Below are 70,173 nucleotides of genomic sequence, written 5' to 3'. Positions count from 1 at the left end.
GTTTTCTGGTGAGTCCTGTGCATGACCTTTCATGGGGAAAAAGGCAGCAACTGTAGACAAGTGAAACAGATGTTGCCCTGAGTTTAAAAATTTGTGTTTACTGTTGCACTTCACTGCTGCTTGGTATCTTTTAGAACTTGAGCACTTGTATCATCCAAAGCAACTACAGACATTTTATTTTCGCAGACTGGATAAGAAAACAAGGCGAGTGATTTTTATGGTGAGGGTCTTTTCAGTTGCAGAATCATTCATACAACACCACTCTGCAATTTCACACTACACAACACTGTGGTTGTGATAATCTGTGTTCTGATATGTCCAACAGAATATTTCTTCCTCAGCTGTGCCAGCTTTGCTTCCAAATCCAAGATCCACTGATAGCTTGTTGAAAGAAAAGTTTTGAACATGCATTGCAAAACAAATGTGCATTGCATTTACTTTACTTACTGCCATGCTACACCACTTCAGTTTCACTAGTTTATGTAAGGTCATCTTTGTTTTTGTGTTTGCTTGATCAACAGTGACTTCACACTGGGAAACAAATCTGAACCCCTGCTTTTCTATGGAGTGTTTTATTTTTGTTTTTTTCTCCTTGAATTGTTAGCAATCACATTCATCTCCTGACGCTTCAAAGTTTAACTAGCTTGACTATTCATTCTAATTATTTTAGTAGTTGTTTTTTGTCTTTATCTGAGAATGCACTGTTTCATTCTTTCTGTGACTGACATTTTTTTTTCCTATTGATGTTGCAGCTTTGGATAACCAGTCAAAGAGATCAATTGCACAATAGTCTGAACCCTCCCAAATTTGAAAATGAAAATAATCTGAGTGTGTGGATTGGAAAGAAGTAAGTTTCCCAGACCTCTGTAGTCGTAGTAATAACTTAGGTGAGCTCTTAACCTTTCATGTAGCACCATCATCAGGTCAAAATTTTAATTTGTCAGTTACTTTGGTTCATGACCATATACCTGCAAAACTAGTGCACTCCCTTCAGCCTCTGCTTTAGTGTATGTTTAGTGCTATTAGCAAATGTTAGCTTGCTAATAATCTGAACAAAGATGGGGATAACCTTTCTCTCAATTCATACATGAGGCAACCATCTTTGCCTTTTCAATTTCCTGTGACATTTACAAATGAACTCTCATTTTCCCCTTATCTGTATATGTGTCAGCAGACATAGTCTACCCATGGGATTTCTATGAAATGACAACTCATCACTTGGGAGACTAACCATAACTAACATATGCATGCCCTTTCATAGAATATTCAAATCAGTTCATCACATGATTAATGATTTTTATGGTATAGATCAATTCCTCTTCTGCTGACACAAACAAAGATAGGATTATTTCTAAATAGGGGTGTGACAAGACGAGATTTTAACAATATTTTTAAGAAATCTTTAATGCTGAATTATATGAAAATTTTGAGCATTAACTTTATTTCGTGCATTCTGATGAATTTTTCTGCTCCACTTTATGGTGTTTTTAAAAAAAACAAGAGAAACACAAAATTCAGGTAGCAGGTGACAATTCAAAATGTACAGTCTAACTATAACGGAATATAATGCAATGCAGTGCTTTTATGCAGATTTTCTGCTCCTGATCAAAACTTTCTGCACATTCAGAATCTCTCCCACATAGGCGATCTGTGTTCTCTGACATGTCCAGAGAAAAGGCAGAATAATACCGTTAACTTCCAGTGCAGCTCACAGTCCCAAACAGAGCAGGCTGTACTTCAGTTTTTAGATGTTTATGTTGCAAAACTCTACCAGCTACGTTAACACTCGTCACAGCTGTCTGGACCATTGACTGTATTTAAAAAGGTCTGGACTCACAACGTGAGCAGGTTCAGCTGATTACTGTAACAGTGTATGCCAGTTTCAATCAGATGGGCAGAGTTGATTCGCTGTTTAATCTGATTAGTTACACATTTGTATTTCACTCTCGCGAGACAGATATTTACCTGAGATTATGCAAGATCCCGTCACATCCCTATTTCTAAGTATATGTAAACAGTTCCTGATTGAATCAACAGGCAACTAATAGATTAAAGCATTTGACAAGACCCTGAGATTGTATTACATTTCATAAATCACTCACTGTAACTTGAAGGGCTTCCCCGTCAAGACAACAGCCGATAAATTATACAATGTGTTCCTGTGTAAATGCATGAGGGGTTTTTGAAAGAGTCAGGCAGGCATAGCTTTAGGCACTGGTTGACACAGACAAAGTGTTTTGCTCCACTATAAAGTGCTGCTAATCTGCCAACATCTGTAGCCCCTGAGATGTTAAGCAAGTGTCTCACCAATAAAAATGTTGTTTATCTTTCTCTGTTCTTTTATCACACTTTATTCATGAATGAAGCGGAACAACCTGTATATCTGTACTCCATAATCTATTGTTTTCTGATGGGAACTTCTACATGTTAACTACAGAAATATAAGGCATATGCTGCATTGGCTTGAGACAGGGTCATTTTTACCAGGCCAAGAAAAATCCTTTTTTTTTGGTTGGCTGGCAGGTGTCTACCAAATTTCTATCAAGACAAAGGAAACTGCAAAAACTGTGTCATCATTGTAATAAATTGATGCCAGGCCTATATTAGGCTGCAGGTACTGTATACAGTATCATAGCAACAGTACTGATGGCTTATGCAACAGTTAAACCAAATATAGTCATCATGTCACCTTAGGGAGCTTTAACAAATGTAGGAGGTTTTCCTGTTTTTGTTGTTTTGTGACAGCGCTTCACCTCAATGTGTTTTCTTAATTAGTTTTAGCTTTTCCTTTTCCCTATGCAGTATCATGCGCATCATGTAAGGGCATAGATTTGTCTTTACCTTTGGTAAGGACCTGTATGCACATTTATGTGTGTGCACTTGCACTCTTTTTTTATTTTATTTTTTTTTCTCTTTTACGCACACACATACATGCCAAAAGAGCTCAGCTCTTCAAAACATTTAATTTACTCACTGTATTTGGTTATATGTTATAACTTGCCTAAATTGCCTGATTTTAAATAGATATTTTTATATTTATTATAGAAATTATAAATATTTATACATATGGCATAATGACTGTAATGTAAAGTTTCCTGAAATACTTTAAATATTGTTAACATACTTATTCGAGCAAAGACAATAGGATTAATGCCATAATTAGTGTATAGTGTGATTTGGTAATCTTCCTGCAGAGAAAGAATATTGAGTGAAGCGGCAACAGTCTGGGGCTCAGGTCACACAGACCAAATATAGCCACGATGAGAGGGAGTGGATGTTGCTGAAGTCAGTGGAGTTTAAAAGAAAGATCGTATGTACTCGATCCCATTGTAGATCCATTACTTTCCATTTAGGCTGCCACTTCCTCTGTCTACACTTCTCCCTTCAGGCCTCTACTTCATAGCTGATAAAAAGTGCAGCTCTTATCGCACCTTTTAACAATCCTGCAATGAGTCACAAACTTCCAGCTGGGGTTGCAGGGTGAAAGGGCAGGAGCATGGGAGGCAGTCATAAAGTTTCATCAGGTTTCTTCCAGGGGATCTGGGTCTGGAGAGTTGCAGTTGGAGATTTCAGAGAAATGTCAGAAATTATACTAAAACTGTGAGTTCTGATAATGGAGTTTGTTGAAAACCTGGTCAAATCTACATTTCATGTTTTATGCCGCTATATGTGTGCTGTATATGAATGATACATCCTGTGGTCATAACACATTGATATATGCTGTGTATATTTTTTCAGTTTTTACTGGTACTCGTGGTGTTCTGCCTGTATTTATTAAAATATTAATAAAGTTTTTACTGGCCCTCCTGTCTCGTTTCTGGTCCTTTGGTGCATATGAGAGCATGGTCCATATGTGTTTCGGGACCATGCTCCCACTTACAACCAGGTTAGTTTAACCAAACATTTTAGGCTCTGCCTACACTGTCACTACTGTTGCGTCTGTAAAACAGTGGATATTTTGTTGAGTGTCACAACCACATGTGAAATGATTTCCTTCACTATCAGAATTTGATAATTTTGGTGACTGATAACACTTGGAAAGTCTAGAAGAGCCACACGATTGCATTATTTTTTATCCCCATTCATGTTAGCATAGGGCTAAACCAGAAGTTAGCCGGCACAAAATAAAACAGGAAGTAAAGCTAGCGACAATACACAAGGACATGTGAAACCAAATACAACAGAGAACAAGGAGGCAATGGTCAACTAACCAGACCTAAACAAAAACACAGAGGCAAAGAGTAAAACAGGAATGGACTTTATCAAAATAATGTACCAAAATACCACACAAAAAGCCAAGAGCATGACAGCTAGCCAAAGGGGTTTGACCTGACTAAAGCAACAAATAAACTACAAAAGCTGTCTGTACTGTTGAAAGATGATAAACATTTGCTTATATTTGGCTTATTTAAAATGATGTATAATACCTTTAGTACCCAAGTAAAATACGTTAGTTCATATGCAGCCAGAAACCATCGTTGTACGGTTACATTATTTCTTGCAGGCTATAATCAACACTTTGACATTGTAACAGCGGTACACAGGATAGTAATATGGATTGCGTTAGTATTTTACAGTATTTTGCAAAATACTGTATAACGTTAGCAACTGGTTGGTAAATCACATTTAACAGAAAAACCCAGCAAGTGGATCGTTTTTATGTAAGGTTGCAACCACTTCACCCACAGGCAATAAAAAAGTGCTTTGTTTCCTTAAAAATCCAACATATAACCCCTTTAAGATAATAACAGTGTCAATTTCTGTTATTAATATAAATACATAATAATCTTAGGGTTGCAACAAATACACCCCACTACGTACATTCATATTTAAACATGCCCTGAGGTTCAGAATTCTTCTTGTATTTCTAAAGTCATGTCAAAGTACATTTTATTTAAGTTTTAAAATGCCTTCTGAATGATAAAAATACTCATTGATGACGAAATGATTAGCACTGTGACAGGGCAAGAGGCCCTTAATTATGCACAGCTGCAGTGTTTGGATGCTGGATAAGAAACTTTATCTAGTTGAACTCAATCAAAAATAGGTACCCACTCTTTCTCTATGCCCTTTCCTTGTGGATCCAACATTTTCAAATATGGTTCAAATGAAAACCAGAAGACTGGCATCTTTAATATGCTTACAAAAATTAAGTAAGCCAAAGGTGGCACATTAACTTTAACTGCCTCTTTTTAAACTTTGCCTGGGTAACGGACAAGGGTTTAGTTATTTTGGAAAGCTGATTAGATTTGCTTGGGAAATGATGTTAGATACTAACTCTGAGACTCTAGTTTCGTTCCTTTTTGAGGTTATTTTTTAGACAAATAATTTTCACATATGAGACTCAATAATATATCTCGGCACAGGCATGTTGTCATTAAAATAGACTGAATGTGTCAACAGGAACACAGAGAGGAGTCAGTCCCTAAGGTGAGGTAAGCCTCTTGCACTTATCAAGTGATAAAGAAAACCCCAGAAAGTCCAAATAGATTTACAAGTGGGTTGAAATACACTTCTGACGAGCAAAGCCAACAACGGGATTTCAGGGGAGACTGCACAACCCACTCACTGTTAACTTAGGGTGCATAAATTTAATACTTCCACTGCTCTGCATAATCAGTGAAATCACTTATGACTTCACCAGAATAATATTGGAGATTTTACATTTCTTGTTAACAACAAAGAATAACTTTGATTTGAATTAACAGTAAAATATTCTGAATATGAAAATAGAACAGGGATAATACTGGTATGACTACATGAGCATTATAATGGCAAATACTACAACAAAATCATGTTTACAAAGCGAACAATACATGGTTCAGTTGAAACCCTGTTTGAAGGATATTCGATAAAGGGTCTAGTTTCATTTGCTAATTTCAGTAAATAATTTGCTACATCCTGTAAACTAAGATTCAACCAAGCATGGCGTGTTTAATGGTTAGTGAGGGAAATAAGCAAGAGTCAGTGATGGGTGTGTTCAGAGCCAATGTATGGGGTCAATACACGGCACAGTCCCAGTGGAAATGCACACTACAGATCTCAGCAGCTCACAGTCAGCCCTTATTAAAAACTAGGACCAGGCAAGTCCCTGCTGAATATAATAACCCTTTATCTGTGTGCTGAGCATTAAGCTGGTCCAGCCAAAATGCAGTCATTTGGTGTCAAATTTTAACAAGTTATTTTATTTATTTATCCTTTATTTGAGGAAACCTTATCGCTATGAAACACAGGACTGCTGAATCCTCACATTAGAAGCTATTTCATTCATTTCGAAAATACAGCTCATGATGGGAATTGCAACAGAGTGAATGGCTAACCATTCATATTCAGATGCCACCTGTGTTTTGAAATAATCATGGCTTCTTCTGACTGTGGAAGAGGAGTAGATTCTCTGTATAAACAGTCTGCCATTATAAATAATACCACTTCATATATAGAAACCAGATGTACAAGATTAAGCAATTGTAAAATGTAGAACGTTTCACAATTTACAAAAGGGATGTTGTGAACTGCCGGTATGTTAGTGGCTTGTTGAAGCACTTGAAACTCATCACCATACCAGCTGAAATGAGTTGCATCATCAATTCAATGACTTAATGTCTTTTATTGATGAGGAAAATGAACATCACTTGCAAATGTAACCTGTGGCTGTATTCTGTTCAGCTCACTCTTCCCCCTAAATAATACTCAGTATAACATGAATATGAAGTTTGGTTTAATCATTATCCTTCAACTATGAATATCATTTTTATTGTTATTACTATTCCAGATTCAGTCATATAATTTACTAGTCAAACCCACAGCAGGCTTCTCATTAACCAGCCAGGCGTCTCAGAGTGGAATTAACTGTCACCAACTTAATTCAAATGACATGTGAGTAGTGGTAAATGTCTCAGTGCTTTGGGCCTACTAAGAAACTACTCAAAAACCATTGGCTTGCCTGTGTCAGTGACATCTTTAAACTGCCATCAGTGTACTCACTTCATCATAACCACCAGTGACTCCCTCATGTCATTGTTGCAGAGGGACCATCTGAAGAGCTGCCACATATGACAAACAGCCCACAAGCCTTTGGTGACTGCAGTGAATTAATAGAGTGAAGCTAATATGAAAGTCATTTGAATGTCATTGATATGGAAATTATGTTTATTCACATCAATTATGAATTGCCGATATCTGTGCTGAACTTCCCTAAAGTCCAGACTTTCTATTTTTATGTGGATCTTTAGTTAGAAAAAGAGTCCATATATAAAATACAAACCCCTAACTTTAAGGTTTTGTTTTTAAAGTCAAGCAACAAAAGTGACAACACAACCGCAAGAAATGCATAACTTGTAGTGTGCATCTTTTCAAGCGCTTCTGACTGTTACTCTACAAACAAAATCAGTCACATTTAATGTTTGAATTGGCACATATATAAAAGACTTTATTAAATCTCAGTTTTAAGAAGCCCAAATATGATTGCAGTGATATGTCAACTTTAGTTGGCATGATGGGGCATGTACTGTAAACACAATAATAAAGCTCTTGTCTATTGTCAAGCCATTCTCCTAGAAATTTTATTTAAATACAACTCATATGAAACCCTGATAATGTTTTCTATCAACGCATTATGTGACGTATCTCAAAGCTTGAATGTTGACAATGTCTTTCATTTTACATATGTGCTCATTGCAATATAAGCATCGCATATCATAGCAGCTAAAGCATGATTTATGGTTTTGTTATGCCTATGTTTAGGCACTCACAGCACCAACAAATTCAAAAGTGACTTGAAGCACGAGACATGTACCGTATTAAAATGTAACAAAACCATGATCTTTCCCTAAACTTAAAGGGTAAGTTTTTGCCACTGTCAGGCTCATATTGTTAGAGAAAGACCTTGTTTCAAAGAGTAAGACCAGAAACAGTTGCCGTATCACTCTCATCTCATCACCAGACTCCACTGACAACCTAACTTTACCTCTCTAGTCTACCACTGCCTCGATCGGTTAGTTAGTTTGTGTATTTGTGTGACATTGGTAACTAACTGACTGAGGCCATTGTTGACCAGCAACTCCCGTGTTCTGCGATGTAAAATTACGTGTTTTGTTAAGGGAGTCTGGTGACTTTGGCAAGAGTGATATTGCGAATATGTGGTTTAACCACACTAACAAAAAGGATCTTACGCTTAAAAAAAGGTCTATCTCTGTAGGGATCCTTTCCATAATGTTGTCAGAGACATGTAATAACATCAGTGGTAAAAACAAGCACTTTAGCTGACGTGCTTTGACGAGGGCCAATTGCCCGCGGGGATTACGTGCAGCCCTGTTTCGCTGCTGCCGACTGCAGCATGCTTGCTCAATGCTGGACCAATTTTGGAAAATGGTGTCCTAGTTAGTCACATACAAAAACATAGGGTCAGATAGGGTCTGGGTTGGAAAAATAACTAACTTTAACCAAATCCATAATTTTCCATTTACCTTCAGGACCACCTCCCCATGACTAGCCAATGGTGCATATATGTAGCAATTCCTATACTTGAACAGAAAAGAAAAATGCCAGAGAACAACATATATTTCCTCACAACATGTAATTGAGAAGTGTATATACACGGGTGCTGTTGTAGTTTGATTCTATAATGCTACACAATTTCAACAGTGAGGCCCTTGACATGTTTTCTCTCCACCCACAGCGTTCCCCACAAGGACATTATGTCCGCTATTTAAAGTTATTTTGATATTTTGATTTGAGTGTCAAGCAAATATTTTGCATGCAGTGAGCACTAGACATGTTTTGATTGTTTGCTGATGTGAAAGGTTAAAAGGATTTTAGAAGGCTAAGCTAAATGTGCATGTAAGCAGCATATTCTGAATAAGACCTTAAAATGGAATTTATTTCTGTCTTGGATACAGTGACTTCCATAAGCCCTGTCAGTTGAGCTGAGGTTGAAAGATGTTTATTTGAAGTCTCAGTACCTGGCAGGACATTCTAATGGAGAATAATCCCCTTACAACTTTCCGACTCCTCTGTAAATCAAAATACACAGGGATTTTTATTCCATCATCAAGACATGTCCTTATATTAATAACTCAGTCGACCCACTAGAGAACGAAAAATGTACAGTAGTGAAATGACAGGGGGCTTTGTAATCCGTTCCAGTTGGGGGTTTTTAGACCTTCAGTTTCTGAGCGCAATGTGTGTGTTAATGTGGTGACTACGCTACTGTGCTGTTGCCTTTGTAGGGGGAGGGGAGTGTCTGACAGGGGCATTGTTGGTGCATTACTGTCCATTAATTCTAGATGATCCATGCTAGCTGAGGACGATAGAGTCTGAATACAGATTGGAGGAAGAGCAAGCAACTGGTTCTTGATTTGTTTTTGTATTGTGTGCATTGGTTGCTTCTTTAAATCACTGTTTTCTTTTTCTTTTTCTCTCTGCTGCAACACAAAGACGGACAAATCAGTTGTTCTACTTTATCAACTTAACAGTGCAAAATGCATACAGTAGCTAGTCTACATTAGAAAACAGTACCTCCCTGTTGAAATACTTGATTTATTATTAAGAGGCGGAACACATGCCCCAAATTTTTTAAAATATATTCCATAACAGGAGTATCAGTGAAGCATACCTTTCATTTTAAAAGCAGTGAAACAAATAGTACTGAAGGAAGAATCGGAAAATGGCTTTTCTTCCATTTAACTCTCAGGCTGCTACCCTTTCCCCCCACTCTCTATGATGAAGAATGGAAACAGGTGACATGTGTAATGGTGTTCTCCGCTTTCACTGACGATCATTCATGGAGTATGAGAGTCTATTAACCGGAGGTTCGTGGTGCATTTCAGACCCTCATTTTGTCTTCTGCTTCTCTTCACTAACAAAGAACGGTGTGCATGTTATTTGATATTTTATAATAGATTCCTTCCCATTTCTACTCCTGCATACCAGATTTGGTTTGGTTTCTAACTTCTAATTTTGTTTCATTGAAATTTGGTCTACATCAAACATTTATATTTTATTGTGGTCGCATGGCATGCCTTTGACAAAAAAAAAACCTTTTACTCTGTGCATCTTGGAGAATGTCTTTGGTGCTTCAGCTCCAAAACAGCAATATGAAACTATATAAATTGGAGATAAGTGAGTTCATTTCATTATTAACAAACATGTTTTGATTCCTGATGTTCTCAGTGTTATTCAGGCTCCAATATACTTTTTTCACATAACATGCTCCCCTGCTGTTGATGCACATTATATCCTACAAAGTACAGAGAGCAGGTTGGAGAGACAGAGAGTTTTCTACTAATGATGACTTTTTCCAGTTATTCTCAGTGTGGGAAACACCATCAGTGATACTGTATATGGCAGTATGGTTTGCTGTATATTGGAAATGCATCAAAACCCATAAGAAGATAATCCTATTTGGTATACTTTATAACTTTTTATGCATGATACTGTACAGTATCTCTGCATTAAGATTTTGTGGTGTTTAAACATTTGGTTTAATTATTAGTTTTATTACTCCTTAAACATATTTATGAAGGGTGTGAATGAGAATATCTCTTTACAAGTTGTGTTGTTGGGCTATTTCACCATACACTGTATTGTAGCTGTGATTAGCTTTAATTGTATGTCTTCTCTCATTTTGGTCATGAACCCTTCATGACAGACCCTACATTTAGGACAAAATCTCAATGGAATCAGCACCTTCAGTGCTTCACCTTTCATTGAAAACAGTGAAAACTACTGTGCAAGTGTGGTTTGATTTCCGGGTGGGGGGATGACTGAAAATAAAATTTCAGGGGTGTCTTTCTTACTTGTAATGTTATTGTTACAATACGTTTCTCACATTGTGCCTCAACAATCTTGAAATATGATTACAGACACATCTAAAATGGACCATTAGTAGACATTAGCTGAATGTCTTGTCTCCTGCTTCACTCACAGCTGCTTCAGTCCAACTTTTCAGGAGTTTTACCTGGCTAGCTACTTGAAAAATATTAAAATCCAGGTGTTATTTCAAATGTATGACCACTGCTTTATTGGATGCAGGTTATATTTCATTCACAGTCAACAAGAATAATGTTTGAGAGATATTTGTTGAAACTTAAAACTTGAAATGAATTAGGAATCAGAGATGATAATGCAGGCTGTATTTTATGATAGTGTCTTTGGTTCTGGTTCAGTGTTGTGCGGGTCTGACTTTCTGGCAGTTTTACTCTAGAATACTTTGTGACCGCTGACTACAAATGTTGTTGTGGGGTATGGGCCACCCATGAACTTGTGTAATGAATTTGATATATCATCATCTACAGACTTCAGACATTAGTTAAGAAAGCAAGGATATTGTAAGCATTGTTCACTGGAGCACGTGTCTGCACTGTTCTGGGCTTTATGACCTGGAAAAAAACAGTTGACCCCTAGATTGTTGTTGTAGAATTTGCAACCTGTGTTCAAGGAAGGTATATAGGTGTATGTGTGTGTGTGTGTGTTAGAAAATAAGTCTAACTTTGCACATGCTCCTGCCATTTGCAGCTTCAAGAGAACTAAAACTGCACATGAATATACATAAATGTGTACTGTTGTGACGTGTGTTTCTGTGTGTGAGGCCCTGGGTTAAGAGAGAAAAGCATCTTTGGTATTTGAAAATTGAGCCCCACATGTTGTGATGTCCCACTGTGCAGGTAAAAGGGCCAGTTGTATTCAGACACAGAAATGTTATGCATAATGTGATTACAGTCTCAGCAGAGATGGAATTGGAAACACATCTCATGCCATTATTAGGTTCCCAACTCAAAATGCCTCGCTAGAATTATTTGTTCACTGCATAGCAAAGTGTTTATTGTTTTCTTTTTCTTAGCATTTCCATGCTGCTGAGGAGCTCTTGAGGGAGCAGCAGGTGCTTCTTGATCCCAACACTGTTACTCTCTGTGCTGCCTGTCAGAATGACACCTAGCCCTGCTACTTGTTCTCTCTACTGCGGTCTGTTTACCTGACACTGACTTAATAAAGGTTCTCTACTGTATCTTCACACCTGCTCTGAAAGTCTGTGCTTGTGCCTGCTGTGCTTGAATTACCCCACATGTTTTTCCCCCTCCATAATAGATTTACAGTGGAGCAATTAAAGGGCCTGGAGAGAAATAAATCTCTAATTTATACACTTACAATTCAGGCAAATTAATCAGTAGGCCTATCATAAAGTGCACTGTGGAGTACCGACTGAAAGTTATACTTGCCAGCAGAAACAAATGTTAAATTATTCTAGTAAGCAATTAAACGCTAAATCCCTCCCCAGAAAAGCAATTGTCCAATCATCAACTGTAGGCACTGCAGGAATGTCAAGCTTTGTAATTCCCCACATACACTGTCAAAATTCAGCTTCTCTAAAAACAAAAACCCAAAATACAAAGTGTAAAATGAATGGATTAAACATTGTGTTTATCTGCTCGGTTACTACCTATAGTAGTAATTGACCTTCGCTTCTGATGCTGAGGACCATACATCACAACTACATTTCAACCATTTTAAGGCTTAATTTGAATGAATTGACATATGTACAATGAATATGAGAAATGAGAAAAGTCTTGTGTTTGTATGGAAAAGGCAGCTGACAAAGGAAGAGAGGAGAACAGATTTTAAAGTTTGACAGTGAGTACGTGATTGGCTGATGAAGTTTGTGGCAAAATCTGATTGGTAACAGATAAAACCTGCCAGCAACAGTTGTCATTTCAGATGCAAAATCAACAGTCCTTAAACTGAATTGTTACAGAAAGAAAACTTTCAAGCATCACTGTCAAACCTCAGTCTGAGGACCTCTGACCTTCATGCATACTGACAATGACTAAAACAGGACAGTACAAATCCAGTTTGCTTGGATATATCGTTGGCCCATTGCCAAAACATGCATTGGTCAATGCCAGAATTATCATGGACTTTTAAGTGCAAGAGGCACTTCTACCTTACAGACTTGGCAAGGGACCAGTTCATAGGTTATTTACAGGAAATTAAACGCAGACATCCTTCCACTGTCAGTTTTATTTAATTATGACTTGATTAAAGGAAACATGCATGTGTCTACTGACACTGCTGACTGAAGCAGACAACATCCATTTCCTCTCGAAGTCCAATCAATATTTAATTGCCTTTCTCTTCTGTGTTGGATGTCTTAGGTTCACCTCAAGTACATTACAAGGACTTTTGTCTGGACATAAGCTCTCCGAAGTGAGGACTATCTAAAATATTTAGGTAAAGCAGTCAGTCATTAGAATATAAACCCTCTTCACCAGGACATCCTTTTTCAAGTGGACACAAAACATACTTTATACTAATCAAGTAACAAAAAAAAGTTTATAGCTTATAGGTCACAATCCTGAATGTTGCAGTTTAGACAATCTGCACAATGAAAGTGTATGTACAGCTAGTGTGCTGCTTCAGAAGTTCCCCATGTTGTTTGTGAGGCTGCTCCGGTTGACCGAAGCAATGACATCTAACTACAGCAGCAATCCAAGTAACAGCCTTGTGATCAATAAAGCACATATTGTGCTGAAGGGGAAAGGTATAAGGTGAAGGCTTTCACTTTAATGGTCACATGTTTTGAAAAACGTATTGGCTTACAAGGACAACAGAGAAAGGGATGTATGGCCGAATGTCTGCAGATTTCAGTGAATCTCACTCATCTGAGCACTCAAGCAGCATTATGTTGTTTCGTCAAAGTCCTCCTATTTCCATCGCTTTCATTTTTGTCACCTTCTGACCTCTAAGATTGTTCATTTGAAGCTGTTTGTAGGGTTGCCATCTTCAAAGTGGAAAAAAAAGGGACACCTCGCAAGCGGCCATGCCCTGGGGACACAAATCACGTAGGGGTTCTGGAGGTGCTCCCCCATGAGATTTTATTTGGTGTCAGACACTTAATTTTCTCTTCATTCGTTCATCCTCCAAATGTTGAATTTTCAGGCAATAATTTGTGCTTTTTATGCACAAAGGAAACAAAGTATAACGTCGGACATAGCAAATTACCTGGAAGATCACAAAGACCAATATTGTGCTTACACTCTCAGAGAACAACTTGTATATCTGGGAGAATGGCACGGTATAGGTAACTAGCACATGAGTCTAAGCACAATAGATCTAATAACATTAGTCAACAACAACTTTACTGTATCTGCCTCTAGTGTAGTCTGGGTATTATGGACTGAACGATTCCACTGCGTCCTCTGCCCTAGCACTGCTTGGATGTGGTAGTCCCCTACTGAATGTTGCTTCAAGTTGGACAGTCCACCATGGCAGTATAAAACACTCACAAACACTTGACCCTTGCCCTTTCAGGTTGTGTTTCCTAGTTTAGATACAGTGTCAAAGAAAGCTATTGAAACTGTTTGGGGATAACCTATTGAATTTCTCTTGCAGATAAATAACTGCCTGCAAATTACTCACTGCACTGATGGCACATTAAAAGAATAGAGCATTCCCTCCCCCATAGGATGTTTTTTTAAATACCGCCTTAATGTTAGGTGTTGCCTAAGGAATTTGTTAAATCTCATAAATGATGAGGCATTTATTTTTATGAGCTGATAAGTGACAGCTGCATCATGCAGCGCTCTAAAAAGAGAATTTTTTCTCTTGGGAGACTGTAGTGTTGCCTGAGCTGTGGTAAAGCCGCAATGGAAATCCCCGCTATGCTGATGAGGGTTTAAAAAGGAATAGCTCATATAATGGGGTGATCCTTTGTGACTTATCCAAATCCCTCTCTCATCTTCCTTTATTGCTGTTCACTTTGTCCCCTGTGGCTACTCCACACATGGTGGGTGAGCAATGCTGGAGAAGTCCTCAGTGTACTGCCTGTTAATTTGATCTGCTCAGGTTGTCTCACTGGGATAGACCAACAACTTGATGAATGAAGAGGTCTCCTATTTGATATTTTTATATTTTAGCCAGTGGAATACATTAATTACATAATTCATTGGTGAAACTTTCAGCCCTGTAAAGAACATCAGAAGGTATGGAAGGAAATTATGTAGGGCTACTACAAATTTGAAACTGCAAATACATTTTGAAGGACACATAATGTTTCAAGTTTTTTTTAATCAACATTCTGTGGAAACTGTTAACATATCTGGCAAGTTGCAAAATATTGATACTAGTCAGTCAAATGTTCTCTTACAATAGTATTTTGCTAAAATATCTGCTAAACACGAGAAAGGACTTTTTCAATATTTAACCAAAACCGTAATCTTTTTCCTTAACCAAAGTACTTTTGTTGCCTTAGCCCAACCACGCACGCAATGCAAACCCCAGTCCTGCTCTCTGGGTGTCTAGGTTATTCTTTGCATGACCAGTATTCATTTTCTCATCTTGGCACACCTCTTACTCAACTTGAGTGATGACCATGATCTTCAATGATGATTCAGCAACTGAATGGAGGACAATTACAATACCTTCATAATATTCAACTGATTTGTCAGGATTTATTTTTCTTCTCCTTCAAGATAAATTATTGCATGCAAATATTTAATAACTACATGTGGGAATAAAGACATATTTTCGTAGGTATTTTGGAATACATGCAGTAAGATGACATCAGCTGGTCGCCATGAACCAGCTGCAATGGCTGCAACATATTCCTTTGAGGCAATTGTGCCTGTCAAAATTACAAAGGGGTAGTCATTTTGATATGAAAATATGTGAAAATAGGGACCAGGTTTAAAAATACAGAAATTGTCCTTTAATGTAAAACATAATGTTTATAAAAATGTAAGAGAAAGACAGAAAAGAGAAGATGGGGAACACATTAAGTGTTATACCCACAGAAACAAGAGAGTAAATAAGCACATATTGAGTTTACACAGAAGATGTTTCATTCATAGCTTTGTACAAAAAATTCTCATGAGATTGTGACACACTGTTAAAGGATTTTATCCTGACACAGAACATGTTTTTTAGCCATGTTTGAGTTTGTGTTGTATTTGGCACTGCTGATGATAATTTCCTACATTATTATTTGGCATGTTAGATTTTTACATATCGGCAGCATTTGTAAGTTACAAATTTGTATTAGATTTGCGACAAAGCATTACATTGTGCTGTGTCAGGCAGTTTGGTTATTTAGTTATTGATTACTGTTGTGTTCCAGTCAATGGCCAGCACCAATCCATCATGTAATGTGTTACAGGTTAAAAATGTTGACCTCTCTAACGAAGGACATAAAAACAACATATATTGTGTTGAAGCATAACAGGAGCTGAGTAATAAAGGTTGTTTAGTGACATTATCTAATGTAAGCTGTAGCAGTGTGCTTCTGTAATTTTTGGAATATAGCTGTGGTAGAGAGGTTTTATAGATTGTGGTAATTTGAGGAAACATAATGAAAGTCCCCAATCCAAACCTCACATTCAGCAAACAACAAAAAAGTGAACCGGAACAAAAAAACAAAAAAGACAGAAACTACAAGAATTGAAGTTTCTATTTTGGGGGACTACATCAGATCAAGAAACACTGAGTGTTACTTAAAGACCCCTCTACAAACTTGAGGCTTGTATGTGAAACACTGTTATCTGTAGCCCTGAATAAAATGCAAGCATTACTAAAGAGGAAGATGTCCCTTCGAGGGAGATTTAAATTTAAATGTAACCCCAAAGTGGTTAGTTGAATTAATTCATCTTAACTCTGCCCTGTACAAATACCAAATGACTTTGCTCAGTTTCTGCTCCAGTGAGAGTGTGTGTGTGTGTGTGTGTGTGTGTGTGTGTGTGTGTGTGTGTGTGTGTGTTCCAGGGCATGCAAATACCAATGTGCATGTCTCACTGCTTGTGTGTTTGTGTTCTCTTATAAAAGCAGCCTTTATTTATAAGAGGCATTTTGGGGGAGGATCCAAGGATTTCTCACAGGGTAAGATAACCAGCCATGTCTGTGATGATAGAGATGTTTGTGTATAGATTAATCAGTAAAGATCGAATCTTCCCCCACTCCAGAACCACAATTACAGCTAGTCTTGAACTCTGGGTTCTCTTGAGTGCCAGGGCAGTGTGCTTCCGACCCTCGCCCACCTGTTTCCCACCAGCAGAGAATGTGAGTGGGAGGCAGATTCAATGGGATGCTCTCACGCTGTTTACGATTTTTCATACACCACAGTGGCAGATTGGGAGTGATGCTGACATATGCAGCGGGATTCTCTTCTGCTGTTCGAGCTTTGCTGACACATCCTGTATATGAGTCATGCATTGCCTGATAGTTACTTCATGGAGTTTAGAATGTACTCTGTTGTTATTAGATGTGAAATATATTCAATATTTAAAACCCTCTACAGCACACCAGGATGGCTGACAAATATGTTAGTGATGAATAATTTAAAGGGAACAATTTAAAAAGACTAGCCACAGCAGAGGTTATGATGCTCTCTCTTTGTGTTCCTCAGTGGCATCCTTGTATTATGAGAGCGACAAAGAGGCCGAGGCCGAGGCTGTGCATGACTGCTCATGTGATATTGTGTGCGCACATGCTTTGAAATAGATGCTTACATATGCATGTAAGCAAGATAAATGTCTTACATTGTACCATTGGACATCAAGGGCACAGAGTTATTACTGCTGTTTGCTGTGAATGCAATTCCAGAATGTGCCTGTATTACACAATGGTGATTCGGTGTTTAGTTTCTGAATAAATATGATGAAAGCTGAAAGCCGGGTGCTGCTTTGTTATCGAGATATCCAATGTTTGTTATTTTTTTGTGTTTTTTATGAAGTGGAATGATAAGACTGTTTCAAACTGTTGTTTGTGATAAAGTGATGACGCAGCAAAACATTTTTCAAGGTGAAATGCATATTACAAAATGTTGCTCATCACAGCAGGGGAAGAAGCTCTGCCAGCTAGACACTGCTAGCCTGTAAAATCTATATTTGTCTCATTACAAGCCAAGATATCTTGCTTGTAAAAGTTTACTATAAAACGAATCTCAATGATGGAGGGAGTCATGGGCCAGTAGATTTATAAGAGAGAGGGACAGAGACAGGGTGAGAAAAGAGAGATAGATTTTCTTATCTATTTTCATGTCATTGATTTATTCACACATGGAAATGGGGACAAAACGGTAGTTCATCAGTGCGATTAAAACTCAAGAGAAAGATTGAGCCCATGTGTCTTTGTCTTTGCATATTCATTTGGTGTCACATTGAAAGAATAATTACAAATTGATTATCCATGTCCACCAGCAAGGGCCAATCGTTACTTTGTGAAAATCTCTTGAAGCCCACAAGTGTCTGCAGACCCTGAAAGAGAATTAGGTCCTTATCAGGAGAAAGATGTTTTGTGATGTATTATATGTAGAAGATGGTAATGATGATTTTCTAATGAATATTCAATGATGATTCATTATTATGTTCACATAGGACATTTCTTAACCATGTGTTATTTGTCTTAAGCTATCCATGTAGTAAATAAAGTAGTCATTAGTCAAATAAAATCATATGAAAGATAGAGGAGTGAGAAAGGAGCAAAAAATAAATCAAACTGAATATTCTATGTAAATTAATAAAGCAACATTTAGTGTTTTGAATAGCCTGGGTATGCATTTCACCATCTTTAGGCGAGGTGAGCAATGCTGCAATGGAAACAGTGCGCTGATGTAAAATGCAAACTTCTGACACTGGTCACACTTCAGGCATTTGCAATTAAAAAGTTGTTTATCACAGCTTCCAGGCATTGTATTGAAAAGCATAGCAATGAGCTGCGAAGCTCTAATCAGACTAAGGCAGTGCTAAGAATTAAACTATCCGGGTGAAAGATGATAGCCGCTGCTGCTTTTCATTAGCTTCATGACACCCGCTGAGATCCACTGAATAATTAAGGTTTATTAATTATTATGAAACAGTTCATTCCATCAGCTGTATGGGAAAGATGTCACCTATGATGTTATTTAGGGTGATCATAAAATAAATAATAATTTGTGCATGCACAAGTCAGTAGGTGATAAACATAGAAGTTAGTCATAACTTAGGGTGACCATATTTTGGTTTTCAAAAAAGAGGACAGTGGGGGAGGAAGCAGACAGACATCCACAGAGGATGTAAGGTTGGGGCTGGTGGCAGTGTGTGTGTGTGTGTGTGTGTTTGGGGGCGGGGTAAGATTTCATTAGGGCCAATATTACTGTAGGCCTACTGATTCTAAGTTCAGATAATAGGCTAGTATCCCATATAGCTTACCACTAGTATAATATTACTTCCAGCTGTTTCCTTATGATGTTATCATTCATTAAATCCTTGTGCAAGAAAAAAGATCTTCATAGTCTATAATGTGTTAGTGCTAAGTGCTAACTTGTCAATAATAACTATTCATGCAGAACGAGCTCAACATTTCGAAAGTTAGCTGTAGAACCACATCAACTTTTTTTGTTGGACGCATTTTTTAGAGGACATGTCCGGGAAAAAGAGGACGTATGGTCACCCTACATAACTAAGAGATACTGTAGTACAGTAAGATGGCAACGAGGCAAAGATTGGAATTTGGTGCCTCTGCAGAGAAAGCTGAATGATTTGAGTTAATTGTTATAAGGGGCTATGCAGTGATATGATGTTAAATAAATATGAAGGTACTGCTAGCAGACAGTTAGCTTAGCTTAGCACAGAGACTGGAAGCAGGGAGACACAGCTAGTCTTGCTCTGCTCAACAGTGAAAAATCTATGAAACAGTCTGCAGATAACCCCCCTGTGAAAACAGCCATTGTGGGTTTTTGCACTTTGTTTTGTACAGATAACAAAAAGAAATACACCGTGTTTATTAGTGACCTTTAGTGATGCTGGTAGATTTTGTAATTGTTGGACAGAGCCAGGCCCTGTCTCCAGTCTTTGTGCTTAGCTAAATTAACTGTCTCCTAACTTCAGATTTAACAGACAGTTATGAGAGTGGTATTGATCTCTCATCTGGCTCTGCCATTGGCAGAAAGCAAGTAAGAGTGTTTCCTAAAATCTTCCATTAAACTATTCCAGTTTTACACTATTACACTGTATTACCAATTATTATATAATGATTAACCTCTACCCAGTCTTTAATATTTTCTTTTTTTTTTTTATCATTGCCCTTTCTGGACTTATCAGTTTACTCCAGATCTTTGTTCAAAGCTCTGACCTGCAGCGTACTTAATTTTCCTCTTTTGTCAAGGGCAAATTTTGCATGTCATCTGATATATATGTGTGTGTGTGTGTGTGTGTGTGTGTGTGAGAGAGTGAGAGAGAGAGCTGTGCAAAAGTCACTTGATTGCCTTCATTTTGTTTATGTCCCTCCATTTGAGGATCTCTATTCTTAGCATGTCATTGCCACCTCACTTTGTCATGACACTCAACAGGGTTTTCTCTCAGCCAATATTCTTCATCACTTCTTTTCTCACCCGCTGTTTTTACCCTCCAGATATCTCTTTTTCTTCTTACCTGGCTGGCCTTGTGTTCCTCACCCCATGTCCTCTTCCTACACGCATCACTCACCTGCACTCCTTCAAGCTACAGCAGAATGACTGAACATGTAGTTTTTCACAACTGAAACTCCTTGCAAACAAAAGTAACATCCTCATCTGTCATCGACTTTCATTTTCTTTTAAATAACCAGTCGCATAAGGAAAAAAAATCTCACAAGGCAAAGCTGTGCGGCAAATGTCTTCTAAAAATGGAATAAACCTTGATGATGCTATGACTTGTGTTTTGCATTTCAGCAGCAAATGTCTGCACATATGGTCATACTTCATGCTGTTATGCATGTGTTAAATACACAATGGCACTTTTCCTGTGGTGAAAAGCATAGTGATCTTTTATGACAGTATAGTTTAAATGTTTGTTAAAGGTTTTGAGCAGGGGTGTCACAATAGGAGCCTACAGCAGTCTTTAATTTAGCTCACATTTGTATTTGTTGAATACCAAATGAATGCTTCTTGTGAAGAATCCGGATATAGGATTACATAACAAAAGCATATCCAAAATATATTCTGCTTTGCTTCACTTCAAGCGGCATCTGTTACAGATGCATGAATATCAAGGTCGAAGTGCCTTTTTTTTTTTCTAGCTGTCAGAGCATAAAGTCAAAACTACAATGGAATGCGGTACAAAGGTTAAAGTCACATAGAGCACTTAGCCACACACACACACACACACACACACACACACACGCAAACCTTCTCTGCTATATTTAATTCATGCTGACTGAACAAACTGTCCAAATTATGCTGCACTTTGTTTATTTATGTGTCCTTTGAAAGAAATAGAACGAAAACTGGATGTGACACAGTTGCAGCTCTTTCATCTACAATCACATAACACCAGATGTTGCAGGTTGTGGTTGTGTGCCATATGCCCGGCTGCTATTTTTTTTAATCTTGAGTGGTGTTTGTGGTGCATTCATTCTACATCAATCCTACCACAATACCACAGCAGCTACATTCTAGGTGCAACTCAAAGCATTCAAGTTTGAAAGTAAAAAATAAGTTCTGTCCCTGACTAATACTGCAGCATTTGAGAAGTAAATGTCGTAACAACGCCTATGCACACAGTCCTTGCAAAATCTTTAGTATGGACAAGCGTCTTCTCACAGTTATGTAATGGGCTTAGTCCATGCAGTGACAAGTTAGCTGATGGCTGAGGTGATTATATCCCTCTTTGGCTTCACTTGAGGACAGTCCCCAGTTTCTAATTGGTAAGAGAGCAGACGACAGGGGAAGAGACATCTCCCTCTCTTTCTCTGCTCACCCCCTCAGTCCCCCCTTACTACTTCCCCAGTTCCCAGTCATTTAACTAATCTTGTTTTATCCCCTTGTCGACAGGTGCAGGACTCAGGCAGTAAAATGGAGTGCAGCAGAGATAACTTGCATGGCAGGGCCACAGTAATTTAATGGGAACAGATGTTTCCCCTGCTAGAGTGACAGCAGATCCTTCTCCAGCTCCCTGAAGGGAGGAGCGGACACATTACAGATGGTTGTTGTGCCTGTGGTCATCAGTACTAAGACCCTGGTTGAGACTGGGCTCCAATCCTGTTGAAGATATGAAAACAAGGATGGACAGAAGAGACCCTGGATAAAAAAATTACTAAAAAGTCCATTGGCTTAAACATTGAAACAGAAGTGGTGATGCAAAAGCACAAGAGATAGACAAAGCAAAAGAAAGGGGGGGGGGTGTTAACACAGTTTGTATGTTTGTGGGTGTCCTTGTGTGTGTTCATGAACTCATTTTCCTGTGTTTGTATGTGCGTGCGTGGGCAATGGGCATTCTTGTATTTGTGTATGAGAGTATGTGTGGGCAATTGAGAGTCTGTACAATCCCATCACTAGAAATGGCCTCTGCAGACATTGATCGACCAGGGCACTGCACAACAAACAGAGGCAACAACTAAAAGCATTTACACTTTCATAAAGGGAGAAAGGGTGCCTGGAATGTATTCCTCTCCACCGTTTCTCCATCTGTCTCTTTGTAGTCGAAAAGAGATGAATCCCTCACTGTAACCTACTCAAATTGAATTCTTCCTTTTGTGTCATGCTAAAATGAGCGAACATTTCATGAGGTCTTTCCTTTTCCATCATACTTGTAATTCGAGTTGTCTGGTGTGCTCCTTAGGTCAGCATCACACCACATTTTCCTGGCTATAGCACTGCCATTCATAGTTTTTTCCTCTTTGATCATGTCTAGACAAATATTAGGATTAGAAAAAATGTACATTTTTAATTAAAGCTGAATATTATGTTTGAATATTTTTCTTTTCACAGTTCCATTTTCAGTTTCCCAATTTATGGCCATCTTTTGCACAACTTAAAAGGCCTGAACAAATGGAAAATAGTGTAATTTATAGACATTCTGAGATGACATACTCAGACATACTAGAAAATACATGGATTAAAAGCAATCATGATGTTTTTTATGATAAACATGAGAAAAGTGGACCTCCACAGTAAAGCAGCACTTATCGAGTACAAAAATTGCATTTACTGTAAAACCTTTGGCTCCTGGTGAGGATACCAGTTCCAAATCAAACATCCACTTGAGCCTTTTATTTTGATAGTCCTGCCAGTTCATTCTGCACTGATATTTCCTGGTGATTGCACATCCTAACAGTTCCACTGAAAGGTAATCCATTCAAGTAAACAGTGATTTTGGCAATCACTCCCTGTGCCTCTCTCTGCAGAGATGCATTTCATGATACAATCTAACCATTGTACAATGGGAAACTGGAGACTTCATTGGTATGAACTGTGCAACCTGCATTTTGCTGTGTATGTGTGTATTTTATCTTGTACTTCTTACAGCATGTGTTAACGGCACAGCCAATATTAAAGGCCAGTGGTTCCTACTGGGTTTCAAAGTGTTAAGACAGCTCTAGATTAATACTTTTGTCTTTCAGCATCTTGTTTGCATGGCAAATTACATAATAATGCCAAATAAAGGCTAACGTGTCGGCCCATAACACTACAGCTGTTTTAGCTGATGTAAAGGCCACAGTTTATTCACTGTGTTTGAAATATTTTAATAAATAATTTATTTACTATATCTTGTGTTAATATTGCATGACCCTTACTGTCACTACAATCCCCTGCTCCTCCAGGCTGCATGTCAAAGTGTCCTTGGGCAAGATACTGAACCCTGAATTGCCCCTGGTGGCTGTTCCACCAGTGTATGAATGTATGTGAATGTTATTTTCTGTTTGAGCACTTAGGCTCAGGGTGTGAATGGTGAATGCAGATGTAGTGTAAAAGTGCTTTGAGTGGTCGAAAAAATTAGAAAGGCGCTATACGGAGCATTTACATATAGTCACCATCCCGGAAATTAAGCCATAATTCAGCACGTGCACGAGCAGCCTTTTTTTCGTAGAACTGTGAGAATGGCGCTGAAAGGCAAGCACAATGAGACCACCATAAACGTCCACCGACAACTGACACATCCAATGTTAAAAAGCACCGCCATACTGATTGTATAGTATGTTCTCGCTCCACACTACTCAATAGGCGAAAATGCAATTTATGTGCATATTAAATGCAAGATCACTCCTGGTTTCGGGACAGAAAAGCTGTCATATTCGTAAGAGGATGTGCCAATTGGAAAGGTCACAACTGTCTATAGAGAACAAATGAGGCCGGTAATCGTTTTTCCTGCCAGCCTTCTACAGGCACATAAAAGACCAGGTGCTTGTCTGAATCTTGATGATCCCCTCTAAGTGAAATCATTGACACGCATCCAGCTCAATTAAGCAGCTACTATGGTGAGCAAGGAATGATCACATTCTGTAGTAGACAGTGAAAAAAGTCACACTGCACAATGACAGCATCATGAGGATAAGTTAATTCACTGGTTATGATTGGCTGTAATGTGACTGATGATTCTGTGAGGAATTGTATAGTTAAGAGAACTCTTTAAATCCTGTTTCAGAACAACTTTTTCTCCCACAAAAGCCAGCAACCAAAGTGCCTCTGACATTTACTATACCCCTGTGAGAACTCAGGAGGCGTTAAAGCAGTGTGTACTGTTACACCTCAAGGTCGTGTTTGGCACTGGGTGAGGAGGATTATGGGGTCTAATGGACAGTACTCGACTTTAATGAAGAGCCCTGATGAGGAGGCAGACTGGTCCCCATCAACAGATCAGCCGCTGCCATTTCCATTTTCATGGGTGCCCAGATGCATTGCGGGTGGAATTTCGCGGCTGACTGGTGATTCCTGTGAGCTAAATCTGCCTTTGCACATACAGTATATACAGTATGTGTGTGTCTAAGTATATATATTTTGTGTTTTACAGTATGTCAACTCAGACTGATGCATTTCAGATACATTGAACATATACAGTTCAGCTATATTTGTCTCATTGAGTTCTGAGTCAGTATTCACGATAAACTATGTCTGGAATCTCTAAAATGTGGCTCATTCAGAAACACAATGTAGTGTAAATTGATTTCAGGCAGTAAGTAAAGCAGCCTTTACTTACTGTGGCTTGTATGGAGAGAAATCAAAAAGCTGTTAGGACTTCCTGATTAGAAAAAAAAGTGGCGGACACAGCTTTTTTGTAGTCTGCAGAGCAACCAGGAACATGAATTGGATTGTGGTTGAATCCATGATACTTAATCATTTTCTTATCAGTGGTTGCTGTCAGAGCCCAGCTAAGGAATGACCCCAAAAGAAAGAGGAGAAATGAAGGACGGAGGGCGCCTCATGCTAGCCTAATGTCTCTCCTTTGAGCTCAGTGACACACCTAACTATTGACACCAGTGCTTTATTCCACCTGAAATCCCCTCCTGATGCACAATCTGTGAAGGTTAATGGGGGATAAAGCATTTTGTCATAAAGCTCACAGCAGCTCTTGGTCTGGCATTAGAGCCAACAGGCAGGACAGAAAGAAAAATTTATATCACTGCCAGCGGTCACTAGTGAACAACTTGTCATCATGGCCTATTTCAGAACAATATACCCGCTAGTCCCAAGCTGTGGATGCTTAAAGTACAAGGGCACAGCTTAAGATATGTAGTGTGGGATTGGATTGGTGACGGACAATATATTTCTGTTCTGTTCTGTGGAAAAAATGTATATATTAAATCAGTGTAATCAATCAAAGTATTGTAGTAGACATGCAGAAAAAAACGTAGAAACTGTCTTATTAAATGCCACAGTTCCTTCTCTTAGATGTGATCAAGTGAAGTGATGAAGGTCAGATTGGGCTGTTTTTCAGGACAGAAGTGCAGGTGGAAAACATTTTCTTCCCTAAAGGTCTCCAGAGCCTTGAGGAAGCGAATGCACCTGCAACATAGTGCCACATTGCCCATCCACGAAAATGTCCTTCGCTAAAAGCCTCAATGATTTTTCACTGTGAATCGACATTTTCAGTATTATCTGGGAACAACAAACCAAAAACCAAAATAATTATCGAATCACTGAGGACCAAAGCAATCAGGTACAGTATTTACACATCAATGCCTCTTGTCAAATTGGAATTGATGATTGCAAAAAAGCACTGATTTAACCATCAAACAATGAGAAAACACTGATTGTTGCTGCACTGAAAGATGCTCTATGAACACGCTGTATGTAAGAGTTCATTTATCTTCTCTTTTTAAGCAGGCTTAAGTGTTTGTTCTATAGCAATTAAGTTCAGCTGGGTGAACAATCCACATGATTCACTCACAATGCATTTTGGTTAATTAGAGCCGAGCATGACTGCCGGATCTCTTTTGACTTCAATATGGAGTGAAACTAAAATAATTCAGTTATATGATAAGGTAAATTAGGTAAGTGATTGGGTCATTCCCACACACACACACACACACACACACACACCTTTATGAATCACTAAACAGTGTACAGCATTAGTACATGTTTTTGCAATATTTATAGAGCAACACTGCCCCCAGCTGAAATGTGGTATGTGCTACTGGTGCTATACAAATTCAGTGTAGTACATGCTGCAAAGAAAAGTGAACACAGTATGTGCATTTATATATGCAGAAACATGGTTCTAGGAATGTTCACTTAATAAGTGATTTAAAACACAGTTTAGATGACTGGACTCTGTTTTGAAACTGAAAACATGCCAGTACACTAGAACGTGGCTGAGTTTCAATTGATAACTAACAACCAAAGATGAAATGGTGCAATAAATGGACTAGAAATTCTGCTATAAAAATTGTACGCTGTTAAACAGAAGTCATATTTGATGTTTGCAACTTTCAAAGAGGCAGAATTGTTCCAATCACCTGAAATACTGCATGTTATGAAGACACAGCTACAGAGCAAATATTTGATTACGTGTGACAGTACAAGCGGGTAATTGCTTCAGTATATGAGAAACTTCTGCTGGCTGTGACACAGTGATGTCGGCGAGGTTATCTTGTAGAATAATATGTTCAGTAACCACACAATATTGACAGACCCTTAAAATACAACATAAAGCGATCTGAATTAAATACCTGTTGTCCTGGTCACGTGGACTACACTTGATAACAGTGATTTTCTTGCTAACTCTGTATAACTGAAACTCATAAGGGCCTTTTTGATTGTGCCAATTGTCCAAAACTAAATGTATTGTATTTTCCTATGGGCATCCATCCTGCGCTACATTAAAAAAAAAAATCAAACTCCCTTACTGTTAATAGCCTCAATCCATGTAAATGTGTCTGAGGCTATTTGCACTTCGGAGACTTATTGAGATATGTTTATAATGAATGCAATAGGGTTTGAGTTGAATTTATTTTCAATGAAATGTGTTGGTAGGATCAGTGGTATCACTGATTTATGACTCATAATTACATCATGACTCGCAATTTACTGTAAATCACTGCATAGTTTGGAGACCGGTTAGTTAAAACAGCAAAACATTTGTGAAGTAATCCCATATATTTCTCTCTGAATCATATTTTAGAATTTCAATAATTGAAATGTTTAACAATTGAACTACCAAACTGCTCAATCCACTAATGGCTAGCACAGTGTATACAGTTATGATTCAGTCAGACTGGAAACACAGTTGAGAAAAACCTGCTTAAAGAATATTATTCACTCTGTTGTGCATTTTATTAATTTTCAGGACTCAGATGTTGTCAGTAAATCTTCATCATATTCAGTCAAAACTCAAAATGTATAAAGAAAAATAAAGTTCCTCATGAGATTACTGATTTTATGACCACGTAGTCCCATAACTTCCATCAAACTTGTGAAATAATCTGTGGCAATAAAAGTAAAAAGTATTACCAGAATTCTTATACACATTCAAATGAATGGATATCTCAACTCAGATCTTACAGAAATATTACATAATAATTTGTAAATTATTTGTCCTACCTCTTGAATGTATTTATTTGGCAGCAGTCAATTCCCCCTAAACGTAGATCCAATCACTCCATTAACTCAATGTAGCCTCCACAAGAGGTCAGCAGAAACACCCCAGGTACAATAAATGATTTGTCTTTATGTCTCTGGAAAGTCAATAAAAGCTACAGGGTATTATCCAATATACTGTGTAAAAAGCACATTTGTTTACCACATTTAGTTACTGTGATACACAATGCCAACAAATGTATTCCTTGTGATATTCACCAGCTTCTGCAGACTTAAAATGTGCTGCACAACCTGGGAACAAAGGAGCTTTAACACAACTGCCCTCGAGTGTTCCTTGGGAGCTCATATTTCTGACTCATGAGTCACCCATTGCAAATGCCACTTGCTGTGCACAAGTATTTCATGGTAACACTGATGTGATCTACACATTAGCTGTGATTCAGTAGCAGAATGCAGACATGCATGCAAATTGTGTATGATGCATGTAATTTAATAAAACATTTTTTAAATAGTTTAACAAAGCAAAAACATAATATAAATATTTTGTATGCCTTCCAACAATGACAGACTTGCAACTAAGGCTAATATTACATTTTACATCGTTTCCTTTAATTGTCAACATAAGAATAACAACATTATTTTACTGCTTGCTCATCCTATTTACAACTTCCTGTGAGCACATGAAGGCAGCATGACAGGTTCATGATTTCCAGCAGGTGGCTCTACTTACATTTACTGTATGGTCTAAAAGTAGTAAAACCTTTGGCCAGCTTTTCTTACTTTACTGCAAAGGTTCACTTTGTGATGTACTTACCTAAAGTACTTTGAACTGCCTCGTGTATCTTACAAAAATAATTAATTTAAATAATCGACCTACTACGGATCTCCCAGCCGACTAAGACTAATTGAAAGATGTTGTTTGTCAAAAAACAGCAGATATGCATGTTTGCAACATCGTGTGACATGGAAAAACAAAAGTTTTATAAGGTCGATGTGAACTCCTAATGTAAACCTCCAAAGCAACACCACAGGGTTAGCCTACATCATCGCCTTTCTTAATATACTGAACGTCACATGCTAAAATGTCAACCGTGAAAAAACAAGAACAAACTGATTTTTTTACGCACAGGCCTGCCCTTTAACGTCCAGTGATGCAGGAATGTGAGGGATGCTGAGTGTCCACCTGATACACTGCTTTGCGCCCGGGGGAGGGTCTCCAGTCTCCAGTCTGGCTGCCATAACACGGCTAAGCTCAGGCAGGCAGGCAGGGGGAAGCGCATCCTCAGAGATCTGCAGGAAACATGATCATCAGGGGAGCATAATTCTTCGGCTGCGGTCAGATGATTCGACAACTTCGTGGGTTTTGCGTTATTCTCCAAAGGACATAACAGCAAAGCCATCTAGACGTCGGGTCCGTGCAGGAAAGTGACAAGCCGACATCATCAGCCCGCTGCGCCGTGTGAGGCGAGGTCACCGCAGAGTACCACGGTAAGATGCCAAAAAAAACAGCACCGATCAGCCGTGCTGCCTCTCCATCTGCGTGTTTATGCGTAAACACCGACTGTTTTCTGTCGGTTATTTACCCAGGCACTCAGTGTAGCTTTAATGCACTACGCTCCATGCCATCTCTCTTACAATTCGACCAGACTGCGTTTCGCTAAAAGCATAAAATGTTTTTGCAACCACAAATATCTAGGGAGAGGGAAACGAATGCAGATCGTGGGTTTTGCATTTTTCTATTCAGTCTACGCTGCCATTCCTCAACATAGGCAACATGGGCTACACTAAATATGGGTTAGTGGAGCAAATCCATACGCCCTGCGACCACCAGGATGCCCCCTGTGATTTCTCTTTTCTTCTGACAGTACTTGTTTTTGCATTAATTGTAAGAGTGGTCAGAGAAAATAATGATTTCATATTAATATTCCGTTCAGATTTTATGGCGAAGGGGCGAATTGGGTATGCAGCATCTAGACAGAAAACGCAAGGGTAGGCTACATGTGGGCTAGTTCGCAGGCCTGTACGCCGCATACTCAACCATCACACTGGATGCTGTAGCTTAATATGGGCTGTTTTCTGATATCACCTGAGAGAGTAACGATGTGTCATTTTATTTTGATGCAAGGCCATATTCAGATCTAGCTTTTGGTTTCAAAATAGAATAGGCTAAACATCCTCAAACACACATGCCTTCAACACATTTCCACATGTTTGTATACACATGACAAATACTGACCCATATAGGAACACAAAAGCAATAGACAGGATGTAAAGCACTTTCATATTCATAGCTGCAATCGATTAGTACAGCCTCTCATCTTGGTATGATAATGATGCGACAATGAGATGATACTTATTTTTGCAGTATGGGAAAAGGATGGAAATTATGAATGTCCCTCATTCACCATAACCTCATTCACAGTCATTTAGCTTTGAGTTCCCTGCTTGATTAAGCGGCCTAATAAAAGCTGATGTTAAATTTAGAATTACCTCAGAATGTGGTCTGAATATTAGGCTACTTAACCCACATCTTTTTCACCCTGGGAATACACGAGCTATATTTAGACACATGCCAACACAAAGACTAATTTCCTGATAATGACTTTTCAGTATCCAAAGGTGAGAATGATGCTATGCTATGTATGTTAAATGCAACCAAACTGGCCTGTTTTAAACTGGTTTAGCTTAGATGTGAGCATTTGCTATTAATTGTGAGCATGGATGGGTGATCCACTTCTTTTGCTTAAAATTATGTCTATCTGTTGGAAGGATAATTCAGAGGTTGCCATAGGGGCTTTATCAGATGACTGTCATAAAACCTAATTCAGGGCTTCACTGGTGTCATCAGGTATGAGATTAGTGTTGAACACCTGGGCATGAGAGTGTGGAGGTGGAACATAGCTCCATATATATGCATGTATAATGTAGTGTGTAAGTTGTATAAGTCTTATTTCAAAACAAGCAGTCACTAGAGAGCCCTGGAGAGGTTTTGGGACACCTCTCCTTATCAGTTTTGCGCGCACTTCATGTATTATAGATTTTTTTTCACAGATTAAGTTTTTTTCTGGAGAGTTTATGCTTCATTAAGAAATATTCAACCTGAGAGAGGATTCGTACAGTGTGGGAAAGCAAATCTTTTATCCAAATTGAAACTTTGTTGTCTCGATTCCGCTCTTGTCGTGGCTGCGACAGTAAGTCGTGTGGGCTAATCATGTTCTTTTAGCCATATTTCTCATTAGGTTCCTGGGTAATTACTATTTACCATTTGCTGATCATGTTTGTCTGACTTTTGTCACTGTTGCCTTCTTTGTCTGTTGTCTGTCACCATGATTGTCCTTGAAATAAGAGGTTTGGCGGTCTGCATATGTGCACTGACCAGTGTGAGTTGTTTAGTGAAACAACCAAATGAGAGAGACCTCATAACCTCATGAAACTGCAACTATTCTTGATTGGACTGCACTCTGACTGTCTCTGCATCTGCGTCTTGATTATGACGATGATTAAGTGTGCTGAATGAAAATGACTGTATTCCTTATATATGCAACTGAATGCAGGCCAGGGATGCTCTGCTCTTTCATAATCCTCATACACCACAGCCATACATTTAAAAAACGTACTCTGCACCATCACAACCCAGTTAAAACAGTTTCTTGCTTGCATTTAACCTCCAACTGAAGTCTGCCTCTTGTTTATCATATTATCATATTTCATAAATATTCAGCAACTACTTGGAGTTAAGCTGCTTGCCGTGCTAGGTCAGTGTTTCATAAGTAAACCATCACTTGTGGTCTAACTTGCTGTGAGAAGAGGAAGTGCTCGTATTGCACTCTGTCTGATAAAGAGGGAAGAAATTGACTATTCATTTTAAGAGAGCTACTGCACTCACAGTAACACAAAGAGCTGTTTCAGTAAACACTTGTGGTGAAGGACTCAGAGAATGCAGTCACAGCAAACCAAAGCTGAACATGGCCGAAGCCACAAAATTGTTAATAATATTACATTTTTAAGTATGTAACAGTCATGATTGGACTGCTGTAGCACTGTTTGCTTGATTCACAGTTCCTACATTTTTAACCCACTTACCGGATTCTCGTAAAAAGGACAAACTAGTCACCCTTGGTTGAGTGACAGTAAAATGAGTGGCGAAGCTGTAATTGCAATGATTATTATCTCTTGTCCATGTTTTCACCTCTACTGTGTCCCAGAAGTGTCTATTTCAGAGTCCTCAAAGTTGAGGCTGGAGATTACACTGCTCACACTCTGATGGAGGCATAAAAATATTTTTCCCCTGCTATTTCCCTCGGCAATAGCCACTTATTTCAAAGCATGGGTGTTTGAGGCTCAGGCTCTGACATGCTCAGTGGACCAGTCTGTTAGGGTTCGGGATTCACTGAGTAGGAAGTTGTATGAAGCCTCAAAGTGGCAGATATTTACACATACAACAAGAGCTCTCAACACACAACAACACCATGTTTTCTTCTTGTTTTCTCAGCAAGGCAACCTTGCAGATTGAATCGAATTAGCAAACATACAGACACTCACTATAGTCTGAACTTGCATGTGTAAAATCACATTTTCCAATCAGACTGACAAAATGGTGTCTCAGCGTGCTCTCTACATAGAGCACCAAAAATGAAGGTTCCTGCACGCATCTGTGCTCTCTGAAGTAGTTTTCCCCATTATATATGATACCGTAGATTCATCATCTCAGGAAATCACGTGCAGCTCTGGGGTAGAAGCCATCAATATTGGATTTATGTGTCAGGAAGGCAGCATGTGAATAGCATGAATAGGTAGCTTTAGATTCATTAATTGGGAATGGGAATAGCACAGATATGGGCACAAATGTAAAATATTTTGACCATGCAAATCATGATTCCATTTTTAAAAAAAAGGTCTGAGTGTTGAAGAAACACAACAAAAGTTACATTTAATTCTCAACTGTGTAATTTCAAGAAATAGCTTCACTTCACAGCCATGCTTAGCTACAATACTCAATGTTGTCTGTTTGGGTATGAATTAATGATTGAACCACAGAGTGCTGGGTGATGACTGCACTCCTATAAAACTTTAATGGCTTGCATGTTTCCCCTCTTAGTCAATGGCCAGAGTGGCACAGAAAGGAAGTGCTTGTGCCTGCAGTAATTGTATGCCTTGAGCATGTCTCCTTTGCTTCTTTGGACTGAATGTGCAGAGATGAAAGGGGAACAATACTGTGTGTGAAAAGATGAAGACGGTTTCATAAAAATCTCCCAAAAGACTGATAGACTAGTGAAATATCATGTAAATAACTTATATTAATTTTAATATTTTATATATATTTTTTTATACCTATTAACATTTAGATCAGGCTTTTTAACATTAACAAAATATATTACCATTTCAAAATGCCTAGCCTAGTTCTTCGAAGTGTATTATTACTTCAGTGTAAGACGTTACCTATTTTATCTATCTTATCTTTGTTGGTAGATAAACCTTTCTTAAACTCACAGTATAACAGCTAGCAGAAAGTTCCTCTTTGGAGCTGAAATTTGTTCAGATCCAGAGAACAGTGCTATTTCTGCATGGTTACTGATGCCTAGTGAGTCACCTTTGATTGACAGATTCAGTAACGAAATTAATGTTTGTGGGCCAGGTCATAGCTCACATGAGCTATATAGTGACAGTTTTTTCTTAGAATATGTTTTAAACTTGACCTTCTTGTATCAGCGGTACACAACAATCAGTTGCACATACAGAATAAGTGCACTGGAGAGTCACTTTTCTGTTTTTCAGAGAAATTGGAACCACACGTTGCCATGTATAAGACATGTTACCATAATGGAATACTTCATCCATTTTACATGTCAATGTCAACTTATTAATGCAGAGAGTCATGCTACACAGCCTGTGAAAACAGTTTGATGTCATCTTTGGTTTAGGAGGAGCTCTCTCAAGTCTGAGAAAATAACTGAAATTACATCACTTGAAAAATCTTTGCTTGGGTGTGGAGTTAACCAGGCAGGGACTTTCTATAAAATATGCCATTGAGTTGTGGTAGTTGTATGGTTGGGGAGTAAAGTTAGGATAACTTGGCCTGTGCTGCAATCTAGATGAGCCTTTCTGTTTTGTATACTAGGTGCAATGTGGATTCAATCTATGATGTGATGTAAATCACAGACAAGCTATGGAGCAGTAAACGTAGCTAGAACATGTAATGTTAAGTTTTAATTTTGCTTATGATGCCTGCAGGATTGAACTGGCCATTTGAAGGCAAAGCCTATAAAATAGAAAGTGGAGCTTTTCAACACATTCTTCTAATTTAAGGACCAAAATCACCCCACACAAGTGTATGTAAGTATGGGTAAATTATATATTTCTTGAATCCTTGCAGTCAAGTCATTATTAAGATCTTTGAATTTTGTGCCTGTGATGTTCTTAGTTGTCACAGTGCTAAAACATCATAATTTGGAGAATAAATGTGGGGAAATAGTCTGTCATTGAGACTTTGAATAGCTCAATTCTGCTTTGTTATTGGTCAGACAGGCTGACAACTGTACTTTAATGAAAGCTATGAATGTACCCTTTAAAATTATTCTGAACATAGTTTAATTAAACATGAATAAAAGTCCATTAAATAAAAAAATAAAGAAGGATATGTACCAGTGTTAAGTCAAATAAATTGTGGTAGGTGGGTAAATTGATGACCTGACTACAGTGACAAAGCTGACACATACATGTTTTTCAGAATGTTAACTAGAGTTTTCCACTTTGAGTGAAATCCTGCCTGTCCCGTGGACTATTATGGTGTGTCTGTCACCTATTTTCAAAAACTGGCATTTGTTTCTAACAATGGAGAAAAATTATAACCTCTCCCCCAACTTTATGGAAGTGCAACACTAAACCATTGGAGTGCATTTTTAAAGCCTTATGACCAGGTTTACATTTCTCAAGTTAAAGGGGGTGCTTTTAATGGCAAAAATGTTTATATTCAAATTCCAAACACTTTGCAACATTTGGAAAACTTGAGCACAGCTTCTACAGTACGGGGGGAAAAGAGGTGTTTTCCATACCTTGTTCATTCATTTTCCTTAGCCTGAGTGGGCTAGTTCAGCTGGGTCTAGTGACTAATGCACCTCTTCTCTGCTCAGCTGCGTCACAGCAGCCAAGTGTTAACAATATAGCTTTGTGTCTCACACCTGTGGGCAGTGGGGCTCTGGGAGCGTAGGAGTGAGGGGCAAAAGGGGCATGCTTTCTGTCTCACACTCAAGCAAGGTGATAGAATAACTTCACAATAAAGTCTTTGTGTAAATAGGGAAGAATTAATTCCAACATATTTCATGTGGTGTAACGCCATTCTATGAATACTGTTTTACATTTGAAGGTGATTCTTTCAATTATATTGTTGGAAACAAATGGAAAATGTGGGAAAACTCCTCATGTGTACCACAAACACTGTTCGGGAAGACTAATTTAGGGAGAATTAGTTTTGCACGGTTGGAGATAAACAGCTTGTCCATTTGTTTGTATTGTAACTGTGGTTTCTGTAAGTTGCAAAAGAGGTTGTTACAGAGGAGAGCACTAAACAGCACACAAACATTGGGCATGTACAGTACAAATGGTTGCACATTCACACACGCTCACCCATCTGATTAAATTAAGTGCATCGTCATTCTCTCAGACATACTGTGCACAGATGCAAACTCCCACTCATTCCAGTTCTCTTTTGTTGTTTATTCATGCACTTCAGGGGTATTTCTTTCTTTGAGTCAGCCTCAGTGAGTTACAGAAAATCTGTCTCTGGTACTGCTTAATAATATAATGTGTAGAATAGCTTTTGGGTTTTATTGAACTTTTATACATTTTAACTATTGTCTTTTTCTTAATTTTACAGCTTTCCAGGTTATTGATGTCCCAGAGAGGATGTGAGTAGGAAAAAGACTGAGGGTAGAAAACCCCGATAAGTTCATCCAGGAAAGGAACTGGGACCACATGGCTGCTATGGACTGAAGGGTCAGCTGATACCAGATCACACTGGCTTGCTTGGACGTGTAAGTCTTTTATTCATACCTCTGATCACAGACCAGTCAGTTATGTTGGGGAAATCACTTTAAATTCAATCCATTAATGGGAAGGAGTCCAGTAATAATTACAGTATCTACTTTCTATATTAGACTGATAGGATTTCAAATAATTTATCCAGAGGGATTCTTTTGACTTTAACTATGCAGCAGACAGTGATCGGAGACATGTAAACAGGATTGAGAAGATGAGATAAAGATACAGTAGCATAACCAGTGTTATGTCTTTTTGGTAGGAAGTGTTGCAATGTGATGTTTTGCAAAGTGTCTCTCATATGTGAAATACAGTTTGCAAACTGCATTTGAAAATATAGCAGAATTTAGACATGTATCTCCACCAGCTCCACTCCTCTCCCCTCTCTTCTCTTCTCATCTCCTCTCTCTCATCTTTCCTCTCCTCTCTGCTGCCACACTTTACTGACATGTGTTTGTGCTCTCATTCCATCCTTTTCCTTGGCACTTGACAATGGAAGTGGTGGCTGTTTCTGGTATTCTTCTTCTCTTTTTTTGCACTGCCTTTGTTCCTCCTCTCTCTGGAAACAAGAAAAAAACATTTTATCTTTTTGTGTGTACAAGACATGCCGTCTATTCTGTGCCAAGCACAAAATGTGGATCTGTCTTTGAGGCTATATTGATCTTTGAAGAAACTGAGACAAGATTGGATACAACTATCAATTTGATATATTTTGTTATTGTTTGAGATACCCCAGTACCCCAACATTATTTAGCTTTGTTATAAATCAGATTACTATCCTATTCTTTTACGTCTCAGCAATGTTTAGAAATGAGCAACGTTGCTCCTATTGTTCCAGATTTGAAAATATTGTTCAATAAGCATTATCTTGCAAACATCAATGGTTATTTCAGTGTCAGGTAAGAGATGCTGTTGCATATCCCATTATCTACTGTGGTGAACATTCAATCAATGAACATGTAATGTAGGATTGCGGTATGGTGATGGCAATGGTGCAACATTTGGTAAGGTGTTAGTAAAGGATGGCAATGTAAGTCTGTCTGTCAGTAGGTTGGTCTACCACCAAAATTAAAAACTATTGGATGGATTGCTGTGAAATTTGGTCATATGCTCAAGGTCCCCAGAGGACGAATCTGCTGAATTTGTCTCTAGCACCATCTCAATTATTGGATGGATTTCCTCAGGATGAAATGTAACAACTCTAGTGATCCCCTGATTTTTTTTTATCTAGCTCCATCATTATTAATTTGTCAAGTACTTTGGACCAAATACCTGCAAAATTAATGACATTCCTATCAGCCCCAGATGTACTTTGTGCTTAGTGCTAATTAGCAGATGTTAGCATGCTCAGATGCTAAATTAATGGGGAACACGATAAACCTGCTTAACATCGCCATTGTGAGCATGTTAGCATGCTGACGTAAGCTTTTATCTCAAATCACTGCTGTGCCTAAGTATAGCCTCAGCGGTGGCTGTAGCCTCTTAGTCTTGTTTTATTGCACTGTGCTTAGCATCACATTAATTTGTGTAGTAAATGGAAGCGTACAGAAAATAATTTGACCCACATCCGTGTCAAACAGCATTCATTAATAGAGATAAATGACATAACAATCAACTGTTGGCTTTGTTTATGGCTAGATGTGGCTTTATATAGACCCTTCATTAACTCATAACTTTACAATATGAAACCCATATTGATGGATTAGAGAACTGTCCAGTGTACACCCACACTCATGTTCAGTGCATACAGGCACCCATAACCCTAAGCAGGATCAGCAGGTGTAGATAATGAATATACTATGAACGTAAAAAAATTTTTTTAAGCAGGTAGGTATTTAGGGTTGAGTTTGATTTTTAAATTAAATGACCCATCAACAGAGCACATACATGTATAGCATAAAAGCAACAGAATGGGTTAGTGTGGGTGCCATTTAAATAGCACCAAGTGCTAATGTAAAACATGAGTGGTTGGCAGTGTGTTCACTTTTTTGAAAAAAAACCCCAACAAACTCTAATGTAAAGATTTGAAGACTACCTATAAAAATCACCATAATAATTGCCGGCTGGGTCCCACTGGCACCTCATTGCAGCGCCTTTGAAAAGGTGTAAACATTTCATTATTGCGTTTTCCATGTTTTGTCCATATGCTTTTTGGAACAACATGAAGAGAGGCATTGCTGAGCCAGCTGTTGAGGTCCCTGGCTGTGAAGCTGAAATAGAGTGCCCACAAATACAGGGCTGCAATTTATTGTGTTGTATAAAACCAGTGCACTGTGACCACACATATACTAAAAGGACATAAAGCGGAAATGCGGTGGCAGGCTAGACACACAGAAGAAGGGACTCTGTATGAGTAGTACAATTAATTAATCCTAACCTTACATGATGTGCTTCAAATAAGACCGTAAAGTGTGAGTTCTCCTGAAGCTTCTTGCATCTTCAGACCACCAGTGTCTTTGTCCATTGTCTACAATAAAGGTTTCAGTATGCTTTTTCCAAATTCAGTGCTTAATCTCTTAAGAAATTGTACTAAAGAGCACAGAGTTAAGGTTGAATGTGTTTATGACAGAATACAGTTAATTATCTACATCTGTTTTTTGGGTTATCGCAAAGGAATGTCAGTCTTCTGGTCACATCTGTGAGGTTGAATCTGTAAGAACAGTAATTTTCAGAACAGCACAAGGAACACCTCTCACCTGGGTTAGTCACCTTTTTATGTCTGGCTGGAATATGGATAATACATCACCTTCCCCTGCACAGTTTGGTTTGAATTAATGATAAAGACGAGTGAACCGGCTGCAGGTCTGGCACGAGGAAAAGAGAACAATTTCTGTGGTTGGTGTTTCTATTTCTGATGTCTATTTTCTTCAAGTCTCGTTTTCAGGTTTTTGCGTGAGAGCGAGGGAGACGTTAAAGTCATGCAGAACAGATTCATTTCAGGGTTGAGAGTACAGTATATATTATATTTTTGAATTTCATCTTGTCTCTATTTACACGCACAAGAGCAAAACAGATAATTGTTGAATAATACATATTAAATAAATATTAACATTACCCTCAAGATTCAACCATCATGTGATACATTCTGAACGTTAGCATGCATGGATGGGATAGTTTGATTTTGCACTCCCAACTCAAGTGATGCTTTTTGATTTAATTCCCTGGGAACATTTATGTCAAGCAGATGCTGGAGGTTGGAGTCATCACGTTTTTCATTAAACAGACGGGGTCTGGAAAGAATGATGCAATAGCTGGGGGCAATGGCAATGCCAATTATACCAACACATGTTTCTGTATTTTTATTCATGTTTAAAATGGGTCTCTCTAGCAAATACTTTTTATATTAGGGTCAGACGATGTCATATGCTAATTAAGACATATAAATATAGTATAGTGTATAGTAAGTGACATGAACCATAATGTATAACGTGTCATAATGAGTCATGACAAATTTTATGAAGGTCAATGTAGATTTTTCAAAAAATGAAATATATGACCAAAAAAATAACAAATCAACATTTTTATAAGAGACAATAGTTTTGTCAGATTCGCTATGATTTTTTAGTTAAAACAAACTGTAACAACTTTAAGCCATCTAAGGCTGAACTGAAGATATAAAGCAACACAAAACATTTATTACCTTTTGTTCTGAAAAAGAAGTGAACTATGTAGTTTATAATTTCAAAATATATAGATATTATACTCATTTGGCGGACACATTCATATAAAGAGACTTAAAATAATTGCGTTCACACTCCATATTGTACAGTAAACAAACTAAAAAGTTATAAAGTTGACCACACTGTACTAGTTGCAGTACAGTGTCCTGTTCTCTCATGCAAAAAATGTCTAATGAAGCTCAGTGGAAGTTCCACCAGGAAAACTCTTTACAATTTATTCACAACTCTCTCGCTCTCTGTCTCTCACTCACTCACTCTCACTCTCACTCTGACTGTCTCTCATTCACTGTCTATCTTCCTCGCTTCTCTAATCACCTCACTATGGGTGTCCACTCTTGAGTTAAACCAACCAGATTTTGCTACGATCTCCATCAGGCAAGAAAATTAATCGACAAATATTTTGATAGTCAATTAATTGTTTTAGTTATTTTCTTAAAGCAAAAATGTGAAACATTGCTGGTTTAATCTTCCTAAATGTGAGGGATTGCTGCTTTACTTTTGATTTTGATTCATTTATGATAGTAATATTCATTTGTCACATGTCAATAAATTTTTATTAGCATACTCTTAAGTTGTGTAATCAGTTCCCTCTGTTGGTCAGACGGCCACACTGCAGTATACACTGTGTAGGACAAAATTAGATATTTCTTTTTAGCACTTCTTCTTATTCTCTTCAGTGATACATGAAAACATTCAAGATCTGAGTTATCTTTTTTTCATGTAATCGATTCACCTAAAGAGTGCATTTGACACATTTTTACATTTCATTTCTGCTCCTTAGTTTCCTGGCTGTACACTGTATATACTGTAGCTGCCAGGGGATGACGGATATGCAGTGGCCTGTGCAGCGACCCATACGCACAGCATGCCTTGCAGCATAGAGCTGTAGGATGGGTCTGTGTGAGTGAATGTGACTTACCCAGTGGGTGTAGAGTGGGGAACAGGTGCCGACACTGTCAGCTTGTTAACACTGGGGAGAGAATTGGCATCTCCAACAGAGTGCGGCACATATGCAACACATAGCCTTTGGCTCCGGGACGTCTGTGCAGGCATGCACATATGAAATGAGAAAAGGCAGTGTGTGTGTGTGTGTGTGTGTGTGTGTGTGTGTGTGTGTGTGTGTGTTCCGTGTTTTGCACACAGTTATGATTTGGGGACATTACATGGGTGTTAGGGGGAATTTGATGTTTGTCCAACGATTATTACCGTGAAAAATAGATATCAGACCGGTCATACATTAAATAAAAGGAGTTTTGTTCAGCAGGTGCCACCTTGATTATAACCCTTTGAGTTTGCAAATGTATGCGTGCATGCATGTTAACAACCTCAGTGTTGTACTGTGTATTACTGCAGACAGAGACTGTATATTGTGTAAAACACAGAGCCCGTAATTTGTTGTCCAATAATACTTTATAAGTATAGTGTTAGTGTTATATGTAAGAAATCATCTCAAAGATCAAAAATTAGGCCCCTAGATGCCCCATTTCTACAAGAACTAAATTGACACAATGAATTATTCCATCCAGTCTTGTGGCCTCTATAATGAGAAGGGGACCTGGAACAGAGGATAAATTAGGACACTCATTTATTGCTTCTCTCATTTATTCCATCAAAGCCATTTAGGCCGATTTGCCCCGTTTGCCCAATTTATTCTGTGATTTCTTACCCTCATATTTGGAGGATGGGGAGAAAAGAGGAAATGGATGTGTGAGTTTGGAGAAATTGGCTGCTACATTTTGGAGATAATAAGACACAAGGATAATGTGTCAGAATCTATTTAATTCTTGTGTAGCTGTGAGGAACTTGACATATCCCTTTTCCTTTTGGAAAAGACACTTGCGCAGCTCTGCCCCAAATAAATCACTAATAGCTTCCAGCAGTAAAAGGGAAGAGTGAGAATGTGCTTCATAATAAAATGGTGGTTCACTGTAGAGGGAGGGAAAGAGCGAGACAAAGTGATGGAGTGTGAAAAAGGGAGAAGGTGCAGTAAAAGGCAAACAACACCATCTGGTCTTTTTTTTTATAAAGCCAATAGTGTAACCTATATACATATGCTAATTTTCACATAACACTCTAAGTCTGTTTATCAATATTACTATTCCCATGAAAAGAAATGGCCATTAGACCTACTGTATTTAAAAACCACTACCACATCAAGGAACAATGTGTGTCTTATTGTCACCATTCAGGATACTTTGCCAGGCTGCACACTGCTGCACATCAAAGACAGCACAGCAAAATTAGATGGCTTCTAACAAATACTACGTTGACATCAAATCCATTGTCAAATCCAGAGGGTCCACAGGGGATATGGTTACTGTCACCTGTGGGCTAAAGCCTTGTTGCTGGTTTGATGTCTGAATATAAGGTTATCTGATATGCTGCTGCTCTTTCAAGTCCGCCTGACAGGAGACTGCAAGCAGATTTCCCATAAGGACTTTAACTGCTTAGCAGAGAGACAGACATCACTCTCAAGCCTCATCAAAGCTAAGCTCTCCTTTATGCCCTCTGTACGCTTCACCAGCCTGCAGATGCGTTTCATATTGATTTGGCGCCTTCTAGTGGAATTTTTAATAATAACAGGGTTAAATTTTTTTTACTGTTTTATAGTGACTGTTGTTTCAATTTTATTTTATCCACAGTGACAATGGTGTTGTTTCTGGTTGGGATCTCTATTGCTGTGAATAATTCATCTCATGAGAACCAAACTGCAGGTAATTGTTGCAATGACAGAAGAACAATTATGCTGCATGTGGTATGCATCAGATGTTAAAGCAAGACTAAGTTAACTAAATGTGCATGAAAGATGAATACATTTTCTGCATACAAATGAAAAGTTGAATTTATTAGCATTAAAACACCTCACATCACACCTTACCTCACTTATATACTCAGGGATTTTGCTGCCACAGTCTTACTTGGTCTTGTATGACCACGACCGTATGGTACAGTTGTTAATGTTAGAAAACTTTAGACAGATGTTGCAACTCTTGAGTCAGTTTTCTGAATTTCTGACTCTTTTCTACTTGCTTTATACACTACATTATACCATTAACCAGTAATTGTCACTTGTGGCTACAGTGGTCATCATTCAGCAAAAGTTACCACATCTAGCTTTAAATATTTAGTTCAATATTTTGGAAAATACGCTTATTCGCTGTCTTGCAAAGAATTAGATGAAAGGACTGATACAAGCTACTGCCAGGAGATAGTAAGCTGAGCTTAGTACAAAGATCAGAAACCGTGGAAACAGCTAGCCTGGCTCTGGTCAAAGGTGATAAATCTGCCTAACAGCACCTTCAACGTTTGCAAATTAAGACGCTATTTCTTGGCAACCCCCCACTTTAATTTGGTGTCTAATGTGCGGTTAATGTGTTAATGCACTTAGGAGGTGCTGGTAGACAGATTTTTGACCTATTGACAGATCCAGGCTAGCTCTTTCCTCCTGTTAGTGAAGCTAAGCTAAATACCCGCTGGCTGTAGTTTTGGACAGATGACATGTAAACAAATATGTGTATTTCCCAAACTACTCCTTTAAAAAAAAATTTTTGTTCTTTTAATTTATCTGTCTGTGTGTTCTATCCAGAAAAACCCACCCATCAGGGTGCCCATGTGCTGCCCTCGACACTGGTCATATCCCTGCTTCTCATCATTGTTGTCCTGCTGACAATCTATTGTCTGAGGTGAATAAACCAGCACACACATTCACAACTTACACTATTTGCCTGTATTTGAGTGAATCTCTGCCTTTTTTCCTCTCTCCCTGTCTTTTTTAGCATGTGTGTGAGCGTGAGAGAGCATGAGGGTCAGGGCATCAGGGTGGGGGTGGTTTGGAAACAGGCGGTGAGCGGCGGCTTATGGGTAAACAGCTGCACCTCAAGTAAGACAGCAAATAAAAACAGCTAGGTCAGGTCAGGCCACAGACACTCATTCACTGACCAACTAGCTCAGATCTCCTCTTCCTGATAACGACATGAGGAGGAACAGCTTTGCCTCTCTCAGATGGTTGATATTGGTTTTGTTGTTTGCCTACCTTATGTGCTTAATAGCTCTGCTCTAGAGATCGGGGTCAGCTCATTTTTGCTTCTTCAATACAGATATTTGCCCTTTATCTTCTCTGACGGTTTTGCTTTCTCTACCTCTCTTTCTGTCATTTCTGTAGGTTCAAAAACCACAGGAAAGCTCTAGTTACCTCGGTGGATAAAAAGATTCCAAATGGCTTCATGGAGGAACAAGGTACCATTGTGCTGCACTCAATATAACCACCAGTGCATGAAAATATAAAGCAACCTTTTACTTTGTTTTTATTTTAATTGCAGATTCATGTTCTTTATAGACTAGGAAAGTTTCACGATCTGAAGTCCAAGGTAGCTGCAAAGGTTTTGGAAGGCTCTTAGCTTTCCTAGCACGCAGGGAGCCATATAAACTTTCACTTCAAGTGAAAAATAAATAAATTAACTGAAAGGCCAAATTCTGAGTAAAGACAGTTTCATGCAGTAGCAGCAGCACCACCACCACCATGTTTATGACTCAAGAAATCATTTCTGTCATGTACCCACAAAAGTAGGAAATCTTAATGGCCATCAGGCTTGTTTTTGCAGGTGCTATGAGAGCCTGTAATGTTCTCTTTTGGGAAACATTAGCAGTCTGACCGCCATATATTCCTTTAAACACAGGAGAGCAGACAGTGGTCCTCCTCCCCAGATCTCCCTCGCCATCCAAGAGGTACTTCCCCATCCCTGTGGACTCACTGGAGGAGGAGTACCGGATACGCTCTGCAGACGACGGGAAGCTCTTCAGAGAAGAGTTCAATGTAAGCACGAGTTTGTGTGGTGTGGGCTATGCAGCACAGTCTGTATCTGACTAAGATGTTTGTCCTGAAAGCATAGAACAAGTACAGAAAATAGTAATAAAATGTTAGAGTAGTAGGCTGTGTATTGTGTGGATTTATTTTTATCTCATGAGGATTGGGTTCTCCTTTTATAGTCGCTGCCATGTTACTATCACCACGGGTCCTTTGAGGAGGCGAGCCGAGAGCACAACAGAGAGAAAAACAGATACCCAAACATTTTACCATGTGAGTGAGGATCTATATTCTGCAGCAGACAATATTAATTTAACCTTTAGATGTGGAGTTTTATTGATTGCTAAATCATAAGGAAAGGTGATGTACGCTGAAATGAAAAATAAGAACCAACTTTATTTACAGGCTGTTGGTGTTTTTTTTCTTCTCTCTTCCACAGATGATCATTCAAGAGTGATGTTAAGTCATCTTGATGGACATCTGTGTTCAGACTACATAAATGCATCCTACATAGATGTAAGTCTTATGCTTTTAATGCGGATGATTGAGCCTTTGACCAATTATCATTAGTACTATGTTGTTTTTTTTAAAACAGGGTTATAAAGAGAAGAGCAAATTCATTGCAGCTCAAGGTAAATGTACTTTTTAGCTTGGTTTAGTATTTGAAGTAAGTTTATGACCACATGCACCACTTTTTAATCTTTTTCTTAATTCTGCTTCAGGACCAAAGCTTGAGACTGTAGCTGACTTCTGGCGGATGATTTGGGAACAGAAAACGTCAACTATAGTAATGCTGACAAATCTGAAGGAAAGGAAGGAGGTTTGTCTTTGCCCGAACCCTCTAAGAGAGTGTTCTCCCTCTCCACTGCATTCCTGTAATGCTACAGTACGTCTTATGGTGTTGTAGGGCGTGTTATGGAATGAACTTATATAATCTATATGGCTCCAATGCACCGTTAAGGAGACGCTTTTGTATTCTCATGACCCAAAGTCATGGGCATAATTTATTTGACCCCTTTCCCAACTGAGAATCTATACAGAGTGTCACCCAGCAGATTACTTAGCATCACATTAAATTTAGCCTCAAAGGGATGATCAATTGAGAGCTCAACAGCAGGTTTGATAGGGCAGAATAGAGGCATTGGGGATCAATGACGGAATAATTGTTGATAAGATCCTAAGAGGCTTCATGATAATTAGTCTGAGAATCAAGTTAATGAGTTGAAACGTCATTGTGAAGCTCGTATTGACTGACAGAGTTGCGCAAAGTCCCTGTGATTGCCTTTGAATTGGACTGTGAAATACACACGTCAGATACACTTTTCTACAATTTGATATGCAAGCTACAATGATAATATTTTTGTGTGTTCTTTATAGACATAAATGGGTCTTCAATTTCAAGAAGAATAACCTTTTGTTGTGATTCTCTTACCAGGACAAATGTTTTCAGTATTGGCCAGAAAAAGGCTGCTGGATGTACGGAAATGTCAGGGTGGCAATGGAGGACTTCACGGTACTGGTGGACTACACCATTAGAAAATTTTGTGTTCAATATGTAAGTAAAAAATGTGGCTTTACATCTCAGAATATTAATGGTGTTAATAAGGGATGCAATGTTTAAGCTTTATCTTTTGGCACAGCATAGAGCTTGGCCTACCTCCCAGCACATTAATTAAAACTAAATTAAAATATTATTGTGCAGTAGGAACAATGAAACACAAATCCAAAAGATACAAAAAGATTAAGGTGAAGGTTGCTTTTTATTTAGACATACTCATGTTCGGAAAATAATAGTGTACCTTTTCGCTATTGTTCTTAATATACTTTTTAATTGCTATTCTATAACCATAATAGCTAGATTCTTATTAAAAATTAAGCAGGAAATAAAGCCGCATTAAGATGGTGTATAAAAAAATCTTCCCCATGGGGAAATTAGAACATTTCAGTAACAGTAATTGGATACAAAATATAATAAATAAATGAAAACTAGTATGGAAACACATTAAAGAATATTGAACAAATGTAATAAACACAACATACGTTTATTAATCTGTAGGTGTATTTAACATGTAGTAATCACTGTACAAATGTGCTCTTCTTTAAAACTCATCCTTAGATGTTCATACACATACACGTAACTGAATTTAATTTCTTGTGTCTTTGACTGCCAAGGTTGGGTGCCATCTCAGTACACTGCGAAGCCTTCAGTTTGCAAAATTCACTTTGTTCTCTCTCCATTTGAAGCCAGAGAAGTGCAGATATCCTCTCTGACTCTGTGAAAACTGTGACTGTGCTGTAGCGCTGCAGTACAAGCTGACAGACCGGGTGCTTTAACATTCAGCTCTCTGAACACAGAGCAACCAAGCGTTCATGAGAATGAAATGACGTCCCCTTGAGAGGGCACTCATGAGATATGAGAGTGAGGCAGAGGCAAACCGGTACACATGTTTAATAATTATATTCTGTCACAAATAGCAAAATGACAGTAGGTTTTTCCAGTAGGTAACATTTTGTAGTTGACTAGCTCCCTACAAAAGATCCAGTCGGTTGACTGACACTACACAGTGATAATTATTAATGCCCAAGTATAGACTTTGTGTATCTGTGCTTCACAGCAGGGCAGTGATGGTCCCCGAGCTACCCGGCTGGTCACCCAGCTCCACTTCACCAGCTGGCCAGACTTCGGAGTGCCATTCTCACCCATCGGCATGCTGAAATTCCTCAAGAAGGTCAAGGCTGTCAATCCATCATATGCTGGACCCATTGTTGTGCACTGCAGGTAAAATGTGTAGCATGAAGGAAGCCAGCAACTAAGAACAGGCACATAAATTGAGTAAGAGTTGATTCAATTCATTATTAAGGAGGAGAAATCACATTACAAACGATGAATATGAAAAAACAAAAACTTGTTTTCATGGAATAAAATTTTGATAATGTTATGTTTAATAATATTAGAGGTTAACTTCATTGTAGGCCCAATGGATGAAAACTAAAGTGAAGCTCATTGTAGATGAATAAAAGCATCAGTACATATGGTGTGTGCATATGCTCGTTCGCCAATCAGTGTAAAGCCTCACCAAAGAAATGTGCAGACGATTGTAGCAACTGCTGCAACAGGTGCTCGGGGAGAGGGACTGTTGTTCTTGAATGGGACCCATTGAAGAGGCTTCAACACCCTGCTGTGGAATCCCAGCTCTCTGCTCCCAGAGGTGCCGTCTGCTGAAATGAACCTTGTAAATCTGTTAGGAGTGTGTTTGGGCTTCAGAGGTGAAGCACTTTTACACATGCTTGGGGCTGTCTACAATTGACATCTGTGTTAAGAATACCGGGATACTATGGCAATACATAACAAGATTGCAAAAACATTTATATCATTATGTATTATTATATATTATTATATCATATCCGTTATTCTGTATTGTGAGAGAAAAACGATGATACGCTTCTGTTGCTGTGGTTGTATTTGTACCTTATAGAGACAAGATTGTATAAAGTTCTTATCTGACACATTTTGTTTCCTAGCTTCCCTTGGTTGTTTGTTACAGAGAAGACCTTGTGCCTTCCTCTTGTTTGTGTTTCCACAGTGCCGGGGTGGGGAGGACTGGGACGTTCATTGTCATTGACAGCATGATCGACATGATGCACATGGAACAGAGGGTGGATGTCTTTGGCTTTGTGAGCAGAATACGAGAACAGCGCTGTCAACTCATCCAGACAGATGTAAGTGGTGACCCTCTCCGACCTGTTGTAGCTTGGACTGACAGCTCTGGTCATGGCATAAACAAGCAAGGACACGGAAAACAACCATGTCTGTGATGCGAAAAATACTGGGAAATAGTTTGGCAAACTAAAGCAACTACTCCTAGCTCTTCGTCTCCTTGATTTCCTCTGTCTTCCTCCTCAGATGCAGTACTCCTTCATCTACCAGGCTCTGTTGGAGTACTATCTGTATGGAGACACGGAGCTAGATGTGTGTTCTCTGGAGGGCCATCTGCAGAGGCTTCACAACACCAGGGCTCCCCACGACAGGCTGGGCCTGGAGGAGGAGTTCAGGGTAGGAAGAAAGAAGCTCACTCTTAAACATTTCAGTCAGTAATGAATCGTCCCCATCACCCTGCACCCTGCATCGCTATATTTTCATGGAAAACTTGCCCAGGGTGCCACTCCTGGCAGTAGTAACATAAATAACAATGCTTTGAATCAACTAAAACTTTATAAGGCACCACCATCTGCCACACAGAATTCACTGTAGCTTGGTGAAAATGTCTAATTTTTTTTCTGCAGAGTCCTACACTCTTCCCTACACACTGAACAGAATTATTCCCTATGGCCTCTTCTTCTTCTTCTTATCTTCTTCTCTACTGATAAGAAATGTTTTTGCCTACTATATATGTTTTTAGTTTTTGCATTTAAAAAGAAAAGTCTGTCTGAGCACCCCCAGCTTTTAAAAATCACCATGTTTATCAGTATTGTACCACCCAGCACTTATTAAAACAAACTTTTTAACTACGTCAATCCACCCGTGTTCCTTCCCTTCAGAAGCTGACCAACGTTCGCATAATGAAGGAGAACATGAGAACTGGGAACCTTCCTGCCAACATGAAGAAGAACCGTGTGCTTCAGATCATTCCGTGTAAGGACTGCTCTGATACCCCAAACACTTTCATAATACATCATAATCCAAGTAACATCAAAGTATCACACTGCTGGTTATTTTATAGATGCCATATACAGATATCTGGCTAATCAGTTCATGTCTGTGTGATCAATGACATTTTTACAGTGAAAACTGATATAGGCTCTGGCGGGTTTGGCCTTAATAACACAGCTAAAGTTTTAGATTCCCCCCCCCCCTCTTCAGCCTCCTTAAACTTTTATTTTTATTAGGAATCACTTGTGGAAAGTTTCATTTTCCTTTTTTCTTTTGCAGATGATTTCAACCGAGTAATACTCTCAGTGAAAAGAGGACAGGAGTTCACTGACTACATCAATGCCTCCTTTATTGATGTAAGCACTCCCTCATGACCTGGTGTATAGATTTCCCATAGAAGTATATATAAAGCTCATTGTTTCCTTTACAAACAATGCAAAATATTATGTTTGCTGCACTCTAAAGTGTTGTTTACCGGATGATCTGCCCTCCAGGGCTACAGGCAGAAGGACTATTTTATCGCAACCCAGGGCCCCCTGTCTCACACAGTGGAGGACTTCTGGAGGATGGTGTGGGAGTGGAGGTGTCATTCAATCGTTATGCTCACCGAACTCAAAGAGAGGGAGCAGGTACAGTATGGTGCTCTTGCAAAAGTACAGGCTGAGGAGTGGAGTTTCACATTTAAACAATCTTTTTTTATACTGTTATTTCATTGTCTTATTTATATATTATAGACAGTCAGTATATGTATTTAATCATGTTGATGTTGTTTTTGCAGTGCACACTGGGAATTTAAGGTCAAAATAGGATATAAATCAGTCAAATGTAACCTAATTGTATTTCCATCTGACCTTTCTGACCAGGAAAAGTGTTTCCAGTATTGGCCATCAGAGGGCAGTGTAACATTTGGAGATTACACTGTGGAGCTAACTGGAGACACGCTGTGTGAAACCTTCACTCTCAAAGACATGGTGCTAACTTACAGACCAGTGCGTAATGTTTTATTATAAGATTTAAAAGCAGTCAAATAGGAATTTTCCATTAACACATTTTCCTCCCTGATTTCTGTGTGCTGTCTTTACAGATTAAGCAGTTTAAAGTTAACATGACATTTCATTATATCTACCAATTTGTAGCTACATGAAAATAACAGAGTAAGCTCTCCATCTCACCAGGAAAAGCAGTCACAACATGTCCGGCTCTTCCACTTCCACGGATGGCCTGAGATCGGAATCCCAGCCGAGGGAAGAGGGATGATTGACATTATTGCCGCTGTGCAGAGGCAGCAGCAGCAGTCTGGAAACCGTCCCATAATTGTGCACTGCAGGTAAGGACCTTCAGTTTGACAATTCCGCATCATGATGTGCATCTTCAGATGAAAATGATATATGGTATAATGTCTTTGTCTACTCATGGTTATAACAAAACCCCTTGAATCTTCACAGTGCTTCTATTACCTGTCCACCTGAATCTCTTAGAATGATATTTAAAGGAATTTCAATTTTTACGAATACATTTTTCTTTCCTGCAAATGTCTGCAACAATAAATTCTACATTTTGCCTCAGTAGACCTGGTGTTCTGTGCCTAAACCACTTATGTGATCCCTTATAAAGACTTAGCTGTGAAAGCTTTGATCAGAACCTAGCTTCAGGTGAAGTGATTCTAAAGCAGCATGCCCCTGTGGGATTGATCCAATCCACTGATTCACAGTCAATTAAAACCTCTCAAAGTGAAATCTCCTCTGACTCCCACTATGATTAATCTGATAAGATGAGCTAACGACAGGAAATGGTGTCATCACTCTCTTCTATTCCTTCATCACCACTTGTCTAAGAAGGGCTTTTTAAAGCTTTTTCTCTGCCCCTGGGAAATGGGGCTAACCCGTTGCAATCCCCAACGTCTCTCTACACTTCTCTTCCGAATCGCACATCACTCTCGCACTGGCTTCCCGTCTCTCCCTCCGTCTTTCTCTCTCCATCCCACCATCATTGTAAACATTGACTCAGTCAAACACTGAGCTTCCAAACTGATTAGTGTTAGCGTTTGGATTAGCCCCTCTTTAAGTGAGGATGATTATTAGCACTATTACACAAAGGTCACCTTTTCTCTTGCAAACTTCTTTCCTTTAAATGGAAAAAGGATGTGCTGCTAAGACTACAAGAGTTTCATTGCAGCATGATCATTGAGGAATGTCAGAATAGTTAGAATTTCACATTTCTTGTTCGACTTTTTTTCTAAAATATCTGTAGTTCTTCCACAACTGGAGTTCTGCAACAAATCTCACCACTATCGAAGGCCGTCCGGTGTGTGCATTATGTGATGTGGTTGTTGATAGTTTTGTCCTTCATGTTTCAGTGCTGGTGCGGGTCGGACCGGTACCTTCATTGCCCTCAGTAACATTCTGGAGAGGGTGAAAGCTGAAGGCCTCCTGGATGTTTTTCAGACAGTCAAGAGTTTACGCATGCAGAGACCACACATGGTTCAGACTATGGTAGGTGGAGAATGAGATAATATCAAACCTGCTGTGCAGAAACTGTCAGCTTATTCACATTTGTGTGGTTTTCTGCACATATATGCACAGTGAAACTTTTCCTTTTCCTTCCAGGAGCAGTACGACTTCTGCTACAGAGTGGTTCAGGATTTTGTTGACATCTTCTCAGACTACGCCAATTTTAAATAAAGAAAAATACTGTTCTGTATATGTCTGTCAAATAACATATGCATTTTTTTCCTGAATGTTATTTTCTAAAGCAACCTCTTTTTACATTTTGCACTTACAGATAGAAAAAAATGTTGCAACATACTGTAATATAATTGAAAACATCTGTGCTCCACGAGAGTCTGTCTTTTTCAGGAGTGCGTGATTTTCGAGTATTCCAATGTAAAATATAGAAATTATAGTGGTTTACATTAACGGCTGGTTGGGTTCTTGATGTAAAAAATAAATAAATAAAAGTAAGTCTTAATTAAAGTTTTATGTTGCGTAAGTCAAACATTGTGAGGGTCAATAACGTGTTTAAGAGGAAATATTCAAAAACTATATTCCAACTATATATATATATATATATATATATATATATATATATATATATATATATATATATATATATATATATATATATATATATATATATTATATATATATATATATATATATATATATATATATATAAATAAAGTGTGTGTGTGTGTGCGCGTGTGTGTAGGATGAATTTTGTGAAATGCATCACTATTGTGTTGTACAGTAAATGCATTATTCTTTTATTTCTGCTTTATTTTGTTACCAACCACAATGCCTTTGGTTTACATTAGTCTTGTATTTTATGTAGCCCACTCAACATGTTTGATTGCTATGAGAAGAATAAATTGTGTGTTTTGATAAGTAGGGAAAAATGATTAATGCTTTTGCTAAAATAATGTCCTATCTGACACCTGCGAATACTATTTATGATCTGCTTTTAAATCAAACAAAAACATAAAATTCTGTTAGACGCTGCAAATTACCTCACTTCTGTCTGTGAATAACTTAACAGCTGCTGCCTGTTGCAATTTTATTCAGCTTAACCAACTTTCTTTTGTTGCCTGTGGCAATATTACTTAGTGGATTGGCGCCTGACGCTGCAAAATGCAATTAGCCCACATTGGAACAGGCAGAAAATAAAGTTATTATTACATGAATTCAAATGTGTCATTCTTACAAATGTTTTGCAGCCAAGCATCACATTTTGTTTTAAAAAACATTTTGATACACATTAATAAGCCAACTTTACACTTGCATGTTTGCATAAAGCAGTGCCATATTGATTAGAAAGACAGTTCTAATCTTGAAACACTTGTCACCAAGTGACAACATTTTAATACAGAGAAGCCAGATGTTTATGTTTAATTTAATAAAATAGACACATTTTTTAAAGGTGTTTTGATTTTGAATGGTGGTCTCCTGTATGGATCGTCAATTCATTGTTTGTAACACTTCTCAGAATATTATATAATTGTTATATAAGGAAAACAAATGTAACATACTTTTAGTATTTAAAATAAGTGTGTAAGAAATCGATAAGAAAAACACTGCAGAAGTGTGTGTGTTTTAATGAAAGAGTTGATAAGCAATGCAGTTAAACTTTGTTCATCCCCTGGAACTGAGATGAAACGTCTAGAACAGTGAAAAGCATTGATATCAAGAACCAGTGCTCAGCCAAAATATGAAATATGCATCCACAGGCATTTTGACATATTTTGACTATGATAGTTAGTCTTAGTTTCATATTTGAACAAGGAAACCCCAACATTGCTACAAAGTCAAAAGCATATATTTTTGCAAGGCTTCATACTTCTTTGTAGGAATTTGGAAGTCTTAACTTTGGGTAAAGAACTTTCTACTGAGTTTGTAGAGGGGTAAGATGGGTTTATAAATGCCTGATTACTGATCATTTTGTTTTTGTTAGTGTACATAAATTCATGTGGCCATTACTCATTAAGGTTACGTTAAGGTTACTGCATTGTTGACATGAGTTGTAATGCTGAAGGAAGAAGAAATGGGGTAACAGTGAGGCCTTGCCGCATGATGTGACATAAATGCAAAAGCATCTTGTTTCAATGATGTTTCTGCCTTTTGAATCTGTATGGATTTTAACTACTATTTGTTTGCTAAAAGCTGATTCCAATAAATTCTAGATGGAGAGAAATGTCAGATTTCTTTTTAATGTTGTCTTTTTATCTACCTCTACACAGATGCATTTGATACAAACACAAAGGCGTTTTTGATATATATTTTATGCATTTTGAACCCCCATGTGGTGTCAGAATATCTGAGCACTTAGCCAGCTCCATTAGTAGTGTTTTGTGTCCCATTAGTCAGTAAATGTGTCACACCTGCAGAGAGGGGATTATAATCCTGACAGCAGCTTCTACACCTATAAAATCCCCCTCTAGCTAATGCACCACATGCTAACAAGGCAAATACAGAGGTGAGTTGGTCCTCAATGAAGTTTGTTCAATGTTCATTTAGTTAGAATTACTCCTCTTATTAATTACTGTCTAAAATCCTGTTTACTAATGTTGGGAAATGCTTTATAACCCCTGGTCTGTGAGCCATGGAGCTGTGAGAGAGGAGACTGTGACATTATTGTTTTTGTTACAAATGTGGCTTCCTCTGCAGCTCTAATGGAAGCGAGCAGCAGAGTGATGTTGCAGGTGTTGTTGTTGGCGTTGGTGGTGCAGGTCACCCTGTCCCAGCACTGGTCATATGGATGGCTACCAGGTGGCAAGAGAAGTGTGGGAGAGCTAGAGGCAACGATCAGGGTGAGTAATTTTCTTATGTGGACAGCTTCATTAAGTTTAAAGCAAATGTAGAAGCACAAATACTTTTTTTTACATCATGTCATTTGGTTTCATCTTCTAAAATCTCTGTTTTATTGTGCTTAGATGATGGGTACAGGAGGAGTGGTGTCTCTTCCTGAAGAGGCGAGTGCCCAAACCCAAGAGAGATTTAGACCATACAATGTAGTAAGTGCTTATTATACATAATTTATCACCAATGTCTACTTCAATTGTACAGTATTAATGTACATTGCACCACTGTGTGCCACTGTGTTTCAAAGCAGCAATGACAATATACAAACCGCTCAATGATTTATTTTTCCCTTTTTGCATGATTGAATATGTGAATGCTTAATTTCATCTTTTCGAATGTTGGCAGATGTACCACTAATTTCCTCAGACTAGTTTGGTGTATATATATATATAAATGAAAAATGAAATATCTGTTAGATTAAATATTCAAGCAGTAGATCAACTGAGATGTAATTTCAATCTCTTCAGATTAACGATGATTCCAGTCATTTTGACCGAAAGAAAAGGTTCAGTAATAATTGAAGAGCTACCAAAAAAAGAAGAGAAACACAGACTGTATTTGCATCATCATCAACACCACTGATGGATCGCCTGAGTGCAGGATTCTGACTTCAACAAATCGCCACATTTATTGCAAAGATGTCAATTATATGAATGTCTGTAACATTTAAATCAATTTCAAATTGTAATAAAGTTTTGGAAATCTGATCAATTGATCAAATCTCTTGTCCATTCAGATTGTCAGAAAGTGTAATCTCACCTCGTAGATCTGGTTATTAGAACTGAAATGATGCCATTTAAGCATAAAATGCTGCTTCAAAGCCTTTAAACAGATGAAATTGCCTTTGTAAAGCAGCCACGACCGACAAGCATGACAAACCTGTGATACAACAATCTTAGCATGACAACAGCTGGTGATTAAGCCAATTTATTAGAAATCAATGACTTAATTGAATTTGTTACAGTTTTGGTAATTTCATTTTCTGCCACACCAGTCATGTGCATATGTGATGTGGAAAATTACACCAGCTGATTTTTGTGGTCGTACCTGAATGTTGATTAGACTCCAAACTGAAAGACACTCATTTAAATATTGTCTCCTTGTGATGTCCACAACAGCTTTCCCCAAATTTAGGATAACTGCAGTCATCCAAAACAGAAAATGTGTAAAGCTCTCCCCCTCCCTCCCCCCTGCTCTCCGTAAAAGGAATTGGTGTTCATTATAAAAATTGGAATTTCATATCAGGAAAGGAAAAGAATCAGCAGGGGGCATATGTTTTAAAGAGAACTCATTTTCTGGCAAAGCCCCACAGACAGAGCACCATACTAATCGCCTGGTGCATAAGGGGCAAGGATTCATGAACTGTGCTGACACCGTGGAGGCCCTGCATTGTTAGAGCGCAGTTGTAATGCACACCAGTGAACCCAAACCCGCTGGCACAACTGGGAAAAGGTGAACATTATAAAAGCACATAGAATTAAAGAGAAATTAAACCACATTCCATTGCACTTCCAGAACAATGCTTGCTCATTTGTGATACTTCACATCGTTGGTTTAATATTCATGGTTGTAATTTGCATAACACAATCATTTCCTTTGATGAGGAAAGACTTTTTAATTTTTTGAAAAGTGCTATACTCTACTTTACATTCTTTGACAAAGTTACAGAAGAAAATGTTGTCCAGGGCATTTTCTTCTGAAAGTCACTATGAGACTTCCTTGAATTGATTTATGCTTATCTTTATGGAGGTTTCAGTGCGTTTGCAACATCCTCATAAAGATTATATGCTTTTATGACATTTCCTAAATTATGGTTTTAATTCAATTTGGTATACTTGTGTGAGAATAATTAATGTTTACAGATAAAGCATAAAATCCCATAAATTCCCTTTAAATAATCCCAAAGCATTTGCTGTGAAAGGCAACTTTCTCCCTCCCAGTGTCCTCATCAAGGACCTGCCTAATTGCACGTATATCAGGACAACAAAACCTGCTGGTATCTATGTTTCCAAATTTGATTTAACCTCACTTTCTCCTTCCCAGACCCCCTGGTGGATATTCACTTTGTTTACCTCAAATTAAACTTCATATTGTTTACAGCCTCCTGGTCCCTGAACATTTTATAGCATTTTAGAATTATTTCTTTATTTATTTTTTGTAATGATTGTAGAGTTGGGATTCATTTGAATGTTTCCCTCATCTGCATGAAAATTATATAATTAACTTTTGATTAACCAGCTCAGTTGAGTTGGTTCCCCCATGCACACTGGTGAATAGTACCCACCGCATTTTAATGACTGTTTTCCAATTGAGTGGCGACCTTTTCATCAAAGAGCCACAACTGGGGCTAAACAACGGTAGAAAATAATCACGGTGAAGACAATGGTAGAGGCCGACAGGCTAGGATGTCATCCTTAAATATAACAACAAAGATGAAAGCAACCTTACTGCACGTAGTGGCTGTGGCGAGAAGCCAAGCGCTTATGCTGCTGGATGCCCCATTGTTATTGCTGTGGAGGTCACATCCATTGGCATATAGAGAGGGAAAGCACAGGAAGCTGAGAATGGCCCATTGTTACATGTCCTTGCTCAGAGGGAATTCCATTATGAAGGGCAATACATTTTTGATACTTTTGATTTTTGTGCCATTCATTTGTTTGAAAAACAGAACATATTTGGATAATGACTTCAGGAAAAAGGGGTCTCAGAGCACCTCCATCCAAGGCTACAGTGCTGCATTAACACACCTGCCAATCAAGCACACCCGAGCAGATGTGCATCCTTGCACAGCCTACCATCAAATAAGCATTCTATCATATGCATAATATGGTTTTCATTTCATCACGATTATGCTCTGTGCACCGTGTGTGTTTCCGATGGGTCATAGGAAACTTTTATTGAAGCGGAGTGTATAATAAAGTCATTTTCCAGGTGCTTGTTGTGGCTCTTATTATGAACGGAATGATAATTTCCCCTGGAGGAATCTGGCACTGCATATCAATTGAAGTTTAGTGTGGGTCTTATTATGTTCCCGCAGGCTATAGTAGAAGGCAAAGTCATCTTCAGAGAGAGTCTAAATGTCAGGGAGGTCTTCAAACACTTTTTTCCCAGAGCCTTACTGAAAAGGGTCTTTGGAAGTGCTATGTCTTGGAATTGATATGTTGGTGGTGAGGTGAAGAGGGAAGCTGAAGGCTTAATGTAAAACAGTTGACATGAAATTTAATTGGAAAAAAACATTTTAAAAAAACTAAGGAAGGGGTCACAGAAGAAATGAAAATATGACTGCTGTTTTTGAGCTGTGTTCTCAGGTAAAGCGTTTGCTCTCAGCGCTGCTCTGTTACTGTTTTGTCATATCCACACGTCTCCACATGGTGACACTCTTGAGCTGTGTGTTTTGAATTTGCTCCTGGCTGTGGGCCTCTTAGCCATTCCATCACTTAAGTTGCAGAAACTGTTATTCCTCTAAATCTAACAAAGACTTCAATCAATCATCTCTAACTCTGCAAAGAAAAATGTTAATTTTCCTGTACGCTGACTGATGGAGTTTGTGTTTATAACAAAAAGTATTTTGTACAATTTTGCAGTAGAGCTGCACAACCCTGAAATCAAGCTCACTGTATAATGAGGAAATTCACATAAAAGCATTTCATCTGTGGAAAGTGTTCTTAGTTTTTCATAAGGCATTCATTTATTTTATCCAAATTTTTTTTCTGACTGAAGTTGAAGTACACCAAGCTATACGGTAGCACATACAGTATAGTAGTGGATTGGCCTTCCTTCTCCTTCTTGGCTGGCAGGGAACCTTCCTGTTGTGATCCGACTTCTCTCCTTTGATCAAAGAACAGTGTTAAAGCACTGGGAGAAGGAGGAGGTATGAAATATGAATGAATACAGCTGTGTTTTGATGGATATGTCTCAAAGTATCCCAGTAAGAGACTGCTAAAGGCCAGGAAATCTGTTTGTGTTGTGGAAATAGGCTCTTCCTCGCTTGTTTCTTTACCAGCTTCATCTTGGGTAGCTTTTCACTTCATATTTTAGAGATCCTTTGTTAGGAAAGAGATCAACCCCTTATCCATGCATTTGTAGGAAACTGTTCTAAGAGGACCTAGTTCATAATATATATCATTAATGACACCATTTCCTTTGTTTGGTCTTGAAACCACCTTTTGAACAAAACGAGCGCCAGCCATGAGAGGAGGATATTTATTATTTTTCTAGGGTAGACCCAAAGTTCTCACAGATGGAATGAGATCTTATATGAGGTGATGGAGGCTTTGTCACTAGTTATGTCTGTGATTCCACTTCCTTTTCTAAAACCCCATTGGGGAGCTGTGACTCATTTTGAAGTTGGAAGTTGATACTGTGGTGTAAAACTAACATTCCCATCTGAATTAAGAAACTATCAGAGCTCACACAAATCTCAGATTTTCAGAGTTAGATGAACTCATCTCTCACATTACACTTCTTTAATAAACAAAGATGATAAAAAGATGTGCTCATAAAAACACAATTAATGGGGGAGATTGTAAAATGAAAATCAGTGCCTATAGATGTGTTTTACACCACATTTCAGCTCCAATGTCTTATTAACATTTAAATAATTTAAAGATTATTTTCAGTCATTTAGGACTATATTAACTAAGATCCAGCCTTTGCACCGTGGCAGGACAATGTCTCTGGACTACTGGAGGTTCAAAACTTTCTGCCCGGACTTTATTAGCCTCACTAATAGCTGGGTTCCCCAAATGCCAGGGTCCGCCTCTGCTGGGAGTAAGGGCTCAGATCCTGTCAGAGAGGGGTCGCATTAACCAACTGTAATCTTTAGGGTACTCCACTCCCGCTGACCTACATCTAACGCCGGTTCCACCCCCCCACGCGTACCCCCAACCGCTATCCTTTCCCTCCCCAATCTGGTCTACCCATCCCACTTCAGTTATGCCACCCTTGGCTCTCCCTCCCACGTCTTACCACCCTTGTGTGATAGTATCCCCCCACCCAGCCCACCCCATGCCTGTTCCAGCCTCGTCCGGCTGGCCACAGCGAGGAGCACGCCTTATCCTGTGGTAACGGCAATTAGCAGTGTAAAGCAAGCTGTGGAGAAGACTGGATCCCTGTCCACGTTTCAACCCCAGATCATGAGTCTCCAGCACGACTTCAAGGCAAACCATGCAATTAGCTACAATAATGATAATGTGTTGTAGGGGAACAAAGAGAGGGTAAAACAGACTACTGGTGTGAGAGAGAGTGGGGTGCTAATAGTAGGGGGGTTATTTGAATACCCTGGTGCAGATAGGAGACCAAATCAGACTGATTATCAAACGTATGATGAATTATATTTTTCCTCTAATTATCCAAGCCTTTTATGTGTAAACCAACTGAGTGAATTTTGCATTCTAGACATCTACGGTCAGTGGTCTTTGGGCATCACACTGGGGTTACATCTTTTATTTCCTCTAAGAAACATACAAGGAGTTACTCATGTGGCTAAGCTGATGGGAAGAGGGGAAAGATGTACTGACAATTTTCTTAGTTGACTTAATTAGATACTTTCAAAAATATTTGGCAGCGGTACAGGAACAGAAAAAGGGAAAGTATGTGGTTTGATGTTTGACTATCGCAGATGTGTTGACACAGAGTCAAAACATGCTGGAAACAAACCACAAAACCCAGACCACAAATAAGAGCATTTCAAGTCAAGGTTGTGAGTAGATGCAGTCGAGAAGCAGACTCACTGTCTTGGTCGGAACACAAAAGTGCAGCGCCTGTTCTCTCCGCTGTGAGCAGAGACCATTCCTACAGTCTCACATACAGAGGTTTATAGAGGATATTTTGCTGGGTGTTGTGCAAAACGAACCGTGTCCCCAGAGCAGCAGCAACTTCACCTTGGCGGAGTAATGCTGTGATATTCTGTTTATTCTTCACTCACTTCATTTTACTCAGAGGAAATCCTCTGGAGATGGCTTATCTTGGAGCTGGAACAGGTGCACTCTAATTTACTCCTATTGCTTGGGGAGCCCAGGGGCCCCTGTAGAGAAGAAAGTAGCGATGTAGCACACTCCACTGTAAAACACAAACAGCCAGAGAAAGAGCATTTAATCGAAAGAGAAGAAAACTGTGAGCTTTGAGTGCGGCTGTATCATTTGGATGCAGAAAAATGTTTTTCTCTTTTTTTTTTTGTTTTCCTGAGGAAAAAGGACCCATCATTTAATTTAACTTTCATTTGTTCAACACTGTTAACTTCGCTTGAAACTGTCATGCTACACTTGGCAAGGCACCAGATGACGTGGGGGACCTGTTGTATTACCCCTGCATAATAAAACATTTCCTCACCAGTCATTCCTGAAATGTCTACAGCATTTATGGCTAAAAAATGGTTTATAGTATCTCTGATAGGTGCCACTTAAGTTAAAGTGTACGTAAATGCGTATGCTATGGCCTATTTGTTTTAGTAATGCTGCACATTTTCAGCCAGGAAAAAGTTTGTTTCATCTTTCACCCTTGTCCCTGCATTCACTGTGAAAGAGCTAAGCTTTCAACTTTGAATTTACTCTCCAATTTCTTTTCTTTAGAGAACTATGGTTTTGAAGAGTGGAGCTGGTATGTTATTTGTTCGGTATATTATAAGTCTGAATTCAGTCAGTATTTTTGTTTTGTGTTGTTCATCTCTTGGGAATTATGCAATCAAAGCAGATGCCTCAAGCAGTCTAGAAAGCGCCCCTTGTGAATAAGAGAAAATCTTGTACACAGCATTTTTTGTATGTGTGTATGAGGAAGGGGGGCATGACAACAAAGCAAATATATGGCATTGTTCTCTGTATACTATACCCGTATGCTGCACCTTTTTAAAGAGGATATAATCATCACACCTGTACTCATTTTAAAAAATGTCAGACCATTTGACTCTATTCAAATTACAATTCTATACCACTGATGAACTGCGTAACTACAGTATGTGCACCACTTTGACTGATGCAATGGAGGTTCAACTGTCAATGTGCTGGATCTCTATAATGGAGACCAAGGTTTGAAGACTGTGTTGCTGGTAGAATTTCGCAACATATAAACAGACATTTCTCACTCAGGAAAACTGAAAAAACAAACAAACAAACACCAGAGAGACAAAGGCTTTGGACAAAAAAGCAGTAAACACAAAGAAGAGAGTGATACAAGGACAACAAGAGAAATATCATATACACTTTTAATGAGTGTGCCTGCCCCAAGCTTCTGGTTTTAATCACCTTTCCGTGTGACATAATTTGCTGCGAGATTGTATATGCTTGAGGGACTTTCAGTTCTTGTCAACTCAAGAGCATTTGAACCAATCAATACCTGTCTATCCTGTGGCACACTCATAGTTGGCCATTAGGAAAGAGCTGCTTAAAGTAAGCTCAGCCAATACCATTAGCCCTAGCCTAAGGGCAGTTCCATGCCTTAGTCAGGGTAGGCACCTGCCCCCGTCACCCCCACCTCACCCCCTTAACCCCCCTCCACCCCTCCCCCTACCATTAAGAACCTCCCCTGAGACATCATTTGGACACATCGGCCAAAGAGCACTTCTTTATTCCCTCTCTTTTCTTTCCCTGCCTCCACCAAAAATCAATACATCTCCCCTTTTTCTTATTTTCACAATTTTGCCTCAATATTATTCTCTCCTCTGCCAGAAACCAATGGACTATCCTTTTTTTGTCTTTTCATCTACAATTTCCTGTGACTAATGTCTGTGCACCTAATGTTTTGGAGGGAAAGAATTGGAAAATAATTCAATTATCTTGTCATGGCGATATCAAACAGAGGTCCCACAGCATGCTGAAACATTTTAAAAAACTGTGCGATCATTCTGCATTTAGTTGCTCCCATTTTAACCCTATAGATTTCTACATTTTTCCCACATAACAGATTTTATGTGGTCAACAGAGTTGCTTTGCAAACTCAGCAAATGTTATTGTGCTTAAATCCACCCATTTGTTTTTGACACTCAATAAGGGAGACATCAGCCCTCAAATATCTTTGCAGTAATGAGTGAACTTCCTCTGTGTCAGTGTTTTTCTGCTCCAACCATGTCATAATACCAAACCCTAGAGAACAGAGCAGCGTACACGGTAATGCTTCCTGACTGCTTCTAATTTTACTGCAAGGCAATGACTCCACGCAGCACAAAGTTTCAGAACAAGTGATCCAATATAATGTCCTTTGAAGGGCTCAAGTCAGTCAGTTATTGCCCTCCCAGTCCTCTATTTCCAGTAGAAACAGCGAAAGTAGGGTACTGCCCTAAATCTTGGCCAGTGCTGTTTACGATAATAACTCTGAAGAGTGATAGCTGGTTCCGCAGCACTGGCGATTTCTGTGGCCGCCTATATCGATCGGGGGTCCTAATGAGCAGCAGCGGAGCTGTGGCTAATGGTGTTGTGTCTGGTGTCCGTAGTAAACGCCCACGTTGAGATTATCATTCCCAAGGGTGACTGAGAAAGGTTTTGCCAGCCCAAGCCCTCAGGGTACGAGCGACACACTTCAGGGGTCAAGGTAAACTATCAAATGAACAGCCTGGCCCTTCCCTCCCTTGCTTTAAGGACTATACCATACTACACTACTACAGTAAAACTTCAATCTACAAAACTGTGTGATGCAAAGACAGAACACCGGACATACTATTTTTCTTATTTCAGCACATATGCAAGAGGGGATTATAACTCGGGAAACTCACCACACTGTTGCAACCTTACTTTATTACTTCACTTCTTTGTCTAATTTCTCTACAGTAGTTGTAAAAAGCTATTAGCGGGGCATTGATAGAGACTTCACCAAACTGCCTAACTGTTATTAAGAGACCTCGAATGAGACCTGGTTTGACAGACTGATAATGGCTTATTTGACTTCAGAGATTGCCCTGGCACAAACACTCCAGCCCCCTTCACATACCCATGGCAGTCATTGTCCTTTGCTATGCACCGCCATTCTAGCAGTCTTGAGTGACATCCAACAAGTTCAGCAGATTCAGAATGTAAGTGCACACCAGACAGTACATAGTATCTTCAAAGAAGGAGCTGAAACAGTCTCATGGTAATGAAGGGAGTTGTTGCTCCCTTCATAAACCTGGCCAGGAAATGAAACCTCCTGTCAACTCACATGTGGGGAGGGAAACTCTTTAAGCTATGCGGACAATTAAGTCTCGATAAAACGGCAGCAAAAACGCATCTTTATTACCACAACCACCTCTCTGTTTCGACAGACAATTCCTCCATGGATTATGCTTGATAGTATTCAGCTCAGGGTGCACACAGAGCATTAGTAAGGCACAATAATGAAGTCAACCCAACGCACAGCACCTCTCGGAGTCATGCCCTGTTTGGAGTCACACTTCCATGTCCTGGCAAATGCTGAGCATGTAAAACAGAACTGTCAATTATTCAACATGAACAGGAGGATGTATGGAGTGACATGGGGGGTGGACAGGGCCGACTAAGCCTCGGGCAGATAGGGGGTACCACTTTGATGTGAGTGTGTGGGCCTGCAGAGTTGAGCAAGGTGCACTGGGTAATCTGCTAAGACTCCCTCCACACCTCCAACCCCACCACTCCTTCGTTTGTCTTTCCCCTCCCTCCCCATGCCGAGCCTCTCTGCACCCTTTATGTCCTGCTTCGTTTTCCCCTCTGACATGCACTCCCTCTCACGCTTCATCTCTGCTTCACACATACATAAACAAATCCACATACAGATGCACGCACACACACACATACACACACACACACACACACACACACACACACACACACATGCACATGTGAATACACACACAATGACATGAAAGCAAGCTTCCTTTGTCTGTTAACCAAACAAGAGCTGGCAGCACTTGTTACAGATAATAAAGTTGTGAATGGCTGATTTTGGAGAAATAGCGTTGTTGCAGTGTCACAGGAATGGCATTACTCATTTATACAATGAATACTAAAAGTTCCTCTCTCTTGAGTCTCCTCTCGTAGTCATACAATAGCAAGCTTAATTACATTAAGTTCTGAGAAGAGGGAAGTTAATGGATGACATTTTGCTACACCATGAGTGCTCCTTCCAATAACAATAGAAACCCAAATAAGACCTAATTAATATGCATAGCAGAGCCAATGAACTTAATTGTCAAGTTGCTTTTATCAACCTGTCAAAGGATTGACAATTAAAACAGCCTCCGTTAAAACTTTAATGAGAAGCAAGTAGGAGAGAGGGATGATGAGGGAACAAAAAGACGCAAGCTTCATCCGTCATGAAAGACGCTACAAGACAACTACCCATTATTATTTCCTATCAGGATAAAACTATGCAAATCATATTATGCATTTTTAAATAATGAGTCAATGAGTAATATTTAATTTATTACCTATACTCTTAGAATGAATATTTAACGCTGTTTTTAAGCTGATGAATTCATTAGATAATTTAATGTTGAGCTGTAACAGCAAATTATTTTTTTTTTGTTCTATGTCCTTCAGTTTCTTTCCTGAAATCCAGAACAAGTATGTGTCAGTTTTAGAGTTCAACAAGTAAACTTCCTAAAGTCTTCACTCAAGGAGGCCTGAGCGCCTCATCATTTTCAATGGAGCCCGAGCAGAGCTGAGGTCCATCCCTGAACCTGCAGGGAGGCAAAGGCAGCGTTTTGACTTGAGTTTTTATCCCAACATTGACACCAGCATGTCTGTGTTCCAGAGGGGAGCTAAAACTGCTGACTCACTCCCAGTGCGCTGGTTGTTGTTCTCCCTTACAGATGTGACCGTTAATAGGCCTGCATCCATAATCATTAGTGTGTCTCAGTGCACAGGTACCCGATGGGCCCCGTGCGTCTGCCATTTGGTCTCGGTTCACTGTGCTTGCCTGCAGATGTGAGCGAGACACACACCTGCTCAGGGGCTCTCAAACAGACCGGCGCCATCCGTCACAGCTCACGCTACACTCGCTCTGTCGGAACAAGGCCTTGGTTCCGGTCCAACGGCCCTCAGACTGTAGGTCAGCGGCCGTCTCTCGTGATGGACCCACCCTACCATGAATCATATCCTCTCGTCTCTTTATACCCACTCCACTCCATCCAACCCCAACCCTCATTGCCCCTGTTCATGGTTTGCACTTCCCTCACACAAGCACTCAAGCGCACTGAGGTAGCTCAGGTGAGCCAGGTAAGACAGTACCTTAAAGAGAGACATAAACTAATGATCATGTTTTCCCACATCATACACTCCCCCTGCCCATAAGCCACAGTGCACTCAATAAAAAAATAGAGAAAAAAAAAAAACTTTCGTGTGGGTCTTTCACGGGCATCAGGCCACGCTTCACACTACATTTGTTGATGTGTGCATGCATGTGCACGTCTCATGCCAGCCCGCCTCCCATCAAGTCCTAATGAGGCCAGCTGGCTCTGTGCTCGGACCAAACCAAACTGGAGAGACGGCACAGTCCTGGCTCTCTCCGCCTTGTACACCCCACCTCCCCGAAGCTTCCCGCCCACCCTCCCTCTCCTCCAGATATCTTGGAGAACCATGGACGGCTGAGCACACACGGCAGATTTGGAAATGGTCAGTGTGTTTGTTAAAATCTACTCTGTCTCCCAGATCCCTTGGCCAGGGCCTGAATTAGAAAGTCCACGGCTGCAGCCCCAGACCTGCCTCCTTGGTTACTTACCACTACAGTGTTTTCTGCATCCACAACAGCAGCGATGATGTTGAGGTCTGCAGTAGAACAGCGGAAAGGAGGAGACATACCCTGAGGCACAGTCAAGGGAATATTGTTCCTGACTATGGAAACAGAAACACAGCCAGTGTTACATATACCTACAGTAACTACAATAAAAATTCAAACAGATAAAACAGATCCTATACAACGTGTCATAATGTACTTTTCTAAAAAGCAAAAAAAAATCCAACGGCACACATCAGTAGCCATATTTCAACTTTAGTGTCCATCATGTCTAAGCTGCTGTCTTTTCAAAATTTTTATTATCAGGAAGATAATTTCTTATTAGGATACTGCAGTTAATTTCACCGCAGACTAATTAGAGGCATTTCACACTATTAACAAGCATTATTGTTGATAAGGGCCAAAGAGGTCTGCCGAGAGACTTGTATTGTCCAGGCTGTTACTTGGCATACAGTTATGTCCATGTGGGTGAGTAATTCCAGCTCCCTTGCAATGTCTCCTTGACAACTAATGATAATATACCTCCAATCTTGGTAACACAAGAGCCATCCACAACATTTGTACATGCACAGCAACATGTGCATGCATTAGCAGAGACACACTCACCTGGTCGTGCTCACACATACATAATGTGGCCACACATACATAGCCCAGCATGTATACTTCAACATCAAATGCACACACACTATACAAAAATATGCTCCTTGTCCCCTTCGTCCAATCAGTAACCACTTCTTGTTCACTGTAGTCTAGAGACAGCAGACTGTGTGTGAGTTTTTTGCCCAGGAAGAGAGACTGGACCGGGGGGAACACCTTAACAGGTAGCCCTGGGGTGCTTACCAGAGTTCGGGCAACGAGGGGGAGAGAGTGGCTCTGGGAAGCCGTACCAGTATCCTCTCTGTCCACTGATTATGAAGCAGGTCCCAGACGGGTGCCTTTAGGAACCCCCCAGGCTACTCACAGCCTCCCTCTCCTCTGTTACAGGATCTGTCGCTGGGGGATTCGACTGAAGTGTGAAGAGGGGTGTATGTGGGAGACGTGCTGAGAATTCTAAATATGTACTTTTACACTGATTTCATTTGTTGTCTCTGTGTTAAGTTTTGTTCTGGTTACAGACCTGATGTGTAAAAAAAGATGATGTTCATTGTCTGTGTGGGATTGATTTCAGATCATTCCGATTTGACTTATTGTGTGTTCCCCAGGTAACTCAGCATGTCTCAGTTGTTGAAATAGTCAAACTCCAAACCAAAAATGTCCTGTTTTGTATGTGCAACAAGAGCTGAGAAGAAAAGGTCTCAACACTTGGCCTCAACTATAACCCTGTCTTGAGTTATGATGACGTCCTAAGTTTGCAAAAGCCCTCTGGCTTCAACTATCTCTGACATGGTACTTGTGTGCATGTGTGTGTGTTTGTGTGCGTATGTGTAAAACTCCTTGCAAAGTCCAAAAAAAGAAAGAAAAAAATCATAACTAATGAGCCCATTTAGCGCCCAGCACCTGACTTTGGCCCGTGATCTCCGGGAGACATTAGAGGCAATTTGCCATCGACTTCAGGGCTCGTGTCCCAAACGTTATCAATGAGCTTGTCAGGTAGAGACCTAACCTCCCTTTGTTTCCTCCTCCACCCCCCTCTCTGCTCCGGTCTCCCAGCCTGCTCCCCGGGCCCCCGAAGAGGAACCAGCGGCATGATGTCACACACCTGTTTGGCTGGAGGCTGCGGCCCGGCGATGCTCGCAGCCGTGGGTGTCGCATTGGCACCCCTCGCTCCCCCCTTGTCGCTGCCTGCTACGCCCCGTGGATGTGTCAAAATGGCAGATGATGGTTGGGGTGTGTGCAGCTGCTTGGGAAGAGGAGTGCCAAGGGCGCTCATTTCCTGCGGTGAGTTTTAATTTGCTCTACCCGCGTCTTCTGAACGTCTACCCCCCCAACACACACACACACACACATTCATCTACTCCTATAAACACAGATCTTACCACACCATACACACACTTGCAATAAACACACACACATACTGTATACAAATCTGCCACTACCCAAGGGGGCAAAAGCCCCACATGCCCAAATAGAGGTGAGTGCAAGATGGTGCCAGACTTTAGTTTTGGAAGCACACTTTTCTTGAAACTTGAATAAAACTCCAAACAAAAATGTGTGCTCAAATGATCTAACTGGTGCATGTACAAATCACTTCTCAGAGGCGTTCAGCTGGGTAAAAAGAGACAAGTTACAAAACCTGCTGATAGAATATGCGGCTAGCATAGCAATGGTATGCGAGGGGTCTATGTCTCTTGACATCTGCTATGCAGTTGTCACCGGTAACTTAAATCCCCATTGATCAGACAGCTAGAGTGAATTTGTGTTGCTGTTTTTTATCTAACTCCCACTTTGCGAACAAACCCATTTTCACACGGGGCACACGCATATACCTGACAGTTACACCCAAACAAGCCTTGCTGTTTACTCGAGAACAAACACATAGACGCCAACCAGCAAATCTATTCTCAATACACACATCACCCCAGACGTAAAGAGATTCAATTTTCGCCTACCGGGAGTGTTTCCATTTTTTTACGCAACAATTTTTTTCTTTCTCTCCTGTGTCAAGACAGCTGCCTTTGATGTTAGCATCTAATATACAGGGCTAAAAAACTATAGTTTGCTGTGAGCTGACAGATAAAACAGTGCAAGACGCCATTACCCTGCAAAGCGGAATAATGAGGAGACCTGAACACACAGAAGACAGGAGCCCAGTTGAATTACCGTGGTCTCTCATCCAAGGTGGGAGCTTTTTGACAGCTTTCCAGGCAGCACAACACATTACCATACTGACGCTGCTCTGTAGTGCCAAAGAAAAGCTTTGATGAAAACATAACTGGGAAACTGGGAAATCTTTATATGTGTGTGAGCAGGTTTGTGTGTGAGAATGCGCGTGCGTGCGTGCATGTGCATGCCCGTGTATGTGTTTGTGTGTGCACAGGCATAAAGCGCGTGTTCGTGCACGCATGTGTGCGTATGTGTCCTCACTGAGTGTGTTTGTGCATGTCTGTAAGTGCTTGCGCGTGTGTAAGAACAAAGACAGGACAACAATGGGAAACCAAGCAGTGTCAAGCTGCAACTTTATGTTCTCTAATTACTAAGTGGATACTGTATTCTTGAGTGTGCTCCTATTGGCTGAGATACAAGGGCATATTTTTTGATTTATATTCATGTTGATGATTCAGTTGAATTATCAAAGTGTCAAACCCAACTGACAATATGTCTAAAAGAAATTCTTCAAGTGGAGAGTAATGCTGCCAAATGTATTCTGCCATTTCATTAATGTGGTTAGCTAGTTAGTTATCCATATTCTAACAGAGTAGGCTTGATGTTAGATCTTTGGCAAGGACACCCTGTACTGAGTTTGGCACGGTACTGTGCCGCAGTATGCTGCTGACTCTGGGTCTTAACGACAGGCTAAACGAAGCGGGCGTTACGGCCCCCTGGATAGGTCATTACTCGTCCGTGGCCAAGAGCTAAACTGGAGCAGGGCTTTTTAAAGAGGGGAGCAGGTGTGTTTCACCATAGGGGCTGGAGCCGGCCCAAGACCAAACAGCCTTAACGGTCTTTATCTCCTTCATAATGAGGCCACGCTCTCCACACACCCGAACTCTGCCCACATGGGCTAATGCTGGAGGTATGGAGACCCAACCCTCCCCCCGGTTAAATGGTGACACTTTCAAAATGACCCATGCCCCAAGCAATGGTGGAACAGTGGCATGTCATGAATGTCTATAGACACAAATTGGGAGGGCACTATGTCATTTAATGTGTGTTTCTTAAGAATTTCACCCAGATAATTATCAAAAGTGGGTTCTAATTTTGAATAAAATCCCTTTGAGTATAAAAGCGATGTGTTAACCTTTTTTGTTTAAAAGTAAAATGTTTAAATAACTTTGTGAACTGGATAAAGGTTCATCGGCATGTGTGTATGTGTGTGGATGGTTAGGTGTGTGTTTGTATGTGTGAGTGGTTGCGTACGTGAGTGTGTCTGAGTAGTATTGTCCCTCTCCTCTTTCACCTGTCTGAGTAGGTTCTCTACTACGGTCCCTGTGCTCCCCACAGTCTTCTCAGCCCTGTCAACCGAGTTGAACTTGATCAACATCAAACGGCATAGCATTCAAAAGTATTAGTGTTCTCTGTTGATGGGCCCTCTTGCTATCACAAATCAGTCCCCGAGCTACTTC

General features: G+C 39.4%; 2 protein-coding genes and 1 long non-coding RNA gene across 5 annotated transcripts; 2 read left to right on the top strand and 1 right to left on the bottom strand.

Annotated features, from left to right (window-relative positions):
* Nucleotides 1-27,475: 27,475 nt before the first annotated feature.
* Nucleotides 27,476-28,898, bottom strand: LOC119917554. The gene is made up of 2 exons (XR_005447298.1): nt 27,758-28,898; nt 27,476-27,639 (listed from the first exon to the last, which is right to left on the bottom strand). It is a non-coding gene; the product is annotated as an uncharacterized LOC119917554 (long non-coding RNA).
* Nucleotides 28,899-29,023: 125 nt separating this feature from the next.
* LOC119917552 (receptor-type tyrosine-protein phosphatase epsilon-like) lies at nt 29,024-51,895 on the top strand. Of its 3 annotated transcripts, none has more exons than XM_038737923.1 (21): nt 29,024-29,242; nt 35,628-35,784; nt 42,111-42,182; nt 43,055-43,151; nt 43,631-43,704; nt 44,145-44,281; nt 44,455-44,545; nt 44,712-44,788; nt 44,868-44,904; nt 44,995-45,092; nt 45,708-45,827; nt 46,888-47,051; nt 47,857-47,992; nt 48,177-48,326; nt 48,812-48,905; nt 49,203-49,279; nt 49,418-49,552; nt 49,787-49,912; nt 50,099-50,250; nt 51,280-51,415; nt 51,530-51,895. In XM_038737923.1, the coding sequence occupies exons 3-21, from the start codon at nt 42,116-42,118 to the stop codon at nt 51,602-51,604; spliced, it is 2,043 nt and encodes a 680-aa protein (XP_038593851.1). In that variant the 5' UTR covers nt 29,024-29,242; nt 35,628-35,784; nt 42,111-42,115; the 3' UTR covers nt 51,605-51,895. The 3 variants fall into 3 exon arrangements, with proteins under 3 accessions (XP_038593851.1, XP_038593853.1, XP_038593852.1); XM_038737925.1 differs by lacking the exon at nt 29,024-29,242 and adding an exon at nt 35,417-35,511; XM_038737924.1 differs by lacking the exon at nt 29,024-29,242 and adding an exon at nt 35,425-35,536.
* Nucleotides 51,896-53,884: 1,989 nt separating this feature from the next.
* Nucleotides 53,885-54,992, top strand: gnrh3 (gonadotropin-releasing hormone 3). Its single transcript, XM_038737926.1, has 4 exons — nt 53,885-53,891; nt 54,083-54,225; nt 54,349-54,429; nt 54,745-54,992. The coding sequence occupies exons 2-4, from the start codon at nt 54,088-54,090 to the stop codon at nt 54,796-54,798; spliced, it is 273 nt and encodes a 90-aa protein (XP_038593854.1). The 5' UTR covers nt 53,885-53,891; nt 54,083-54,087; the 3' UTR covers nt 54,799-54,992.
* Nucleotides 54,993-70,173: the final 15,181 nt, after the last annotated feature.

The sequence above is a fragment of the Micropterus salmoides genome, unplaced genomic scaffold (assembly GCF_014851395.1).
Source record: "Micropterus salmoides isolate LMB-PRFRI ecotype aquatic unplaced genomic scaffold, ASM1485139v1 Ms_hic_scaffold_22, whole genome shotgun sequence".
Lineage (NCBI taxonomy): Eukaryota > Metazoa > Chordata > Actinopteri > Centrarchiformes > Centrarchidae > Micropterus > Micropterus salmoides.
The sequence above is the reverse complement of the archived record's forward strand: the minus strand, read 5'-3'. Positions and strand labels throughout refer to the sequence as shown.

What these genes read in the sequence shown, in the direction of transcription:
- LOC119917552 (XM_038737923.1), top strand. Translation starts at nt 42,116, where the DNA reads ATGGTGTTGTTTCTGGTTGGGATCTCTATTGCTGTGAATAATTCATCT. An exon ending in GAAAATTTTGTGTTCAATAT is followed by an intron (nt 45,828 to 46,887) that starts GTAAGTAAAAAA and finishes TGTGCTTCACAG; the next exon opens with CAGGGCAGTGATGGTCCCCG. An exon ending in CCCATTGTTGTGCACTGCAG is followed by an intron (nt 47,052 to 47,856) that starts GTAAAATGTGTA and finishes GTGTTTCCACAG; the next exon opens with TGCCGGGGTGGGGAGGACTG.
- gnrh3 (XM_038737926.1), top strand. Translation starts at nt 54,088, where the DNA reads ATGGAAGCGAGCAGCAGAGTGATGTTGCAGGTGTTGTTGTTGGCGTTG. An exon ending in AGCTAGAGGCAACGATCAGG is followed by an intron (nt 54,226 to 54,348) that starts GTGAGTAATTTT and finishes TATTGTGCTTAG; the next exon opens with ATGATGGGTACAGGAGGAGT. An exon ending in GATTTAGACCATACAATGTA is followed by an intron (nt 54,430 to 54,744) that starts GTAAGTGCTTAT and finishes CAATCTCTTCAG; the next exon opens with ATTAACGATGATTCCAGTCA.